At 45.2% G+C, this 72089-nt stretch overlaps 1 protein-coding gene across 1 annotated transcript; it reads right to left on the bottom strand.

Moving 5' to 3' along the window:
• Nucleotides 1-13098: 13098 nt before the first annotated feature.
• WNT2B (Wnt family member 2B) lies at nucleotides 13099-62177 on the bottom strand. Its single transcript, XM_056845418.1, has 5 exons — nucleotides 62020-62177; nucleotides 24514-24734; nucleotides 15861-16138; nucleotides 14355-14619; nucleotides 13099-13520 (listed from the first exon to the last, which is right to left on the bottom strand). The coding sequence occupies exons 1-5, from the start codon at nucleotides 62175-62177 to the stop codon at nucleotides 13291-13293; spliced, it is 1152 nt and encodes a 383-aa protein (XP_056701396.1). The 3' UTR covers nucleotides 13099-13290.
• Between the last annotated feature and the right edge of the window lie 9912 nt (nucleotides 62178-72089).

Genomic DNA, 72089 nt, shown 5'->3' with positions numbered 1-72089 from the left:
TAGTCATTTTAGCTTCTAGGGTCAGTTCAGGCTTGATTTGATCTATAACCCACTGATTTATTTATTTATTTATTTTTGGCAGTCCACGGTATCCGTTACACTCTCCTCCAACACCACATTTCAAAGGCAGTGGAAGGTTGTGAAAGTCTATGCAGGCACGCTGCATTCAGCATGAGTGCCACAAGTTACCTATGCATTGGGTGCAGGAGTTCTTCCTTCTGGCTGACTAGAACCTATTGTCAATCAATCCGTTAAGGATCAACGTCTTTTTACCTGTGTCAGTTCCTGTGCTTTCCCCGTTCAGTCTTGCTGCAGGCTCTCCCCAGTTACACAACCCCCTGGGTGGCTGTCACATTCCCCTGCCTTGAATCATCAGCCAAGATTCTAAGGCAACAATCCCCCCCCCCTGCCCCCGGCTGCTGCTGGCTGGCTGGCTGCTGGGTCAACTTGGCCTGTCTCCTGTGCACTAATAATGCACTTGAAGGCTGTGTCTAAAACTCCTCTCCCACACAGGTCGTGGCAGGTTAGACAAATATTAGTTCAAACGTCCCCATAAATTGTCCCTAGAGGGCCATACCAGTAACCATCTCTTTTTCATTGCACAAAACCAGCCCTCTTTAAGAGGGAAATTAGTGGCTAACAGCATGTGTGAAAAGGAACTCATGAGAGCGAATTTGGAAAACAGTTTTATATACACAGAATTGATGAGATTGTTTTAAAGGCTAAAGGATCTGCTTGTGTTATCGTCTGGGCAGATTTTAATAATATTTTGTATTTGTATAGCATTTTCAGTGTTTACTGGAATTTTTACAACTCCCCTGCAAGGTAGGCCACTGCTATACCCGTAGGGTAAGGTTTGAACCAGGTAAGGTTTGAACCAACACCCTGGGATTGCACTTAATTCTCTGGGCTGCTATGTTGTAGTAGAGATGCCCCAACCCCCTGCAGCTCCAGTCAGTAGTTAGACCCATCATCCATTCTGCAGCGTAGCAGAGGAGAATGGGGGAGTGTGTGAGGCCTTTCTATTGACCAGCTTGGCCATTCACATGAAGCTGCCTTCTAGTGAGTCAGACCACTGGTCCTTCAAGGTCAGCATTGTCTATTCTGACTGGTAACAGCTCTGTGGGGTCTCATGCAGATTTCTTTCACATCCCCCCCCCCCCCACAACCTGATGCTTTTGACTAGAGATGCCAGGGATTGAACCTGGGACTTCCTGTATGCACAGAATGTTCTACCACTGAGGCACCACCCCTCTTGTAACTGCGCCTGGCCTTTCCCTTCTTGGACTCCATCAGTGTCTGGGCATTCAGGAGCTTTGCTAGGGTTGCCAACCTCCAGGTACTAGCTGGAGATCTGCTATTCCAACTGATCTCCAGCCGATAGGTTCACCTGGAGAAAATAGCCGCTTTGGCAATTGGACTCTATGGCATTGATGACCCTCCCCTCCCCCAAACCTTGCCCTCCTCAGGCTCCACCCCCAAAACCTCCTTCCGGTAGCAAAGAGGGACCTGACAACTAGGGTTGTCAACTGCCAGGTAATGGCAGAAGATCTCCTGCTAATTCAACTGATCTCCAGCCGATAGAGATCAGTTCACCTGGAGAAAATGGCCACTTCAGCCACTGAACTCTATGGCATTGAAGTCCCTCCCCTCCTAAACCCCGCCCTCCTCAGGCTCCGCCCCCAAAATCTCCCGCCTATAGTGAAGAGGGACCTGGCAACCCTACTGGCAACCCTAAGCTTAGCAGAAAGAGAGGAAGAGAGAGGCCCTCACTAGCAGCCTGCCTGCTGGAATTGCTACTCTTTCCAACATCAGTAGCCAGCCACTCTGCAGAAGCGAGATCAAGAGCATGAGGTGTTACATGGGTCTGCTTTCACTAAGTTGTATGTAAAATCTGCCTTAGCCAGCTTGAGTATCTCTTTTGAAAAAGGAAAGAAGTATAGGGATATAAGTGTTTCAAAGCACGTGTCCATTCACAAAATAACATGTATATTTTCTTGCCAGCTTGCTAGGTTTACAACTGTCCAGCCTTTCAGCAGTTTAGCAGGAAGAGAGGGAGGTCCTTTCTATCAGCCTATGTGGCTCAAGTCTCACCTGACCTGGCCTCTGTCATCTTGCTTAGAAGCAGCTGAAAAACATCTGGGCAGGGGTTTTTCTCCTCTGTCTGCAGGTATTTAGGCCTGGTATAACCAGACATGTGAGCCAAAGGGCTCTTGTCCCTTGGCTTGTGTGGCTTTGATTAAGACAGTCCAGTGAATCCAAGGCCAGCTGTGCTTGCCAACTTCCAGGTGGGGCCTGGAGTTCTTCCAGAACTATAATATCTCCAGAGGACAAAGATCAGTTACTCTGAAGAAAATGGCTGCTTTGGAGGGTAGACTCTATAACAGTATACCCTGCTGAGGTCTCTCTCCTCCCCAGGTTCCACCCAAATCTCCAGGAATGTCCCAACCCAAAGTTGGCAACCCTAGACTAGCCCAGGATGTGCTTTAATGTCTTCTTGCTGTTTTTTTTTTTCTTTTCCAATTGTGGTTTGTTTAAATGTTTTTTAAAAGCTATTTTGGGCCCCTCCTGAAAAGAAAAGTGGAATAAAAAGGCTTTTGGGGAGGGGCTGTCTATTGTAATAAACACATTACTGCCCCTGTTTTCTAAATATGGAAAGTTTTGCTTGCTAAGTTCCACAAGTCAGATTGTTATTAAAGGCATCTGAGAGGGGAGACCAATCTTGAATTCTGCCATGTAACATGACGTGGCTTTCATGTCTACCCTTTCTGTTAATACCCAATGGAAATACAGAGTGAGGAGAAACGGGGGACCATGTTAGAAGATGGGTCTAAAATATCATCTGAGTTGCATATTTACTTTTATATGATAGCAATATTAAACTTGTTAGTAATGTTCAGAGTTAAAATGTAGATGGTTATAAAATAGATGGTTTGGAGTTCAAACAGAATGTATGAATACATAAACTAGGCTTTAAAAATATTTTGTTTCTCAACCATAATAGGAACAAGAAACATCTGCCAAACCTTTTCTCCACTCTGGAAATCTTTTTTAGAAGTCATTAATGCTTGCTGTTTGTGTTCATATCCATTCATTGAAACTGGTTATTACATTGTCTTGAACACATGAAGCTACCTTATACTGCATCAGACCCTTGATCCATCAAAGTCAGTATTGTCTACTCAGACCAGTAGCGGCTCTCCAGGTTCTCAGGCAGAGGTCTTTTGCATCACCTACTTGCCTAGTCCTTTTAACTGGGGATGCTGGGGATTGAACCTGGGACCTTCTGCATGCCAAGCAGGTGCTCTACCTCTGAGCCACAGCCCCATAGTGTCAAAACCAAATAATTGGACTGATTATTAGGAACTGAAAAGTATGGTTCAAAATGTACACCAATTTGAATTTTTTCATCTAACAAAATTCCGAAAATGTCATTGCAGTATTTTGAGTTATCTGTGAAAAGTCTGACCAATAGTTGTGGCTCTGGTCACCCAGGTATTTTCCTGCCGCTGCTGCTTTGCAGAACTACAGTAGTGCAGTGTAATGGTTAGGAAGCCAGGCTAGGGTCTGGGAGACTCAGATTCAAGTCCCCACTGTGCCATAGAAGCTTGCTGGGTTACCTTTGGCCAGGCACAGTCTCTCAGTGCATTCTAAGGAGAGTTACTCCAGTCTAAGCCCATTGAAATGAATGGGCTTAGATTGGAGTAGCTTTGCTTAGGAATCCACTGTCTGTCCAACCTGCCTCACAGGGTTGTTGTGAGGGCAAAGAAACGTATTCATTCATTTTAAACATTTTTATACTGCTTCTCCGGAGACCTGTAGCCTGACCAGAGGTTTTTGATGGGATAAAAATATACAAAATAAAGTGTTGGGTTGGCTGCACAAGAGGGAAGTGTACCTTTGGGAAAACTCCATTGTTTGGACCCAGTGCTATATGAGAAGATACCTGCTGCTTCAAACGTTTATCCGTTGTCCTATGGGTTTATTCACATAGATACTGGTGGAGCTACATGTGGAATGAGGAGTACATAGTGATTCTTTTTTCTTGGAACGTGCGTCTGATCCAGCAAGGAATACCTGTGCTCCTAAGCAGCTTTCCATAAGCATTGCTGAAGTGGACATGCAAACTGATTCACATCTTACCAGTACCGTGATATTCATCCAAGCTGCTTCAATGGATGCCTCTTCTGACAAAAGCAAGGGCTGCAGTTTGATTAGGGTTTGCCCGCATTTTAATGTATTCCCCTGCTGCTACAGAAATCAAATGTGGACATTTTCCCCAGCATGCATGTGGAATGTTTCTTCTGTTGATTTCAAGCTTTAATGCTGTTATTTAAGGCACCTTTCTTTTATCAGAACTTGCCCTGTCCCTTTGCCCATCTCCTAAGCTTAGCTTGCCTGCGTGTATCCACTTCTGATGGGACTGGTGTAATTCACTCCAACTCACTTCGATCTCAGTTTATGGCTATCCATCCTTAAACCAATTAACTCGCCTGCTGGCCTTTTATAGCAGACGTGGTGGATTTAAAGATAATTTGAACATGATCTTCTGTAGCAATTCTTCTAGACACTTAATACACATCACTTAGGAAGCGCTCTTGAGTGGAACAGAATCCTGACAAAGCTCATCCCACTTTTAAAAGCTCCAGTAGATAGAAAACATCTGCTTTTGAAAGAAAAATCCGTACGTTCAATGGAAGAGTAAGTAGAGCAGATACATTATGTAATAAAGCACATAGGAGTCCTGAGTGTTACTAGACTTACCAAGGGAGTGAGGAGTTCTTTGGGTGGGGGGGAAAGAGGGGGTGGTGGCTGATCTGTCTCTTCTGCATTGTCTTTGCAAGAGATTAAGCAAGGATGGAATACAAATGTTCAAAGCAGTGTCACAGGATCGGCCTGATCAGTCTTGTGAAGTCTACTTTGAGGGACATAAGCTCTCCAGAGTCCCAAGCTGCTAGCTGGGATCCTTTTTACTGGTGACTTCAGGGCTTTGGATCGGGGGATCTTCTGCATTTATCCTGGTATTGGACTATGTCCCTTCCCCCTTCCTGGCATGCACCAACATGTCTGTTGTTACTGCACGAGCATTCTTCTATGGCAACGGGGAAGTGCTCAGCCTCAACAGAAGTTTCAGATGGGAAAAAAACGTTAAAATCAAATTTAGTTTAGTTAGGAGTCATGCAGCTGTCAACCATGCACAATCCGGCAGTTGCAGCCGCCTTAGGAATGTTAGCAGGGGGAGGATCATCACATTGTCCCTTGACAAGCCATCCGTGCTTCAGTGCTGGGAAAAGTACTTCTTTTTTCCTTGCAACGACAGCATTACTTTTGTAAGGAGGGCATCTGGATCCCCTGCAACAAATGAATAACTCCGGCATTTGTGTGTCACCAAAAATGCTCGTCTGGTGATTTCTCAAGACACTGTTGTCATTCCATGCTAACAAACATATCATGAAAAAAATAGAATAAAAAATAACTTTGCAGCTGTCCCTCGGAGAAAGGGAAAGCAGGATTGCAAGTCATGTTTGTCTTCCATTTTTCAGACCTTTCCCCAAGAGTGCTGCAAACCATTTTGTGTGTTCAGCTTTGATTAAAACGCTTTTCTTAAATGGATCGCTCCCTATCATTATCCCTGAAAGGGCCAGGGCAGCCCAACTCGAAAGAGCAACCTGGCTACCCTCTCCCCTTCCTCATAAGCTGTCAGCTGGGCTCTACAGGACAGTGCATTCGGCCCTCTTTCTTTGCTTCTCTAATGAACATGCAGAGCCAGAAAAAGCCCAAGAAATATTCCAGGACTGTTGTGGGGCAAGGCAAATTAAAGCTGCGGGCCCCCTCCCCTGAATTCTGTCATTCATCAGGTAGGCCTGGAAGCCCCAATATATTCTTGCCAGAGGGGAGCTCCCAGCCATCTTGCAGCACAGACAAGTGTTTATCAGCTGTCACTGCCCCTTAGCACTTTGAGCGCTGAGGTCCTTTCCAGCCCACTGAGCGAGCATTACCCTGAGGGGGAGAGACTTAAGTCTTAAATTGATGGCAGGTGGGGCAATAATGAAGATAAATGAAGGGAGCTCTTCCCGGTAGATTAGATCTCAGTGCTGATGAACATGTCTGTTAGGGCAGACTTGAAAGGCTCTGGGGCTGAGTTTGACTTCTCTGCTCCCCCTTTCACCTGCAGAAATTTCAGTAATGCCTTTTCGGAGAGGGGAGCAGCAAAGCTTTTGCTCCGAGTGGCGAGAGCTGTAAAAGCTGGAGGAGTGTGGGGAGCCGGGGCAGAGAAGGGCCAAATGAAATGTGGACTTGACCCAGGGTTCGAGAGTTGCTACAGAATCTTAACTGCAGATAGGTGGGAGAAGAGTGTTGAGTGTTTGTTTCGGAGTTTTCTAGGAGGGCCCTCTGAAAGATGATGTTTGGTAACCTGACCTTATTCCTTTGCACATGAAAGATTAGTCCAAACTGGATAGTAGGATCTCAAAAAAAGCATGTTTCACTTTGAGTCTCAGTGAGAGACTATGGATAAAGTAAATGAATGATCAATAATTTCTGGAGGAAGGGACATGATCCTCTTCTACTGATACTTAAGTAGTCATCTGTGTAGTGCTCATGCAACACTTTACTTTTACCCTTCAGCAGAACACTCTTGATACTTTCTGGACTGTAATATTTGGAGAGGGAAAAGAAAGATGTCGAGAACAGAAAATATAGGAAACACCTATCAGCTTTTGAAGACATAAGAGAAAATGCAGCATGAAATACATAGGCAGTAGTCTTTTCGTAGAACAGAAAGCCATCGACAGAATACAATGAAGGAAGTAGCATCCCCTATTAAGATTTAGACAAGCTTCAGTTGTAAGAGCCAAGGTTCAGATTCTGCAGGATAAAATAGAAGACAGCAATATTAAAATACCATCTCTTCAGGAGAATACAGGGTAACCGGGTAAATCATTTTTGAAAAAAATCCTCTCACATAAATTAAGCTCTGAATGCTTATGTAATTAATTTTACTGGCATGTAGCCTACCGCTCAGCTCAGCCAAATGTGAAATCTTCCTCCAGTCTCATGAACCTTCCTGCAATTAAAATGACTCTTTCATAGGCTCCTTAGGCTGGAGGAAAGTTTCTGACTCTGCTGAGTGGAGCGGTAGGATATACCCTGATGTGTCATGAAAACTGAAATGGGAAAAGAGATCTTTAATTTCTGTTCCAGAACTGTCAAACAAACAAATAATTTATGCAGACAGCATGGCATAATCCTAAAGTAAACAAAGAAATCCCGTTCTTGCCAGGTTCACCTCTGATAATTTTACAAAAAAGGAGAGTGATTCAGTTTCTAACAAAGACTTATAAAAGAACTCCAGTAAAAATGCAGTTTTTCTTTTAAAATTTCTGTTAAACATAAATGATGGTGAATAGCCATAAGAAATACAAAAGAACAGGGCTTGCTCAAAAATCTAGATGAAGCAGAGGACATATCAAGTTATTCTGATTTAATAATATAGAAATAGAGAAGGTAATAAACATTTGGCTGGTAACCAGTTGCTACCCAGACTGAAGATGTCACTCTGCTAGAAAATGGAAGATTGTCAATTTCTATGAGTTATAGAATAACACATGGAAAGTAGAGGCAGAAAGGGTGCAAACTATTTAAGAAGTGATGAATAAACTTATCAGTGTTTATAACATGGAAGCGTTAAATAGCAGTATTAAAAGGAAGAAAATAATCAGTTATTTAAAGAAAGAAAATGTTGATATGTTTACAGAAAAGGCACATTAAGAAAAATCACCAGTGGTATTAATTTAGGAAAGATTTATGTCATGTGTTCTAAAGGAGTAGGTGGCTTGTTTTCCAAGATAAAAAAAATCTGGCATCCAGGACTGATACTAACTAGTTAAATGAATCTTAAAAAGTTAACTGAGGCATCATAATTGGACCAAATCAAGGCAGAGGACAATTTTATACTACTCTTTTTAAGGGAAGTAGCAAGTTGCTAATGGTGAATTACTTACAGGAGGGAGTTGTAATAGTGTAATTAATATATAATTGATTTACATTATATGTAAACAATATTAATATGTAATACATATTCACCTGAATGGAACATGGTCCTATGAAAAACCTTCCAAACAAGAATTGAACAACATTTTAACAATGTGTGGTATGTTTTATAACTCTTGATCTAGTATTTTATTTTTCCTTGTTCTAGTCAATATTATTCTAGAATCTTGGGAAGCACTATTTCCAGGTCTGTTTTGCAGATGTCAAACCAAGAACGACTTGTGATGATATACAGGTAGAGTACCTGCTTTGTACAGATTCAATGCCCAGCATCTCCAGCTAAAAAGAACATGTAGTAGGTAATATGATAGACCCTTATGCCTCAGCGGTGCTGCACCAGGTTTTTGCTGGTGCAGCATCGCTTTTCTCTATGGGGCTTTAAAAGGTAAAGGTCCCCTGTGCAAACACCGGGTCATTCCTGACCCATGGGGTGACCCCCTTGGAGGCGCTGCAGCCACTCCGTCCCCGGCCACAGCAAGGCTCAGGAATGAGCTCTTAGAAATGGGCAGCTGAAGCTTTTAGTGGCATGGAGGTATATAATATCCATTAAGCCAAAGGACAGGGCTTTTTTTTTTCTCCAGGCAGTTGGCAATCCTACTTGTAGGTAACTATCCTTATTGAAGTTGGGCATTGGGCACAACTTAGTATACGAAGCCTTATTTTATAATGTTCACATCCTTTAAGAAATACTGGGCTAAAACTCGAAAGGAAATTAAGCAAATGACACCTTATGTCTTACCTTTGGACCCTCTGTTATTTTGTCAGGATTTTTGGATAACAATATGAAAAAGTCATTATTTCCCAACTTTTCATTTGTGACCACTGCTAAAATTAATAACAACAACAGTAATAATTTGTGTGCATTAAGTATAAAAGGAAAAGAGCAAACTCCTAAAGTTTGGTATATTTTCCCCCATATGTCAAATTTTACAGAATTTATGAAGTGAAGAGACCAAACACAGACAAAAATTGTAAATATGTGGTGCCCATTTATTAATTTTTTTGAAGCTTAAATATAACATTGACATAAATATTTTTCTCTGCTTTTTCAGTTTTAGAATACCAATTCAAGCTTATTCAGTGGGAAAATAGTCTGTGGAAAACATAGTTGGCTTCCCCCCCCCCCCATATTTTAAATAAAATGGATGTGAAGAGGCTGAGCTATGAACCAAGAAGCCCCCGGATCAAATATTACCGCTGCCTTGAAATTCTTGATCGTCTTAGGCAGACAACTGTCTCTCAGACTCAATCCCTTATTGGCAATCTAAGGATAATAATACTGACCTAGTTTGTGGGGATTACTGAGATAATATATGTGAAATTCTTTGAATATTCTAAAGTGCTAAGTAAATGTTCTGTGTATTATTCAGTGTAAGTAGGTCAAGGAGAAGACAGAGGCACCACCTGAAGAAAGAGGAGGATTTCGAGAATCAAACTCGAAAGCAGAAGTACAGAGTAGACTCCGACAGCAAAAGCAAAGGTGTTTTAAGATGATGCTTTGTTCTTCATAAGAGCCGAAACAAATTGGGAGGGGGACGTATTTGAATTCGCAAATGCAAAATTGGACACCACAGTGGTTCTCTCTCCCCCACCCCCCGGCACTCTTCTCAGCTCAGCTCCCTGCTGTTCCCTTTGCTCAATGCTGAATAGCTCTCTCATCAAAGCTTGTGCGGGCCAGTTAGCAAACTGTGCCAATACAACACTGCAAAGAATGTGAGAGGTGACCTTCTTGCGCAGGTGGGAGAGTTTCAAAGTTGAGCAGCTTGTTGCCATGGAAGCAGAGAACCAGGTTCCCAGGTCTGTGTTTTCTTCCTAACCAGACAAAGTGAAAGGCGGGTGCCATTTGTTCTCAGTATTTCTTAGACGCAGCCCATCCTTATGAACATAAAAATTCAGGCACACAATAGGCTTGGCGGCCTTTCAGGGTAACATTTGATAAGGGAAGATCTTAATGATGATCCAGTTTTATTTAGCCATTAAAAAAAAGTTCTCTAGAGGCGTGAGTGCAGTTTATGAAAACTGCTTTATGTACCTGAACTTTCCGACTGGCAATTAAATCACTACCAGCTGGCAAGAGTTTATCACAAATTTCTCTTATTTTCTATATGAGCAGCCTGTCCGAGCACCGAGGAGCTGGGCTTTGAGCAGCAGCAAGACTTTTTAATGGTGCTCTGTTTTATATTTCAGTCCCTTCACCTATTTTTATGTAATCTCCAGGAGTTGGGAAAACCCTTTTGGATTATGCAATGTCTCAGTGAAAAATTGGGAGTTTGCCACAGAACAGAAATGATGAATTACAGCATTGGCAAGATGCCAAGGGTGAGCGATTCCCTTAAATATTGGACAATATATTGCATTGGATCCAGGCGATGGGGTTGGACCGAAAAGGCGTACTTTCATAAATTTAAAGAGTCCTTCCACTGATGGAAGGGGTTACCTTTTGGATCCAACCCAGTGTTGTTCTATAGGACTGTCCAGTGATAAGCGGCAACGACTTCTGTGTTGTCTGGTTTCTGCAGGGGCACTACCTGCTTTATCAGGCCATGACCTCTGACCCCATTTTTGCAGTTGGAGAGCTAAGAATCATTCCGAGGAAAAAGGTCAATGTGGTACAGTAGATGAAAGGTTGGGTTTGAACATGGGTAGTGTCAGTTTAGGAGCCCCGTGGCACAGAGTGGTAAGCTGCAGTACTGCAGTCAAAAGCTCTGCTCACGACCTGAGTTCAATCCTGACAGAAGTCGGTTTCAGGTAGCCGGCTCAAGGTTGACTCAGCCTTCCAGCCTTCAGAGGACGGTCAAATGAGTACCCAGCTTGCTGGGGGTAAAGGGAAGATGACTGGGGAAGGCACTGGCAAACCACCCCGTAAAATAAAAGTCTGCCTAGTAAACGTAGAGATGTGATGTCACCCCATGGGTCAGAAATGACCCGGTGCTTGCACAGGGGACCTTTACCTTTTTTTTTTAGTGTCAGTTTAAACTTGTCATAAAGCACACTGTCTAATCCTCTTGAGAACTGTCAGGAACCTCCTGCCCTCAAAAAATTTGTGTAGAAATCATTAATAATAAATGAAACAAAAAGTTATGCAGGCAGCAAAACTACGTGTGCTTGCCTGAGAGTGGGCCACGTTGACCTCACTGGGACTTATTCCTGTATCCACAGGTGTAGGATGAGGCTGTTAATATGACACTGTTGGGCTCTGGCTGGTCAGAGATGTGTTACACTTAGGATTGCCAACCTCCAGGTGGTGGCTGGAGATCTCCTGCTATTACAACTGATCTCCAGGCGACAGAAATCAGTTCTGGAGAAAATGGCCGCTTTGGCAATTGGACTCTATGGAATTGAAGTCCCTCCCCTCTCCAAACCCTGCTCTCCTCAGACTCCTCCCCCAAAATCTCCAGGTATTTCCCAACCTGGACCTGGCAACCGTAGTTACACTCCTACTTACTAACAGTGAACTTGGAAGCTACATGCAGATTGTAGCTGCTAAAGAATGTGCAGTGGTATCATTTAAGTCTCTATATTGAAAGTATGTTAAAATTGGTGCAACCCTGTGTTGTGGATATGATTTAGACGGATTTGCTGGCTTCTCCGAGTTCACTGAGGTTATATCAATACTATGAACCTAAGCCAATTGAACTCTCCTGGCTTCGTCCTAAGGAACGAAAAAGTCAGAGACTGCATAGTCATTGTTAAACTGAGATGCTGTGGCTTATGGCTGGGTGAGGGACATGTTACAGCCAAGATTTTAAAAGTGATTACCACTTTTGCACATGCACAGACCCACAATTTTGTGCATGAACCTCCATGTATGTTGAATGAAATGGAAGGCGATCTTCAGAAAGTCTGTGTTCCTTAGGATCTACAGGGCTTTGCTCATCAGATGTCTGATGACAGAAGCAGGGACTGTGCTAAACTGTGGGTGTGCAAACTGTGAGCTCAGGAGCTCTGTGAAAAATTGTTCATTACAGTGAACATGAGTTGATGAAGATGACCCTTGTGCTCGTGTCTGTCCTTTGTGTGGAGGATCAGGGATTTCCTTTTGCCTGTTCCTCTCAAAGGAGTCTGTAAGGAGAGAATGGTTGATACAAGGTCATGGCTGCAGGAGTGTTCAATCCAGTAGAAGGCCTAATTATCTCTGTGTCTGCATATCCGGCAATGGAAAGAGATGAAATATTGGCCAGGGAAGAAATGATGGAAATGAGAGAAGGTGGGGTTGTGATGACATTTATGATGTCTATCTTATGACATAATGAGGTCTATCTTATGAAAACAAAATGACGTCTGCTTTGTGCTTTTTTGGTTATGTAGGGTAGCAAGCTCCCTTCAGCCTTGAGGTCTTTCTTCAGACTTAACTAAAGTGTACCAATAATGGAAGCAAAGACTTGTCACCTAACTAGTCCTCAATGTAGGAAGTCACAAAGCAGAGAACATCTTTTTTTCTGATACAGGTTTATATAGTTTTTGATTTAAAGTATTTAAAGCTGTGTACAAAATGTACAATTGAGTTTGTACAAAACAGTCACCGTTATATTAGTTTCCTCTGGGAACCTACCAGTTTGTCCAGACCCACACGGGCACTCTCACTTTTTATCCCTCTCTCTATTCAGATACCTTTCTTTTTCTTTTTGCAGATAACTTGTCATTCCATCTCCAGCTGAGGAGGAAAATTAACAGTCCGTTTACACAACATTGATTGTGTCCAGCCACTGTCCATAGTGCAGGCATGTGTGGCCTCTGTTTGAGAGAAGACCTTAGCAGAGCATTGGAGTTTCCTTAGGACTGCATAGCTACCTTCCTTTGGGGAAAAGAATGCTTTCTTCCAGGGTTGATAGAGATTTTTTCCCCTCCTGTGTTTTAGTAGACTTATAATTTCTGGCTTTAGGTAGAGTCCAGGTCTTCCAGCTAATTGCAGCCTGATTCTTGGTCTCCAGAGCTCCTAGGCAATTGCATTCTCCCTCCTTTTTTAATACAGAATATCAGCAGATGAAGGAAACTTCACAGTTCAATGTAATTTGCAAATTTCCTTTTTTTTTTTAAAGCAGGGGATGAGTTTTGCTGGTGAGCAGAAGAGCTCATGGTTTCCCCTCCCTGGGAAATGTAGTCTTCTCCTTTTAGTGCTTTGCAGAATTAATTAAATAAAAGCCATGCAGTTGAACTACAACTCCCAGAATGCCCAGGGCCGTGGGTGGCACTATGCCAGTTTTTTCTTTTCTCTCTCTGGCTCCATTCCACACTGTCTCAAGTTTGGTCTACCCACTCTGCCCGTTTTGGTGCTTTGCATGTGTGAATGTCCACGGTGTCCTCACATTCCTTGCAGCGGACGGCGCAGCACCAGTGGAATTTGCACTCACATTTGGTAACTCGAGTCACTCGGGTGGTGTCATAACCTCGGCCACAGCACATGACCTCACACCCATCAGTCCCACGAGATGCCTTGTTGCAAACTCTCCCTGCTGTCCCTAATGAACCTGTCAAAGAAGAAGGAAAGTTGTTTTATTTGCACAGGACAATCTGCTATACCATCCATTGAGAGACAGCCAAGAATCGGGAAATGTTATGCACACAAGCATTGTCAAATATAACAGTGGAGTCTCTTCCACAGTGAGCAAATTCTGGCCTATCAACAAGCCCTTAACCATAAAGGATGCTACTACAGATATCTGTAACTTACAATTACGGTTGGCAATCTCCAGGTACTAACTGGAGATCTCTTGCTATTACAACTGATCTCCAGACCAAAGAGATCAGTTCACCTGGAGAAAATGGCCACTTTGGACTCTATGACATTGAAGTCCCTTCCCTCCCCAAACCCCGCCCTTCTCAGGCTCCACCCCAAAAACCTCCCACCGATGGCGAAGAGGGACCTGGCACCCCTACCTGCAATGAACTTGTCTAGTTCATGCTCATTGCTTCTGAGAATTGCTGTAGGCATCATTTTAATGAACTACAAATTGTTCTGGCTCTGAAACAGTAGGAGATGAGAGGCATTGGAGAGAGATGCTATGGGTGTTATGGCTAGGGTCAAATGACTTGAACTCATGAGGAAAGCAGAAAGAGGCATTAGGAGCACAGATGCCCCCTCCTCTGAACAAAAAAGTTAATTTTGAAAACATTGCCATCATATTTTCAAAGTTATTTTCAAAATAATGGTTAGAAAGTTGGCATTACATTCTCTCCCCCCACCCCCGATATTCTCAGATGCTAGATTTCACATGGACTTTCACACACTTGTAGTTGCCGGGAGAGAAGAGTCCTTCATGCAGTGTCAGACTATAAGTAGACAAGATCCTGAACATTCCTACCTGCAGACTTGTCCATCAGGCAGTAATCAGGAGAGTTCTCAAAATATACAAGGTCAGTTTTCGTGGGTTTTCGGAAGTTCTTATTGGACACAGTAAATCCAGTGCCATCCTGGTTCATGGTGACTTGGATGGCCCCGTTGTATTTTTTCCTTAGGTAATCTCCTGTTCGCCGAAAGTCCGACAATGCCAACCAACACGTCCTTAGAGTGCAGGAGCCACTGACTCCATGACATTTGCACTCGAGCTTCAGAAAACGCTTCACAGCCTGGAAAAGAAGATCCAACGTCAAACATAAGAATGGCCCGGCATGATTCCAGTGAGGGTGTAAACTGCTCCAAAGGAGCTTCTGTGTTAGTCACAGTTGCCATTGCCTTCTCCAGTTTTTGCTGTCTTGCCTTTGCTAAATGTTCGAAAGACTGCCTCTCTCTGCATGCACCTGCTCTCCAGCTTTGGTCAATTGAGCATTTTCTCCTATGAGTCCCCTCCTTTTAGGAGGAAAACTTGCCTTCTGTCTGAACTCCAGCTTTTTCTGTGGCGGACTTTATCCTTTGGAAAAGTTTGCCAGAGGAGGTGTGTATGACACCCTCTCTGGCAAGATATGGGAAATGATGGGAAAACATCTGGTTCCATCAAGCCATTATCATAACTATGGGTGTGAAAAGTGCCATCAAGTCACTTCTGACTCATGGTGGCACTATGTATCAATGTCCTCCAAAACATCCTATCTTTAACAGCCTTGCTCAGGTCTTGCAAATTGAGGGCTGTGGCTTCCTTTATAGAGTCAATCCATCTCATATTGGGTCTTCCTCTTTTCCTGCTGCCTTCAACTTTTCCTAGCATTATTGTCTTTTCTGGTGATTCTTGTTTTCTCATAATGTGACCAAAGTACAATAGCCTCAGTTTAGTCATTTTAGCTTCTTGGGACATTTCAGGCTTGATTTGATCTATAACCATGCTGGGGAGGAGAATGCTTGAAGCAGTGTAAGTGGGGTGGTGGTGGAGATGTATTGCTTCCCCTCACTTGTATGCGAAAAAAATGGGAAAAAAATAGCTCTATACTCCATCTACAATGGATGGGAAAGACATAAAAAAGACCTTAAAGGTGTTAAAAACATCCCATTACATATATGCACGTCTGTGTAAAAAAAACATCTCCCACCCCCATTCTAAATATAATAGGAAATGAGGTGAGGAGACTCAAGCAGTGATCCTTTTCCCTTGGTATCTTCTCTTTTTTTCTCTTTAGCCTTTTTGGGGCCTGGAGTCTGCAGTAAGATAATGGCTGGAAAAGGGCCAGGATGAGGAGTTTTGTGAGGTAACCTACCCATCCCAACCTCCAGCACCCAAATGATAAAACTTCAGCCTGCTTTCTTACTTAAATTTTAGATGCCAGTATTTTGTGCATGTGATGGTCTTCAACATAGAAAGTGTTCTCTGAAGTGTAAGCCATTTGGTATAATTCACGTCCTGGCTATTGCTTAACCCCTAAGAGATAGTGTTACTAACCGTTCTGCCACAGCGGTTGTTATGCAGGTTCATCAGGGCCCGGGCATCTTTCACTGTTTTCTCCTTGGCATCCACAAAGTCTTTTGCAAACTTGATCCCATAGTTGATGTTGTCACTGCAACCTCCCCAGTCAAATTCTCCTCTGTCGTCTTTGGAGCGGCCCCGCTTGTGGGGATCGCAATTGCAGGCTTTCAGCTCACCTTGGCTGCAAGCCCGGGTGATAGCATATACAACTCCAGCAGAAGAGATAGCATAGACGAAGGCAGCTTCCCTACTACCTGCCAAACAAGGAGGGAGACAGTTAGGAGATGGTACCTGCAGGCTCAAAACAGGTGATATGTGTGACTTGAGTTGGTAGGGTTGCCAACCTCCAGGTACTAGCTGGAGATCTTCTGCTATTACAACTGATCTCCAGCCGATAGAGATCAGTTCACCTGGAGAAAATGGCCGCTTTGGCAATTGGACTCTATGGCATTGAAGTCCCTCCCCAAACCCTGCGCTCCTCAGGCTCCACCCCAAAAACCTTCTGCCGCTAGCAAAGAGGGACCTGGCAACCCTATGAGTCGGGTTGAGGGACGCCCCCCCCCCCGCCCAGCCTGACTTCTGTCACATGTAACATCAGGGAAGGAAATGCTATAGAGACAGACTCATCTTGCAAGCATGGCACTCCTGCTGAAATTCATTAAGGACACTTCATGCCATAGACAACGCTCAGGTTATTCACCTGTTTCAACAATATTTCTTCTTCAGAAAATATTGATGGACTGTATAAGGAAACAGACCACAATCTTGCTAGTTCCTTCCCTTTAGAACTTGTATGTTCCCATTGCCGAAACCATTGGGATTAACTTTCAGTAACCAGTGAAACTGGTGCATTGGTCCTCTTCCTGCATTCTAATCTGATTTATGATGTTATTTTCATTTGATGTTTGTGCATTTATATTGTGCAATATTGTGCAATATTGACTAGCCCCAGACCCTCTTTTTTCCTTTTACTGTTGCATACCTTGACATATTTAGCAATTTACACAGAGCATACACATCTCACACAATTTTAAAAACATATATACACAGTAAGTTTGTGTGGAAGTAGTATTGCATACTATATCTGTGGTCCAACACGTAGCATTTTGGAATTTCAAGCTGTGAGAGGACTCAAGTACATTACTTGAGCATGAAAAACAAACAAAACAACAACAAAAAACCTTGGTGTACTGATCAAATGCATATGGGTTGTTGACACCTTGCTCCATTGTCTATTGGATTGTCTAAAATTTCATAGGTATAGAACTATGTTTGTCTCTCCCTTTCCAAAGGATCTGCTTAGCATTCGAGCCCATTGTAACTACAGACCGTTTTGACTGGAAGTGATCATAATATCACCCTGGCAGTTGCCAAGTTCTCCCCCACCATGTAATCAAATCTAACAGTTAGATAGACATCAGAGCAACCTAATACCCTAGTTGTCACAGGGGTTATTATTATTATTATTATTACTATTATTATAACTCTTTGTTGTTGTTCTGTTGTTGGAACTGTTTGTCCTCAAGACTGTTGTCATAAGAGCAGAGAAAGAAAGAAAGAAAGAAAGAAAGAAAGAAAGAAAGAAAGAAAGAAAGAAAGAAAGAAAGAAAGAAAGAAAGAAAGAAAGAAAAGAAAAGAAAAAGATAAATGTGGGTTATTTTTTTTCTTATGACACACAAAATTACTTGTGGCAACCATGAAATACAAAAGTCAGTTTTAGAATAACAAATGTCAGTTTTAGAATGCAGTTATGGTAAAATAGTATCAGTCCTGGCTCCTGGGCACACGCAACAAGTGCCATTGTGCTGATGGATCTATCCAGTTGCTTTTTACTTTCTGAACCCTCTGTTTGCCCATTAAAATTTACCACATGTGGACAGGAGGAGATGCGTTTTTACTTGGCCTGATTGGGTTTTTCACTTTACACAAAACAACGCCTGTAGTTCCAAGTGGTTTAAATGGGTGCAGGGGTAACTGGGAAGGACAGAGAAAGGGGGATTGTAGAAGCTTCCTGAAGAGGGGATGTGTCATTCCTAATGGTTGGTTGTGGGGGCAGCAAGGATGGGGAACGAGTCCTGTGGCACTGGACAGCAAGGATTCTTCGCTCCTAGATTTATTCAACAATGTAGTAGTGCAGCTGGATGACTTTAGACTTTGGATTTAATGGGTTTATGGTGGGATCTCTTTAGATCAGGGATGCATGGCTCATACAGTTACATGGGTCTTGACTGAAGGTATGTGGGCCACCCCATCACATCACCTAGCTCCATTCTGATAGAGAGCAGTTCACCTGGAAAAAAATGGCTGATTTTGCAATTGGACTCTATGGCATTAAAGTCCTTCTCCTCAAACCCTCCCCTCCTCAGGCTCTGCCCCCAAAATCTCCAGGTATTTCCCAACCTGGAGCTGGCAACCCTAACAGAGTAGGGTTGCCAACCTCCAGGTGTGGCCTGGAGATCTCCCGGAATTACGTTTAATCTCCAGACTACGAGATCAGTTCCTCTGGAGCAAATGGCCACTTTGGTGGGTGGACTCTATATTGTACCCTGCTGAAGTCCCTCCCCAGACTCTACCCTCCACAGGCTCCACCCCCAAATCTCCCGGAATTTTCCAACATGGAGTTTAAATGTTTTGCCACATTCCAGAATGGGGATGCTCACGACATTTTTGGGGAGGGGGGTAAAACCCCACCATGTTGTTGCCTTCTACCCCCAGACTCATGAGAGGAGGCTGAGGACTTCCAACATGGCTTTGCCAGGCTGCATGATTTGTACCCCTGCCTCAGATGGTAGTATAGACTTCAAATGCGAGGCTGCAACCTTCTTTTAAGGCCCCTTCCCTAAACCTGAGGCCCTGGTCTTCTGCCCCAAAGTCCAGTTCTGACAGCACCACTGACATGATACACTAACCATTACCCAACCATTCTTGGCTTCATTTGACAATATTTAAGAGGAGGAAAATATCAGGCTTACTAGCCAATTGACTGGTGTCCCAAACTTAATGGAGATAACAGTGAAAGTAGGCTAAGAATAACACTAACCGCTCTAATGTTAATGTCCATCTTTATGATCCTGATAAGAATCACTCAGCTTCATGAGCCGTGAATCCATGCTCTAGTAGCCAAAACAGGGCATTCAGAGCAAATCCTTACATTATGTTTTTGGTTCCAAACAAGGATTACAGTCAGGCAAGCCAAGGGAGTGCCAGAAGACGAGCAACAGCGAAGGTTCAAGGAGAGCAAGCCAGGGGAAAAAGAATTCTTAGAGGTGAGCCATCTTAGGAAAGAGGCTTGTAATTCAAGGGTTTGGGGCCCTAATGAGGAATGGTCTGCTGGAAGAGCAATCCCCTATCTGCCTCTATTACCATAATGTCCCACATTTCTGAGATTTGGGGGCATAAGGAGGATTTCTTGCTTACTTATATGTGTCAGTACATCTGTAAAAGTTTTCCCCACTTTTTTTTTAGTTCCACACTCCCTCTCCTTATACCTCCTGAGTGTGAACAGTATCATACCCTGCCCCCATCCCATTTGGGTGGCTCTTGGCTTTTCGGACAAATGCATACAGTATGGATTCTTCCAAAAGTTGTAAATCGCCTGGCAACTCCCCACACAGTGCAGGATGCTGCCTGGCATTTTATAGTCCTGCTTTGAGTTTGCATCTGTTTTTATAATAGCCATAAAAACAGCTGCAAATCAAAACCACACTGTTGCGTTCTTCAGCCGTAGCCTTAGAAAAGGAGCTTCAAAGTGAGTTGTGCATTCTAGCATCCTTAGGTAGAGACTTGGGAGGGAAAAGATAGGTCTTCTTTCCACCAGAAGGACACAGTGTAAGCTTGGCCCTCTCTCCCTTTTCAGTGCTAGAGCTAAGGCTTCTAAATCCCTATAACCTGTCACTTAAGAATACCCCCTACCTTACATCCACTGTTGTCCAATTGGAGGCCAAGCTTAGCTTCAGAATATGCGAAGCAGCAATAAAACACATTAATGAATTTATTACCACACCACCTGCTAAAATTGGTTCTTGTAGGTTATCCGGGCTGTGTAACCATGGTCTTGGTATTTTCTTTCCTGACGTTTCGCCAGCAGCTGCTAAAATGTTATGGAATTCATTAACAATTCCATAACACTGCAGTTATGGCACTGTAACTGTGCATTCCTGAGGGGAATGCCTGCGTCGGGCTTAGGAGGCAATGCAGCGGCGCTGCCTCCTAAGGAGGTTTTGGCCCCGGCAAAACCTCTGCCCTGCACCAAAAATCTGTGCAACCCGCATCGGCGTTCCCGAGCCGTAACGGTTTAGGAGGCCACCTAACAGGGCCCCTGCCCCCAGGCCAGTGCTGTGATGCCCCAGGAACACCTCCCGGGATGCTGGGACAGCCTGGGAATGCCTCCCAGGATGCTGCTGTGGCCTTTGCCGGCGTCCCGCCCTGGTGGTGCAGTGGCCTGCGCCCAGCGTCCGGGCCTTTATGCCGGAGTTTGGGCCACAAACGCCGGCGTACGCTGCCCGGACGCCGGCACTATAGGCCCTTGCAGGCGCAGGCCTTCACCAGCCTCCAGAAGCCTTTCATCCTGGCTGCTGGCGCAGCTCAGGAATGCGCAGTAAGCGTGCACAGCTGATAACAAATCCCATAATACCTTGCACTATCACAGTGTCGAAAACTGGTAGAAAAATCTCATTCTCAACTTCCTCTCTTGCAATTGAACTCCTCCTCCTTTGGATAAGTTTATACTTATATACTTGGATAATATTATACTTAAACTGCAAAAGATGTTATGACTTGCTGATGAGCTTAAGGGTTGAGTTGTAAACTAAACATTCTTATAAAGTAATATATTTATTAGGTGCCCACAATAAAATGGATTAAAACACTGGGCCTAGAATACAGGCTGCATATAAAACCACTAGTATAAACCATTACAAAAATAATCAACACCGTTGATGATATACAAAATATAAATGACCAATAGACCGTACACCTTTCAGCCTCTTGGGCCTTCCTCAGTGGTCAAATTATATAAAACATGATTATTAAAAACACATCCAGAAATGCACTTTACAAGGTATTATATCAGAAATTTATAAACCTTATATCCTGTGTGGCTAGATGTAAACACCAATCATCGATCTTTCAGCATGGTAATTTGCTCACACAAGTGTCTGGTGCAAAAAAAAAATTGTTTCTGGATGTGTTGTAACAACAACAAGTGACAAAATATATTAGTTATATATAAAGCCAAGCTACAGGAAACATCGATGCACCTTTGTCAAACAGGCAGACAACTTTGCAAAATCTCCTGCAAAAACCAGGGACAAGATCATGCCAAAACCACTCTCACATTTAAGCCTCACTTTCCTAATATGAAGCACACCGTCTGGTCACTTGTCTCTGCTGGTTTTAAAATGAAGAAATGCAGTGGTGGGGACAACTCTGAAAGTTTCCTCTGGACGCAGCCTGTACATGACGCAGGGGATAGGTGGGGCTGTCCTGGGGACACTTCCCATCCCGTGAGCACAGCCCCTGTTGAAGAGGGAGGTCAAAAGTGTGGCTCAGCCTTTTGCCCTACGCACGGTGATGACAAACTCTGCCCTCAGCTGCTGACTCCCCGCCAGCTCTGCTAGCCAAATATTTATATATCCTGTTACAGTTTACTTTCAAGCTCATGCTTCCAGAGGTGTTCTCTCCCATCCTGAAGTGGCTACTTCCAGTGCAGTGACAGATCCCATTACTGTTTGCTTAGCGTATAAGGGAAGCCGAAACATAACACAGGGAGATTTCGGCTCTGCTCTTTCCCCAGTTACTACCTCTCATCATGAGAGCGCAAGAGCATCACATTCTTTAAAGCAGTGGTTCCCAACCTTTTTTTGACCAGGGACCACTAGGAATTTTTTGTTCGGTGCAGGGACCCCAAGGTTCAAAATAAAAATTCTGAGAATTTGAAAATAAACTTTAATCATAACTGTTAGTTAAGCATTAAACTTAGAATAATATTTGAAAATATGTTTTTTAATAGAGAACTTTTAATTGAAAATATTAATTTATTATGGGTTTAAAACTTTGTTTCGCGGACCTTAATTTAGTTCTCGCGGACCCCTGGGGGCTTGGTTTTTAACAGCCCCCTCACCCATGCACCCCTGTTTCTGTGTATATGCTTCTGTGTATATGCTTCGATTTGGGGAACTGTGCATGCAGATCATAAGATTGCCACTGAGTGCCAACTTCACATTTATTCCTTTAGAATGCTGATCAACTGTCTTTCCATCCAAAGGTCCTTGAGATGGTTTACTACAAATCCAAGTATAAAACAGTTTCATTATAAGATGCACACTATAAATTTATAGCAGGCTACATAAGGTCAGTAATAATACATTAAGGTCTCTCTTTTCTGAAACTTCAGCATAAGTGCTAGGGAAATCCAAGATTTTTAAAAACCAGTTTGCAAGAAGTGCATTGCAGATCTGCTGCCAAATGGCGCTGAGAAAACATGGCAGCAGGCAAGTTTGCCTTGGTTGGGGAAGACAACAGCATCACGCTTGCCACTCGCTACTTGGATAAAGTTACCTTTCCTTTAAATGAAGGGGAAAGACATGGCAATTGGCAGCTCTGGTGGCCTTAATTGGCAGCATCCAAGTATGCATAAAAATAAATAGCAAATCAATACCCATAATCATAGATGCTGAACATCTCATTTGTCTAGACTCAAAGATTAGCCAGAATCTTTTTAACCCTAATAATACTGGTAGATTAAAAATGGTTGGCTAGAAAGTCTGTAAAATCTAGAATCTCTCCAATTTAATTCCCAAATAGCTCCATTATAAGGTTTGCCAATGATAGACCCTTTCGGTGGCCAGCTTCCAATTGAAGGAATATACAGTATACAGGTTGTGATAAATTGGGGTAATGTATACAGGATCTTGTGTTGCTGTTATTGACCCATGATGGTATACCTGGAATCAGAAAAGCCAGCCAGCAACACACACACCCCTTATTAGAGATGGATTGTACTGCCTCTACAGCTAATATGGGCCAACATGCCCACACAATGCTACAGTACAAGAGAGTGGAAAGGTCTCTCCCTACTGTCTAGGTCAGGAGTGTCGAACTCAGTTGTTACAAGGGCCGGATATGACATAAATGTCACTTGTGGGGCTGAGCCAAGCCTCGCCAGCCCAGATTGAGAGTGGGGAGGTGGCTGCCTTGGCTGGCTCGCAGGCCAGATAAGAGCTCTCAAGGGGCTGGATCCGACCCCCAGGTCTTATGTTTGACAACCCTGGTCTAGACTTTTGAAAGGGATTAGACCAGGGGTGGGGAACCTTTTTCCTGCCAAGGACCATTTGCACATTTATAACACCATTTGGGGGTCATACCAGGTGTAGATCTCCCGGAGGGGGGGGAGGCTAGGGTTGCCAGGTCTCCGGCCACCACCTGGAGGTTGGCAACCCCAGTGGAGGCCACGCAGAGAAGGCCTGGAGGGCTCCCCCGGTCCTCTCCCCCCTCCCAGGCGGGAGGGCAGCCAGCTGTGGGCCCGAGCAAACGAGGCCCCAGGGAGGCGCAGCCCGCGGTCGATCGGCAAGGGAGGAAGGAAGGAAAACAGAGAAAAAGGAAAAGGGAGAGAGAGAGAAAGAAATGGAAAGAGGGGGAGAAAGAAAAGGACGGAGGGAGACAGACAAAGAAAGAGACAGAAAGAGAGGGGAAGAGAAAAGCCTTCCCCCCCCCCCACACACACACACCCGCCGGCCCCAAGCAACCTGGCCCCAGGCTCCATGCCCTCCCCAGTCCACAAAAGGCCCCCTGAAGCACGATTGGCTCCTGCGTGCATGCTCTGCCGCCGGGAACCACGGGCCTCTTTCCCCCCCTCTCGCTGTTCAACAGCCGACAGGCAGCAAGAGGGGCTTACAGTGTGCCCTGGTATTCCTGCACGCTGCGGCTATAGGGGGCAACCTTGGGGGAAGCGTCCCTCTCCCTCCTCTCGCCGGCCAACAGCCGTTAGTCGGCGAGAGGAGGTCCAAAGGGCACCACAGCACCCCTGCGAGCCGTGGCCCCAGGAACACCCTCAGGGAGGGCCACTCTATGCTGAGCCTCCGCGACGGGGCCCCAGAGCTCCCGAGGGCCACAAAAAATGTCCTTGGGGGCCGCATGTGGCCCCCAGGCCTGAGGTTCCCCATCCCTGGATTAGACAGTTTCATTGAGATGTCTATCAGTAGCTGCCATAGCTAAACGAAACACCATGTTAAGAGGCATAGTATCTGTGCATATCAAAACTGCAGAGAGTCAACAGGGGTGGGATGTTGCCAGCATGTCCTTTCAGTGAACTTCCGTATATGCGGGGCTGTTGATGGAAATGGAATCTGTACTGTTCTGGTCCAGTAAACAGGCCTGAGTCCTTTACTCTCAACAGAATAATACAGCAGTGCTCATTGTCAGTCCTGGCCATCTGTGCTGCAGTAATGTAACATAATGACAGTGGGGCCTTTAAAAAAAAGTTCTCAGTGTACTTTGGAAAAATCAAAATAATTCTAGATCAATGCAAATAGAGAGACCGATTGCTTACAAGACTAATGAAAATGGATGATCAAAAACTGGCCCCTGCCGAGGAGGGCCAGAAAAGAAGAGGTGCTGAAGGGGTACCTACTTCGTAGCATGACTCTGCCAAAGACTGTGTGGTCTCTGTCCAAAGTGCTGCAGTTCCAGCGGTGGTGACGAAACTGGTGCTGGCATTCCCGGATCCACTCCTTTGCTCCTTCCCCAACTGACTGCATAATGTCCGGGTAACTTTGGCACAGATGTCGCTGTATGTTTACCAGTCCAGGGATGTTATCGCAGATTACCCTTGCTCCCAGGGCCCCAATGTACCTGCAGGGATGGCAAGAATACTTTTAAAAGCAACAGAACATCACCAACCATGTATTCAGGGTAGTAGATGAATGGAATGGGAAGACAATAGTCAAGTGCTGGGCAAAGGAAGAGCGATGCATGTGCGAACCAGTCCATACAGATACCGGCAAAGTGAACTGGGAAACCCATGTCTGATCTCACCTCACCCACAATCTCACAAGGACGGCATAGGCAAGCTAGTCTTCTCTTATGTTTTGCGCTCTTCACTGGCTCTATTTTGATCTATTTTTGCCTGTGGCAGCAATGGATGGTAAGGAATCGTAAACAGCATTCGGTTTTAAATTTGAGTTGCTGATAGCTCACTCTTACGTGGAAATCAGACCAACACAGAGGTAACAAGGCATTTCTGAGCCATAATAATATTGTTATGATTAACAAGATTATCCCATGCCTTGAGTCAAAGGAAGAGGAGGAAATCACACAAGCATGCAACTTTCTGCCAGAATGATAGGAGCCCAGCAAATTGGAGTACAAGATTTCCAAGCTGTACTAAAGCATTAGGGCTCTTTAAAAGTGACTCTTTTGTGATTAAAAGTCTTGGTGTATTCTGTAGAGTCAATGTTGCTGTCATCTTTAGATCTTCTAAAATCATGTGCCAAGCATGATCAGACTAAATATAAAATACCTTTTTTAGTCTGTTAGATGCAAGACTGAAGGTTTGATTCTTATTTTTAAAGAAATATGCATGTTGTTTTCTCTTTGGACTCAAATATACTGAAAGAAAGGCTACCAAACTTACTTCCACAGCAGATTATTATACATTATATTTATGGTGATTATTATGTTTCTTTTTCACATGTAACAGGCTTTTCTTTGCTCATAGGCAGCCCCCCAACTTAAAATGGCTTCTCACCAATAACCATCAACTACCCAACAGAGACACAAACCCAGGAACCAAACCCTGCAACAAATCTAGATGCCATCTTTGTTGCCTTTTTTAAATTTTCTGTCAAGTGGCAGCTGACATAGGGCAACCCCATAGGGTTTTCAGGGCAAGAGACATTCAGAAATGGTTTGCCATTGCCTGCCTCTGTATAGTGACCCTGGACTTCCTTGGTAGTCTCCCGTCTGAATGCTAACCAGGACCAACCCCAATCTGACGAGATTGGGCTAGCCTGGGCTATCCAGGTTAGGGCCTGTTACCATATACACTCAGGTAATACTGTTGTGGGACCTAACAACATTATCTACACCATCTGTGGCTCATCAATTTGCATATCATCAAATTGAATATATGCCACCATGTGCCGGCAATGCCCTTCCATTATTTACTTTTGACAAACTTTTGTCAGTCTGTGCTTCAGAGAATCAATGAACACAAATTGGACATACGAAACTACAACATCCGGAAACCAGTGAGAGAACATTTTAATCTTTCTGAACACACTATTACAGACTTGAAAGCAACTGTTCTACAAAACAAACAAACAAACAAAAACCTTTAAAGGGAATATACACTATGAAAGTGCTGAATTACTTGTCATCCTGGCTTTAACATAGGGTTAGGTTTGTTTTTAATCACTACAATATCTAACAACTCTACAGAACCCACTTTATAGAAATTTTGATTGGCTGCTCTTACCACGTTTAACAGACTGTAACTTTGTACCAGTATCAGTGAATGTTCATTAAAATGTATCACCTTGCTTATCTGTTTGAATTTCTGATCTTTCTAATCATCCATTATTTGTAATTGGTAATTCTGTTTGGGACATGGAGGTCACACCTCAAAGTTTTTATGATGGGATTCACACCTCTCTACCCCCTTTCTCCCACATAGGGAATCTACACTTGGAAGATGCATGATGGAATTAACCTTCTGCCTTAACTCTGCCCCCCAATCCTGTAACCTGCCCCATAGCAAGGATTCTCAGTTTGACTTCTATACATATCTGAAGAAGTGACTCTTAAAAACTAATACTGAAACAAATGTAGTTAATTTTAAGGTGCCACTGGGCTTTTGTTGTATCTTATTGTTATTAATATCAACAGCATTTATGTAGTACTAGTGGAGTGTTCAGTGCACATCCACTGTAGCTTATGATACCCATGAAAAGTAGGATATTATTATTATTTCCATTTTGTACACAAGAGTGAGGCAAAGAGAACAGTAGTTTGCCTATGTCTTCCTTGTGACATTATGGCTGAGGTGGAATCTGAAATAGGGGTTTCCCAGTTCACCCCACAACTAATCTGGCTCATTTCATCTGTTTCAGATGAATACATCTGCACTGCCTTGCTTGTTTTTGGTGTCTTCTGTGCTCCCTTAACAGGGCCCTGGAGGCATCGTGGTTGATCTTAAAGTAACACAGACAGTGTAGTCAAGTGTGGAATTTTCCATATCCATCCAAGATCATCCTTTCTTTTAACTTCAGACAGAAAACAGATTTTTTTAGGCTGAAGAATGGCTTTTGCCACGTACCACTAGTTGCATTTCTGGCTGAAAAATTGAGAGATTTGGGCAGCATTCAAATGTTTCAGGCTCCTAGACTGGAATTAAGACCCTCCCTTTAATAATAATAATGAAAAAGCAATACGCCTGGGCAATATTTCACTGTCTCCTTCACCATGTGCTATCATTTGTGTTGATCACAGGGATAGCTTGCAGCCCTAGGGAGACTCTGTGAATACGGACAAGGGCCCGTAATTTTTTCCTTTTAAAATATTTGGTTTAAACTCTGGTGGGAAGTCAAGGTCATCTAGGGTTGGCAGAGTGGCTAATAAACATTGCTCCCTACACCCTTTGCAAGTGAGGAAGGTCTGTTTTGGTTAACACATGCTGTTTTCACAGGCCAACCTATCAGCCTTTCTGCAGTTAGGAAATGCACAGGGAGAGGCATCAGAAAACAGCATAGTGTCAAATGGGAAGACAAGAAGTTAAAGAACACGTTCTGTGCCCACAGAAAACAGCTTGGTATGACTATAATCGTGCTGGGTTTAGATCCAGGTCTGGTGTTTGGATTCTCATCCTTATCTGGTGTAGAAAGATAAACGCATAAACTTTTCTTCACCTTGAAACTGAAAAGCAGTTTTACAGAGCCTAAAATGACCTATTCCAAAAGAGCAAGTCCATAAATACAGCATTCCTCTCTTGGTGGAGCTGCCCATATTTACAGCTGGGGCATCAAAGAAATGAATGGAAAAATCGGGGAGTTCTTTATAACCGACAGAAATACTGGAGAGCCAGTGGGTTGGATCCAGCGCAAGGACTGCATATCTTCCCTGCTTTCCTCTCCTCCCAGCAGCCTGGCAGACCCCAATAAAGTTTAGGGGTCTTTGGACCCATGTGGAGTAACAGTCACAAGGATCAGTGGACTGCAGTGAGGAGGGAAAGATGGAAGAATGGTTATAGTGTTGGCCGAGGAGTAGGGCGATTTGAGATTATATTCTCAGCCTGCCTTGACTTCACTGAGTGACCCTAAACTAGTCACTGATTCTTGACCTACCTTACCTCACAGAGTCTTTGTGAAGGTAAAATTAAAGAGGGAAGAACCATGTATTTTACCGTCAGTTCATTAAAGAGAAGCTGATGTAATAGCTTTAATGGCTCTGATTACACAGTCCTGAGAGTGTCTGTGTTTCAGTGGCTATGACATGTTAGGTTAAAAGCATATTAGCTGACTATCCAATATTATTGATTTCCTAATCTTTCCTTATAATGAACACTTTTCTTAAACCCTTAAGATGTTCCTTAAGTTATTGTTGCTGCTTTTTGCAAGCACCCTGCTATGCTAACAGCCATAGAAACTGGGGTTGGAGAGTAAAGACTGCTTAAGCATGATAAAGCCAACAGCGATCATGGGAAAATTCACCTGAGGGAATCTTGGGTACGCAGAGCAGGGTGGGTTGAACCTGCTACAGATGAGGTGTGGATAGTGTATTAGTGAGAAATGATCATATTCTAAAAAGAAACTCTCATTTCTTAAAAGGAACTTCCCATCCTGGAGTTGGCATTGCTACTCAGAGGCATGGTGAAATTTAGCAGGACAAAACAGAGGAGTAATTACATGGGTAAGCTGCTGTTTGGAAACTTGTTGCTGGTATTCAGCCAGTGCTGCAGGGATAGTTAGGTTGCTCCATTAATAGGGTTGCCAACCTCCAGGTACTAGCTGGAGATCACCTGCTATTCCAACTTATCTCCAGCCGATAGGTTCACCTGGAGAAAATGGCTGCTTGGGCAACTGGACTCTACGGCACTGAAGTCCCTCCCCTCCCAAAACCCTGCCCCCCTCAGGCTCTGCCCCAAAAACCTCCCACCGGTAGCGAAGAGGGACCTGGCAACCCAACCCATTAACTTCTTGTCCTTTCTTCAGAGCTCTTGAAAAACAGAAGCCCTCTCACTTTTGCAATATGGCCACCTGAACCCAGGTCAAACCCGTTCTTAAGTCTTCCAGATAGGAAGTGCCAAAGTGTACAGAAATATGGTTTTCAGAGAGGCAGCTTTCTTGCCAAAACAGCCCACCTTTAAAAATAATATAGAGTAGGGGATCTTTCTGCAGCATTCTTGGAATCTCTTTCTCTCTCCCCCTCTCTCTCCCTCTTCCCCTTGTTAATCCTCTTTGGCTTTTTGACTCTGAACTCAGGAAATTGGACACTAAAGGGAAACAAAACTTTTTGCATCATCATTATAGTGCTAACTAGGCTGTGAACAGAAAACAGCTTATCAGAAAACTGCAGAGCATTGTAAAGCTCCAGCCTATATCCCAGAAAAGCAGCCCATTAGTATATGAAAGCCAGGCTCATCCCCCTCTTGGCCTTGGTTCTGTAGCCTTCACATTAGCTCCCAAGTTTAGGAATCTCCCCTTCAAGCTTGCCTGAGGAGCTGTGGTTTGCTGGTAGAGCAGATGCTTTCTATGCACATGGTTTCTGGTTCAGACCCTGGCATCTCCATTTAAAGTGTTGTGGAAGACCCTGGAGAGCCTCTGCCAGTTAGGGTATTGAGTAGGGTTGTGCATATCAATGGCATCCTGAAGGGGGTCCTGAAGGGGTTGCCCCCACTCCTCCATAAGATTGGCCCCCATAATATTGCCCCCTGACCCAATCTTCAAACTTGGGGGTTCATGCAAGGAGAGTCCCTTAAAGCTATGCTGCAAATTTGGTGGCTCTACCTCCAAATATGCCCCCAGAGTAGCTTTCGAAAAATTCTGCATAGACTATAACAACCCCGAATTTTTTGGGTAAACCCAGAAATAAAGTCAAAATACTCCTTTACCGGTATGGGTATTCAGCTTATTCTGGGTTTACCAAAAAAATCAGGCCCAATAAACCCGAACCCGAAATTTACAGATTTTTTTTTTTTGCACGGCTCTAGTACGGAGCTAGAAGGTTCAGAGATCCGAACTGGTATAGGGCGGCTTTGTATGTTTAAGTTGCAGCTGATGGCACAAAACTCTACCTGTCTTTATGTCCTATGAGGTTTCTCCCCCCCCCTACCCCTTTTCTCTCTTGGCCATTGCTTTGTTCAGTTCTGCATTGCTCCCCCTCTTCTTCAAGTCTCTGACCCCTTTCATAATTGTCAAGTGTGCTGCTCATGAAACAGAAAATAGAAAGTTACTGAGTGTCCGGAAGTAAACGTGTCGTTCAAAAGGTATTTAGCAAACAAAAGGTCATCCAGACGGCTCCAGCAAGTAAACCAGAGCAGAACATGGAGGAAGGCAATTGCCCACCATCTACAGGTGCTTGTGAGTCCTTTCTGGGAGAAAGACTGGGACCCCCAGGATGATCACTTGGCGCATGATCCATGAAGTAGAGCCTCCCCCAAGACCAAATTTCAAGAAAGGTCATGCGTCTACAGCTCATGTAATTGATTTATGCTTCTGTCCACTTTCGCTGCCAGGGGTCCTGACTGAGTTGAATATTATCTTAAGGATAAAGCAGGAGAGAGCGAGAGCACAGGAAGGTCACTAATTGCTTTCTTTTCCTGCAGTCCACCTTGCCAACAAAGTCCCACTTCCAAAGCGCCAGCCTCATGCTGGGAGGTGATTACTGTCTGCAATGACAGGCCAAAAATTTAGGAGACCTGTTTTGGCATTGCTCTGCATGAAATGTTAGTAGAAGTGTTTTTCATATCTGTTGAATGCGGGCATAAATTAAGACCCAGTTGAGAATTAGAACCAGAACCAGCTGCTTGCACATAGCATTGTGTAGTAAAGAAAAACAGAAACATCTTAGCCATGTTTCTGATGAGATTCTAGGTGAGCTTGTTCTAAGGTACCAATAACAGCTTGGGAAAAGCTGTTGTTGTTGTTTTTAATTAAATTTTTATTTTTTCAAACATCACACACATAATATCAACACACGTACCCACAATACAGTAAACACTCCATATTCGTGTGTGTGGCTACATATCTAAAAAAAAAGATATAGATATATATCTAAAGCAAGATCATAATAATACTACATTCTATAACATTGTATCCCCTCTCAAACAGAACTGATCATATCACACTTCATAATTAATGTTAGAATTAATCCAGCTACTGTAACTACTATAAGTTCTAGCTAGAAATTAATTATACATGTATATTATTTTTCAAGCAGAAGAAAGGGAAAAGCTGTTTTTTTTAGTCCCTCACCATATATTTGTGGAATTCCAAATACCCATTGCCTGTATCCCTTTCCCACTTTTACTAGTAATATCTTACTGGGAACACAGACTGGCACACAGACCATGCTTGTGTTTGAAGATCAAAAATCACCCTGAATTCAGCTTATTTGGGCTTTGGATCTAACCTGTATAAGAAAGATACGTTGAAGTTGAAAGTTGTGCTGGACCATCCTACTACTTAAACTAAAATGGGGAATTAAACCAGGGTGATGTAGTGATTTGATTGTTGGGCTAGGACTTGGGAAACCCAGGTTCAACTCCCCCTCAGTCCTGAATCTCACTGAATGATCTTGGGCTAGTCACCCTTTACCAACCTAATCTACTTTGTAGAGCTGTTGTGGGGGGAGGGGAATTGGAAGGAAGAAGCCTCAAAGCCACCCTGAGTTCCTTGAGGGAAAGTTGAGGTGAAAATGCAATGAACACATTGATTTGGCCTAGCACTAGATGATAATTTTAAGAGAGTTGATGGGATTGAGAGAGGTTTCCATTCCTTTGATGTACATATGCACATTTCTTTGTCCCTTTTACCTCTCATCAAGCAGGTATTGTGGGTGAAACATTGCAAACTACCACAAAAGCGGTTTCTCAGAGACAAAACACTGCTGAGTAAGAGTTGGAATGAGCCCTATGGTATTTTGGTATTTGCTGAAGTAGATGCTGAAGTAGAATCTGAATAGATTCCCCCTGAAGAATCTTTACACGAAACACATTGGGGTTACAAAATTTGTTAAAGCATCATTTCCCTTGCACCAATTGTTTCTTTGCCTTCGTTTTACTCATTGAGAGGACAGCAGAAGTATTTAGCACATGCTCAGAAACATTCTGTACTTTTGCTTTAAGTATCTGTAATAGAGCCCTATTACTAGGGCTGTCGATGCGGTTTGTCCTGAACCGAAAAACAGCCAAATTTTCCCCGATTCGGCAGTTTCTAGTTCGGATGGAACCAAATTCAAAAAAGGCGGGAAAACGATGAGCCAAATTCGGCGAGTTCGGGCAGATGCCAAATAAATTCGGCACCCCCGAAGCAGCATTCTCCCGCAGCCAATCGGTGGCCAAGCTGGGTCTTCTTCTGGCCAATCAGTCATGGTTGAGTGCATGAGTCCAGCTGCTGCACGGCCCGGGGAAAGAAAGAGAGAGAGTGTCTTTGTGTGTGAGAGAGATCCCCGTGGGGGGGTGCGTGTGCATATTCATGCCTTTCTGTGGCTCTGGGGGGCATGTTTGGAGGTAGAGGTCCAAACCTTTCAGTGTAGCTTGAGAGGACCCTTCTTGCAAGAACCCCCAAGTTTTGTGAAGTTTGGGTCAGGGGGTCCGAAATTATGGGGCCCGGAAGGGGTCCCCCCATCCTTAATGTGCATCTTTATTCCATTTACAGCACAGTCGCGGCTTTCTGCGGCTGGGGGGGCATTTTTGGAGGTCGAGGTCACAAACTTTCAGTGTAGCTTGAGGGGACCCCTCTTGCAAGAACCCTCAAAGATTCGGTCAGAGGGTCCCGACTTATGGGGCCTGGAAGGGGTCCCCCCATCTGCCCATTGCAATAAAGAGTAAGTAAACAGCGTAACTAACATGGGTAACGTATATTTTCATTACAATACAGCCAAAGTGCATCTCATAAGGCTACTAGTGTAAGTGCAACCTGCGCCAATTGCGTAACTTCAGTATTGATAGATTTCAATGCTGCTGGATTCAAATCTTCCACAGCAACAATCACACTTGCAAAGAATTGAAGCCCCCCCCCAGGACAGGTAACCCCCCCCCCCAAATCACACTCCACAGAGGCAATCAGCCCACCTCCCAGCAGAACAGGTAAACCCACCCTTTGGCTTCCCCCACTCCTACACATGAAGCCTGCTGGGTGACCTTGGGCTAGGTAAAGTTCTCTCAGAGCTCTCTCAGCCTCCCCTACCTCACAATGTGTCTGCTGTGGGGAGAGGAAGGGAAAGTGATTGTAAACCAGTTTGAGACTCCTTAAAGGTAGAGAAAATTGGGGAATAAAAACCAACAACTCCTCCTCCTTCTTCCTCCTCCTCCCTATGCTGAGCAAAGCACCCCCCCTTTTCTACTTCTTATGTAGCTGTTAAAGACTCAATGCTTATAGTCATCAAGAGGTAATTGGCACCCTTCCCAATCTTGAATATATTTACTTGGAAGTAAGTGCCATTGTCTATACTGTCAAGAAAGTATGACTGTTTTAATGCTTATCCACAAAAGAAGGCTGTACATGGGTGAAACTAAATATCTTCATAACATGTAGTAACTTACCTTATACTCTGACAACATAACATTGTGCATTCCCCCCCGGGGGAAACTTCCAAATTCTTCTCATTCAAATGTCTCCCTGGGTATGGGAGTTCCAAATTACTTGGGCTTGTTTCCAAAGTGGAGCTGACGCATTAGGAATTCCTTATTATGTACACATTTTTTCGCAGTGTACTATGAAGAAGAAGAGTTGGTTTTTATATGCCAACTTTCTCTGGCACTTAAGGGAGACTCAAACCAGCTTACAATCACCTTCCCTTCCTCTCCCCACAACAGACACCCTGTGAGGTAGGTGAGGCTGAGAGAGAATGAATTGCCCAAGGTCACCCAGCTGGCTTCATGTGTAGGAGTGGGGAAACAAATCCAGTTCACTAGATTAGTGTCCGCTGCTCATGTGGAAGAGCGGGGAATCAAACCCGGTTCTCCAGATCAGACTCCACTGCTCCAAACCACCGTTCTTAACCACTACACCATGTTGGCTCTCTATGTGCCAGCAGGTTGCTGCCATTTTTTGCTTCTTCCTCTCACATGCATTTTTCTTCTGTTTGTGTATATGTTCATTGATAAGAGACTACAAAACAGTTGCATCTAGATTCTTTGAGAGCGGCATCTTACCAATGTGCAGGAGTGCAGGTCCCCTGCAGAATAATACGCACAGGGAAAAAATCCTGATTCAACTATTAGTACCCTTGCATTTTTTTTATCATTGCACATGTGTGCGTGTCAGAGAGGAGAACACAAATGTAGGAAAAGAAAAAATCATCAACTGCACATGATCTAACTCTGGAATTCATTTTAGAAATTCTCCTGTTCAACTGCAGTTGAGTGGCATGCAGAGTCGAGATATTCTGGAATGATAAAGGAATGCAAACTGGGAACTGTGCTCTTCCTAAGTCCCATCCTTGCTCCACATTACTGGCTGCTGGTGGTAGAAGTGAGTGGGAAAATGCAAAGCACAATGACATTGGCGTACAAGATCGTGGTGGAATACATGATCCTCCTGCCTGTTTTTATTCTCAGGACACCTCTGCCTAGATAGAGACTGGACCAGTGTCTTCATGGCTGAGGATAGGTTTGAATTAGCTTATTTACAATCTAAATCCAACACCAGCATTGGCTTTTCCACTATGGAAGGGAAGGGGTGGGAAGCTTGCCATGGGGGAACATTATGGGTGGCAGCCCCATTTCCCCCTAACATAAAGGAATGATATAAAACTCAAAGCCAATAGCATAGTGAACATGCCCAGAGTTTAGAATGAGTTAAAGGTGGGGGGGGGGTCTGATACCATTCCTGTTTTTGAGATCACCGTCTTGGGAACACTTACACAAAAGGTTCTAAATATTTCCCCTACTCCTCCCCACTTTAAATCTGTTTGGCACTGCTTGGAAGAATTCACATTAGATCGTTCAGAAGAAGTGAGGTTTTATTGCTTTTCTTTCTCCCCCCCCCCAGCCATGAGCCAATCTCTTATCAACATAAATCTTGATAGGCAATTGCCAAGGGCTCTTTTTCTCCATGGCCCCTTAATGGAGGCTGCCCTCGATGCAGCCCTCAAGAAAACAGAAGAAAACTGTCACACATCGCCTCCCAGTTGCCATAAGAATCTGCTGGCTCTTCTTCCAATAAACAAGGAGAATCCTAAATTGCCTCTTAGATAAACACAACAATCAGAGGCAGCCATGTCTATTTACTCAGCAACATAAGCTTCATTTTAAATCCCCAACAAGCATGTATTCCTGGTGCACACATGTTCCCATGAGAGAAAAGGGGAGTCTGAATCTCAAGGGACCAGGCGCTTGTTTGACTTGCTGTTTCTGTGATGAAAACCATGAAGATTTTTTGCTCAGTTTAAATGTCTAGAAGATAGTTTCTCAAGTACAATGGCTTGACATTTTCTGATGGAAAATGCAACATTCTTTTTAATGTGTTTCTGAGAAAGAGGGAGATACTCTTCATTTACGATAGGCAGAAGCCATTTCCCCAGAGCATAAGTAGCCTGTGCTCATGGTCCTAGGAAGGAGCTGTGCCACCCAATTACGAGAGGAAGTGTGCCCATGTCTCCCATTGCAGATACAGGCAAGATGCCTGGCAATGCGCACAGTACTGTGTGTATGGTAGGCCAAGGGTCCCCAAGCCAGTGGAAGGCAGAATATTTCCCTATAGAGGTTTCTTTCCAAGTGCACGCTTTGTGACCTGCATGGGCAGAAGGGAAAAGACTGAACCCATAATTATGATTGCCTTCAGTTATTAAAATTCTCCCCAGAACACAGAACAACAACTAGAAAAAATACAGAACCAACAAGGGTTGGTTGGCAACTGGTGAGAGACTTACTGTGTGGTAGGGCCCCTCTCCAGTGATGTGGTGACATTGCCGGCAATGCTGTGATGTCACTTCTGGATCATGGATGTCATCACATATGGGTAATGCTCTAGCCATAGTGTTTGGGGCAAATATTAGAGCATTGCCTGACATGATGATGTCACTTTGGGTTGTGCTGGAAGTGACATCACTGTTAATGCCCTTATCACACTGTAAGGCCATTTATGCATGGGAGGTTTTCCCTTGGATTTGCCGCTCTCTAGATGCACATTTTCCCCATCCGAATTCTCAAAACTCTGCATGGGAGGTTTACTTCTGAGTTTTGAGAATTTGGATGGGAAAATGTGTATCTAGAGAGCACCAAATCCAAGGAAAATCCTCCTATGCATAAATGGCCTACGGTAAGTCTCCCAGATCAGACCAGTTTCACTTAGAATCCTCCCTCACTGCCCAGTTGACCACTAATGGGAAAAGCCTGTGGGGGTAGATGTCTCCTCCCTAGAGCCAAACACTCTGCAACAGAAGAACCACCCACTGGTAGGGGGTGCTTATATAACCACTGTGAGTGTGTAAAGTGCCATCAAGTCTCAGCTGGCGTATGAAAACCCCATAGGGTTTTCAAGGCAAGAGACTAACTGAGGTGGTTTGCCTTTGCTTTCCACTGCATAACGACCCTGGACTTCCTTGGTGGTCTCCCACTCAAGAACTAACCAGGGCAGACCCTACTTCACTTCTGAGAACTGATGAGATCAGGCCAGCCTGGGCCATCCAGGTCAGGGCTATATTCCATTGTGGTGGTGGTCAAGTCACAGCTGATTTATGGTGACTCCGGTAGGGTTTTCAAGGCAAGAGATGTTAGGAGGTGTTTTGCCATTACAGTATGTTAAATAACATTTTTTGGAAGACAGGTTGAAGGAGGCATTTTAAGTGTAATATGTGAAAATGTCCTTTAGTAATAAGGATTTCAAGGCCTAATCTTTACAGCAAAATGAATGACATGTGGTCTGCAGAGCACACAAGGACATCTCTAAGGCAGATATTCCAGGACTTCACCATTTATTTACGACTCAAGAAAAATGTCTCCTCATGCACTCCTCCTCTCAGCCACAGGAAGTCATAATGAAGAATTATGTCGAAGAGGGGATATTTGTGGTTGAAGTCAAGGAACAGAGCCCTTGGTAGTGGTTGGGGGTTTACTTCTGATTGGCCCTTTTTTAAACTGGGAAGGAATGTTTCCCCAGGCAAGTGGGGCAACCAGCAATTCAGGTATGGTAGGTGCAGCAGTTTGGCTTCTTCTGAAATGGATGATTTGGTTTACATGCTTGAGCCATCGGGGGTTGCCAGCACTGCCTTGGTAAATGCAAGAAGATTTAGCAGGCAGAAACTGGGGAGGGTAGAGTTTGGGAAGGATGGGCTGTCACTTCTGGGTGACACTTGAGGAATTTCCCCTAAACTCGGTGGTAAAGACTATAGAGACATGGGGAAATCTTTTGAATGTTAGTATGGAGGCGATTTTCTATCCATCTTCCCCGCCCCTGCTCCTCAGTTTCTTGAGGATGGGAAATAGGGGCCTAGGGTGGGGGTGGCAAATGGCAAGCCTAGAGATGCCGGAATTGTTAATTGGGCGACACCTATGACATGGGTTCCCCTTTGCTTAGTTTTGTTCTCTGTTTATGACACACTGTATTCAGGAGAAGATGTATTTATATCTGTAGGTGGTCAGTGAGTGGTATGGATGTTAGTAGGATTGCCAACCTCCAGGTAGTGGCTGGAAATCTCCTGGGATTACAATTGACCTCCAGGCGATAGAGATCTGTTCACCTGGAGTAAATGGCCACTTTGGAACGTGACTCTACTATGGCATTATACCCTATTGAAGTCCCTCCCCTCTCCAAACCTCACCCTCCTCAGCCTCCACCCCCAAAATCTCCAGGTATTTTCCAACCTGGAGCTGGCAACTCTGGATATTAGTGTTATGATCCTGTTACTAACTACAGTTAGAACCTACAGAATCAAGCTGGAATTCCGGTTTTTTTGCTAAGTTATAAGTGAAGGCTCCCTGACCTAGATGGCCCAGGCTAGCCTAATGTCATCAGATCTCAGAAATGAACTAGGGTTGGCCCTGGTTAGTACTTGGATGGGAGACCACCAAGGAAGTCCAGGGTCATTATGCAGAGGAAAGCAAAGGCAAACCACCTCTGTTAGTTTCTTGCCTTGAAAACCCTATGGGATTATCATAGGTCAGCTGAGACTTACTTTACACACACACAGTAGTTATATAAGCACCCCCTACCAGTGGGTGGTGCTCTGCTGTTGCAGAGTGTTAGTACTTGGATGGGAGACCACCAAGAAAGTCCAGGGTCTTTACACAGAGGAAGGCAATGGCAAACCACCTCTGTCAGTCTCTTGCCTTGAAAATCCTACTGGGTTGCCATAAGTCAGCTGTGACTGGATGGCCCTTTACACACACACACACAGAAAGAGAGAGAGAGAGACAGACAGACAGACAGAGAGACAGAGAGAGATAAGGGAAGGCTACAGTACTTTATTGGTACAATGCCTTGAGGTGCCAAGATTCCTGCCTAACAATTCTCTGTACTCTGCTGTATTTGGTTGAGCTTATGCCCTCTTTTTTTAACTACCACCAGCAGCCAATGCATTGTTCTTTGCACGTGTTGGGCTGGTTATTGAGGGTCTGCAATAATATTTAGCAGTCCCACCACTTGGCCCGCAAACCACAGTATCATTAGGAAGAAATGCTAAGCATGTAATCCCTTTGCAGCTAAACAGTTGATGCCATCAAAGCTGTCGCAATTGAATTAGGACTGCAGGTTGGAGCCCCAGACACACAGGATGTTTTTCTAAGCTGGAGGAGGGGCTGAATGGGTTGGCCATGGGTTATTTAAAGGCCAACCCATCTTTTTTTTAATTTAGGGGAGGAGGTGTGGTACAGGATTTTGTCTGACTCATCAAGTGCTGTGTATTTTATACAGTGGTCAACAGGCCTGGAGAAAAAGTCCTGTCCCTGTAATAGAGGCTTAATGTATAGCAACGGACAGCTAAAGCTTTTCATGGCATGGAAGTAAATAACATCTCCTGGCACATAACATCCCATGAAACTGCTACTAAACGGGCAGCTCATTTTTCTCTACTGCAGTTGGCAACCTTACTGAGTAGGGTTGCCAACCTCCATGTACTGGCTGGAGATCTCCTGCTATTACAACTGATCTCCAGCCGATAGAGATCAGTTCACCTGGAGAAAATGGCAGCTTGGACTATTGAACTCTATGGCATTGAAGTCCCTGCCCTCCTCAGGCTCCACCCCCAAAATCTCCAGGTGTTTCCCAACCCGGAGCTGGAAACCCTATTACTGAGGTAAGCCAGGTGGCTATATTATGCAAAGAAATCCTGTCACTTGTGTCTCATATATAAAACTGTCCCCAGATATTTTCACATTTGAAGCACAGGGTTGCCAATTGGCCTAGAGAAAAATGTACTGTCACTTTAATGGAGGTTGAATGGGAGGTTATTTACTAGATAATGTTATTTAACTCTGTTCCATGAAATACTTCATCTGCCTATTTCCATATATTAAGCCTCTATTAAAGGGACAGGATATTTTTCTCTAGGCCTGTGGCAACTCGAAGACGAAAATGTCAAAACAAGTCCTCCCCTCACACCATGTTTAAATAAAATAAAGAGGGGGACATTGGAGGCGGGAAAATGGCATTCCTCCCAAAATCTGCCACCTGAAGCAATTGCTTTACCTTACTTTATGGTTCTAACCTTACCACTGACTCAAAATATATTTATCTGGATTCAAGCCCCCTTCACCTTCACAAAACTTTGTAATGTGTAGATTGGCTTGCTGCCTTAAAAAGGTAAAGGTCCCCTGTACAAGCACTGGGTCATTCCTGACCCATGGGGTGACGTCACATCCTGACGTTTCCAAGGCAGACTTTGTTTGCGGGGTGGTTTGCCAGTGCCTTTCCCAGTCATCTTCCTTTTACCCCCAGCAAGCTGGGTACTCATTTCACCGACCTCGGAAGGATGGAAGGCTGAGTCAACCTTGAGCTGGCTACCTGAAACCAACTTCCGTCGGGATCGAACTCAGGTTGTGAGCAGAGCTTTAGACTGCAGTACTGCAGCTTAACACTCTGCGCCATGGGGCTCCTAGTTCATAATTTACCCAGACTCCAACCTTTTAACAGTAGGTAATGTAATACAAGTGATGGATAGAGAGATTTTATATAGTTAATTAATTTTATATCAATGTTTTAATCAGTTTTCTGCTTCTGTTTTTACTCTGCTTCTGAATGGCCCATGGGCCGTAATAAAGACTAACTTGACTTGACTTCAGACCAGCTGCCAAGTCAGAGAGCTTCTTGAGGATGACGCTCGTCGGAATCACACTCTAGAGAAGGCAACAGACGTTTTTTGAAATTCTTCCATTATAGGAGCAAAATATGGCCAAACCCCTCCTTGGGGGTAGCCTGTGGCGATTGCAAACAAATGACACTGGGAGTGCATTGAGATATGGGACCCAGTAAGGACAGACAAGGAGCCCTGCTGCAAGAGAGCAGGGGTCTCCCTGAGTTTTAATAAGAACATAAATGCAGGCTGGTTGCCTGGGACACATTCAAGAGAGTGAAAACACAGGCAGAATAATGCTGCAGTCGTCTTGTTTGGGGGCTTCCTAGAGGCACCTGGTTGGCCATTGTGTGAACAGACTGCTGGACTCGATAGGACTGGGTCTGATCCAGCAGGGCCTTTCCTATGTTCTTATGCCCACACCCTGACCCCCACACAGACCTTCCCAGGGGAGTGGCTCTCTCTCTCTCTTTGCTTCCTCCGGCCGCCTCTTGTACTTTCATTCCTGTTCACAATGGGGGGCAAATGGGGGGCAAGAGGGGGAGCTTGCCCGGGGAAGCCCCCCTCTCTCCACGCTCCCTCTGTCCACCTCCTCCTCTTGCCCCCCCATTGCAGGAATATCTCCCCCCTGCCCGAAACCCCCCAACTTAGTGATAGATTATTATATATATATATATATATATATATATATATATATATATATATATATATATATATATATATATATATCTGCCTTAGTGATAGATTTATTATATATAAAGCGGCATTATGAAAAAACAAGGGTTTTCATTGCACTTCTAAAGTAGGATGGAAAGGTGTGCTGCTGCCTAGTAATGCTATGGTATACCAACCCTACTCATCTACCGGGCTGGCTCACCCATGAGGTGGTTGCCTCAGGCAGTGGATTTAGGAAAGAACAGCAGCTGGAAGGCCTAAGGCATTTTTACTCTTCCAAGCCTCTCTAAAACCTGTGCAGCAAGCCACACATGACCATAGGGATTACTATACTCTCAAGAGATTCTTTCCTCTCGCACACTTGTTTTAGTTGCCCTAGTAACCAAATCTTGCGAGACTTTGGGAAATCCTATATGTCATGTATGACTTTTCATACTGGTTTAAAAATGACTTGGGTAGCCAAAAGCATTAGCGCCTCTGGCTCCTGGTCAGGGGCAGAGGCAGTGATGAAGTTGGGGCAAAGAGAGTGGCAGCAACAAGATGAGTTGCCACTGCCTATTTGGCATGGACAGGTTGGCATGTGCAGTATACATGTAGCCGTTATTTGTTCCAGAGGTCCCTAACCTTACTGAGCTTATGGGCACATTTTGGAATTTTGAGAACAGGTAGTGGGCCCCACCATAAAATGGCTGCCCTGGGGACTGGAGGTCAATAACAAAATGTTGGGAGGCAGCTATTTTGAATGAGCCCTCCTTGAAGACACTAAGGTGATGCCTCCTGACCTTTTCTGAAGCCTCTCCTGCTTCAAAGAGGTACAGGAAAGCCAGAAGGGGCTCTTTGGGGAAGGGATGCAATTAGGGTTGCCAGCCTCCAGGAGGTGGTTGGAGATCTCCTGCTATTACAACTGATCTCCAGATGACAGAGATCAGTTCGCCTGGAGAAAATGGCCACTTTGGCAATTGGACTCTATGGCATATGAAGTCCCACTCCTCTCCAAACCCCATTTTCCTCAGGCTCCACTCCCAAAATCTCCAGGTATTTCCCAGCCTGGAGCTGGCAATCCCAGATGCAATTAAGCAAATGGGTACCAGAAAACCCACAGGTGGGTGCTATGGTGCCTATGGGTGCCCGAATGGGGATCACTGATCTTTGTGCACAACTTTGTAGCCAACAAGGCTGCTGAGTACTTTGGCTTCTTCTGTTTGGTTTTATTCTCGATTGGTTTAGAATAAGATTTTAAAATTGTAGAACCAATGAGCTAATTTCATAGAGCTGTTTTGTTCCTCTTTTGTATTATCAGCAGCAACATGATCTCCAGAACCTTGACTGATCTAGTTTGGACCAAGCAGCTCCAATAAGACCTTGGGGAGAAAGATAAAGCAAGCTTTTTTTTGATGCTCACAGCTGCAATGTCTCTTGCATCTCCTCCTCCTCGCCAGCTCACTCCGCCTCATTGCTGGCTAGAGTTGACACGGCACTAGTTTGGTGTGAGAAGGGAGAAATGTGAAAAAAGCTCCGGCAATGGCTAGGCAATCAGCCACTTACTTTTCTCAGTTTCCCAGTCTACTAAGTTGGAAAGGGCATTGTGTTGGCTTGAAGATGGAGGGACGTTTGGCCATTTTGGGTCATTCATCTACCAGTGCTGGGCTCACAAGAAGGAAGGCTTGGTGTACAATTGAGTTTTGCCTTCTGAAGGGCATCTGGAAAAAATACGTTAAATCTCTGTAGTAAAAAACAACAACAACACCCATCTTCAGACGTCAGTATCAAATATGCTCTGGATTGCAAACCACCTTGGAATGCAAAGTGTTACATAAAAGCAAGGTTTTTTTTTTTAAATTAATATTATTATAAACCCTTACTATTTTGTTAAACCCTACTGGAAATGAGGCCATCCTGACTTGCTAAAGGAGTTGACACTGTGGAATGATTAATAGTGCTAATTTCCTCATATATAGTCACAATTCTGAACTGACGCTGCCGGTCACACACAGCAACCTCTGATCCTGGTTCAATTTCAGTATTTTTTTCCATTATTCATTCTATATAGTTCCTTTTTAGCACATTTTTTTGACAATGTACTTTCACACAACTGAAAGCTATCTCATTTCAGCTATCCCATCATTGAGCTCCCCTAAACCAGATTTTTGCTGTGGATGTTCTGTAGCATCATACAAGGAAAATGTGTGCAAGAAATGGGTAATTTTTGAAAGAGAATTGCTGAAGTTCACACCTTCCTGGAAACTCTGTCTTCTGATCTGGCGGCCCTGCTTATGCTGTTAGAATAAGAAGAGTTGGTTTTTATATGCCAACTTTCTCTACCACTTAAGGAAGAATCAAATTGGCTTATAATCACCTTCCCCTCCCCACAACAGACACCCTGTGAGGTAGGTGGAGCTGAGAGCGTGTGACTAGCCCACCGTCACCCAGCTGGCTTTGTGTGTAGGAGTGGGGAAACAAATCCAGTTCACCAGATTAGCCTCCGCCGCTCATGTGGAGGAGTGGGGAATCAACCCTGGTTCTCCAGATCAGAGTCCACCTCTCCAAACCACTGTTCTTAACCACTACATCACGCTGGCTCTCTCAAGTTAAAGATAGTTTCAAAGTGGGTAGCAAGGGAGCTTTGACTCTCAACAGCTTATATTCTGGGGATTTTGTTGGTCTTTAAGATGCTACTGGACTTGAATCTTGCTCAGGATTTAGACACTCTGTACATCCTTAGAGACACTCTTTTTTATTTGTGTGTTTCCATGGTGAATCTTTTTGAGTTTGAGGGTTGATCCATGGAGCCTAGGTACAATGTAAGCACTGGGTGTAGACAAAAGTTCCTGACAGCCAGTACTATGGCACAAGAGTTTCAGACTTGGATTTTGGAGAGCCAGGTTCAAATTCCTACACAGCCATGAAGTCCACTGGGTGACCTAGAATCATAATGTTGGAAGGGACCACATGGGCCATCTATTCCAACCCCCTGCTCAATGCAGGATAAGCCTAAAGCATTCCTGACAAGTGTTCGTCCAGCCGCTGCTCGAAGACTGCCAGTGAGGGGAGTTCACCCTCTCCCATGGCAGCCAAGCTGAACAACTCTTACTGTAAAAAAACCTGGGCCATTCGCTCTCATCTCAGCCTAACCTACCTCACAGGGTCCTTGTGAGGGTAAAATGGGTGATGGAAGAGCCATGTGTGATGTGCAGATGTCTTTGCAGGAAGGGCAAGACAAAAATGAGATTGATGGATTGAAAAAGAGGAGCAAATTAAAAACATGTATTCTGTTGTCACAACAGTAAACATTTATAGGAGGTGGGCCATTACAAGAAACTAGATTTCAATTAAATATTGGCAAGCACTTGCTAATGTTATACAACAGTGTAGAAGAATGGCATACATTTAGTTTCATCTTATGATTCCTCTGAACATTTTATGCCTGCAGAAAGCGTCTTGTAGGTTTAAAGAATTAGTTGCTCAAATAAACAATACACCTTTTGACTATTCTGTGTATCTCATAATATTCCATCTAGCAATTTAACAATCTGCTCTGAGATAATGTTGAATTTTCTTCCCTCAGGATTTCAAGTTAAGGCAAGTCTAAGAACTTGTAATGGCATTTGCTCACATTCTTCCCTTGGTGCTGGAAAGTGCCGTCAAGTCGCAGCCGACTTATGGCGACCCTGTAGGGTTTTCCAGGCAAGAGATTAACAGAGGTGGTTTGTCTAGACTTCCTTGGTGGTCTCCCATCCAAATATTAACCGGGGCTGACCCTGCTTAATTTCTGAGATCTGACAAGATCAGGCTACTAGCCTGTAGAGCAAATCTTACCTTACTGAGAGTCCTTTATTGAGAGAGCATTGAGACAAACAATAAACATTTCTTTAAATATATCCAGAGCAGGAAGCCAGCCAGAGAAACTGATGAAGGAAACCTTTTCTCCCTCTCCCAAAACACTAGAACTCAAGGGCATCCAATGAAGCTGATACGCAATAGATTCAGGATGGACAAAAAGAAATAATGCTTTATATAACAAGTGATTAAAATGTGGAATCCTCTGCCAGAGGATGTAGTGATGGCCACAGGCACAGTTGACCTTGAAAGGGGATGAGACAGATTCATAGAGGTAGGTCTATCAGTGGCTAGCCATGGTGTCTAAAGGGAACCTCCACATTCAGAGAGGGAGTAAACTTCTGATTACCAGTGCCAGAAGGCAACATTGGAAAAGGCCTCAGCCTTTGTGTCTTGTTGTTGGCTCTCCAGAGTAACTTGCTGGCCACTACGTCAGACAGGATGCTGGACTAGATGGTCTGATCCGGCAGGGCTCTTCTTATGTTCTTGTGTCAATATTTGTACTAGAGTGTCAAACTAGGATTGGGGAGGTCTGTGTTTAAATCCCTGCTGGGCCATAAACCTCATCTGGTGACCTTGAGCTAGTTTCTCTCTCTGTCTCTCTCTCGCTGTCTCCTTCACTTTTTGTCTTTCTCTTAGCCTGACTTACCTCAGGATGATTTGAGTATCAAATGGGAAGGAGAGGCAACCATGTATACCATATTGAGCTCCTTGGAGGAAAGCAGGATGTGAATTTAGTTAAAATAAAAATCCCTTCTCTCCCTCTGTTGTCTCTCCCCACTGCCAAAGCTGACATGGAATATCCAATGATGCATGGATGCAGCTAGGGACAGAGACAGGAGACAACTTTATAATGAGGCCTACTATGGCACAGGCTGCTGCTGCTGGATGTTAGGAGGGTGCCAATGTCCAGCCCTCCCCCATCAGCCTCTCATTCTGCTCACCCATTTCCTCTATCTCTGCCTCACCTGCCTGCCCTTCCTGCTCTTGCTTGGGAACCAGAGCAGCTAATTGTCATCTCTTTGCTCCCCCAGGCCTCTTTAACAACAAGATGGCAGGCCATTCAGGCCCTACAGTGCCTCCCAAACTGTTGTGAGGCAACAAAATAGGCAACTCAAAATGATGGCCCAACTCCGATGAGAGGAAGGAATCTCACAAGAGTCTAGGGAGCCCTATAAGCCGGGGCATGCACAGCTCACTGTACTTCCTTTGTGTGTGTGTAAGGAACAAATAAATCAAGGTGAAGTAGCTATTCCAGCTCCTGGGCAGAGGCAGCTTGTCGGCACTGTCAAGCTAGGGGTCAAAAACGTCTCTATTTTGCTAATCTGAATGTGTAAAGTTCTCTGTTCATTGACGAGGCTACAGAAATCAATAGCCTCTCTGTTTTGGGCAATGGCTATCCTGCCTTAGCTTTATCTCTGTGTGTGCATTCTGCCATGCCCACATTGGCTAACCTGAGGGGTCCCCACCCACTACAAATTCTATCCAATATTCATCTATTTGTTGAAAAGTGGCTGATAGCTGTCCACCTGACTTTCGCTGCGCTCGCCCTCAGATCACCTCCTGAGCTTGAGCTCCTATGACACACTAAGCAGAAAATTCCACTTTTGACTTCATTGCCGTTTGTAAGGTGCAAAGTTGTTCTTGCCAGGCCGGTGCCTGGTGGCTGGAGACAGATCAGAGTTCAGGGAACCATTTGAATGGCAATCATAATGAATGCATCAGCGCCCCTCCTCAGGCACATCAGCTGAGTGAGCAATTACAAAGCAGGGCAGGGCAACTGTATTTTTGACAGTTGTGTAGATAGATTTGGGCAGGCTGCAGCCTCTCCTGCAGAGGTGATAAAAATTGGCACCTCCTACAAGGGCTTTGGTCTCCTTGGCATTGGGGCAGCCTGCACTTCAGTTAGGGTCGCCAACTTCCAGGTACTAGCAGGAGATCTCCTGCTATTACAACTGAACTCCAGCCGATAGAGATCAGATCACCTGGAGAAAATGGCCACTTGGGCAATTGGACTCTATGGCATTGAAGTCCCTCCCCTCCCCAAACCCCGCCCTCCTCAGGCTCTGCCCCCAAAACCTCCCACTGGTAGCGAAGAGGGACCTGGCAACCCTAACTTCAGTGCTGCCCATCAGATTCATCTGGGTCAACAACTACCTTCTCGTTGCTGTCCTGTCCCCTGTTGCTATTCTCCCATGCCGTCAGTCATTCAGAATGCCTCAGCTAAAATAACCATTGCAGTGTTCCTCCCCTCCCCCCCCAGTAAATCCTGCACAGGCTTATTCTGAATTCTGCATTAGGTTCATAACTGAAACATGAACCAGAAAATAGAATTAGGCAAAATACTGTGAAAGGAAACAGAGCAAACCCCCCAGTTATAAAAGATTCCATGATGCTAGAATTAGTGCAAAAGCTCTGAAGTTTGCCGATTTATACATGGCCTTTGTCGTTCCTATCTTAACCTTTGTTCATCTATCAATTTATAATTAAAAATAATTTCATGATCGACATGACAATTAAACAAACTAAATTGTGTTTACGCCATCAGATGTTTTAAAGAAGCCAAAACAAAAATGCAGCATTAGCAGAAGACACAACCAACCAAGAGCTCACCAAAAGAGTGGGGGGGGGGATTTATCTCTTCAAAGAGCAACATGCATGTTTTGCATTCCACAAAATTAGGATTGCTTCTAAAATGGCCTTTCTATCAGACATCGGTTGTACCTGCACAAACAAAGATACTTCAATCACTCCTTTCTCCAGCAATCACCATTCCTGATTCATGTGTGGAGTTTAGAATGTCCAGGGGAGTTTGGAAGATTCCAAAATGCTATAGAAACATATTACTGTTATATATACTATTACTATCATAAATGTATTACTATTTGTTTATTTCTGTTTCAGTTTAACCATTTGTTGTACTAATATGGGAACAAAGCATTCTTAAAAGAAAACATGCCTTCAAATATTCATATGTAGTCCAGAAGTTTGTATTAATCTGAATACTAAATATTGGCAGGTTACCGTAGATTGGTTCTGCCTCACAAGTTGCAGTGTGCAGTCAGAAAGGATCTTTCTGACATGAACACACGAACACATGAAGCTGCCTTATACTGAATCAGACCCTTGGTCCATCAAAGTCAGTATTGTCTGCTCAGACCGGCAGCGGCTCTCCAGGGTCTCAGACCTCAGAGGTCTTTCACATCACCTACTTGCGTAGTCCCTTTAACTGGAGATGCCGGGGACTGAACCTGGGACCTTCTGCATGCCAAGCAGAGGCTCCTACCACTGAGCCATGGCCCCTCTCCATGCATTGTGAAAGCTCTATCCCAACATACTCTGCAACACTGCTAGAAATTATGTAGTATATATTAGATTCTATGGTGTATATATCATGGATTTCAGGTGCTTTATTCATTCTCCCTAGCCCTCATTACTGGCTTTGTTGGATTTTTGGTATCGCAGAGTGTTCGGCCCATGCATCCTATTTCCTGTTCTTGAAAGTATTTCCAGTTGTTCATATGATGAGTAGATTCCCAAACACATTCATTGTGGGGCTTACAGAAAAACTAGCAAGTTCACACTTCCTCCTACAGATGTAACATCTAAAGACAGTGAGATCCACGAACCTCCAGGTGATGGGGGTTATTATCGCACTTGTATTCCCAGCGATGTATTAAGAGTTTGAAAATGTTATAAAAAATACTGTTCACACTTTGTTTGGCCCCTTTAGCTGTGAAGACGCCTTCCAACCATTTATAAGCCGTGGTATCCAAAAACCCTTTTAAAGCGATGTTTTTTATAACATTTTCAAACTCTTGATACATCGCTGGGAATACAAAGTGCGATGTCTGTTGAGTCCCAGCTTTGCACCTGTTTCTGAAAATCAAAGCTCCTGTAAATTGCCATAACTAACAAATGGGGGGATGCTATTTATCATTGTGCTAAGAAAGAGCTGATATCTCCAGCTATTATCGCACTAGGTATTCCCAGCGATGTATCAAGAGTTTGGAAATGTTATAAAAAACATCGCTTTAAAAGGGTTTTCGGATGCCATGGCTAAAAAATGGTTGGAAGATGTCTTCACAGCTAAAGGGGCCAAACAAAGTGTGAACAGTATTTTTTATAACAGTTTCAAACTCTTAATACATCGGTAGGAATATATAGGGGGTTACCGCACTTGTATTCCCAGCGATTATTAAGAGTTTGAAAACGTTATAAAAAATACTGTTCGCACTTTGTTTGGCCCCTTTAGCTGTGAAGACGTTTTCCAACCATTTATAAGCCGTAGTATCCAAAAACCCTTTTAAAGTGATGTTTTGTACAACATTTTCAAACTCTTAATACATCGCTGGGAATACAAAGTGCGGTAACCCTCATAGAAAGTGTGAACAGTATTTTTATAACATTTTCAAACTCTTAATACATCGCTGGGAATACCTAGTGCGGTAACAGCCGGAGTTTACAGGGGATAGGGAGCCGACTAGCCACCGGCTCATCCCCCCGGCCCGCCCCAGCCCCCCCGCATTAATGCCCCCCTGTGCCGGCGCGGTCTCTCCACGCCATTGGCGCCACAAAGAGGCCGCGCCGGCAGAGGGGGGAGGCGCAGTCCCGCAGCGCTCGCCCGCCAGCGGGACTGGCTTACGCTGGCGGCGAGGTCATGCCATCTCCTGTTGACTTTCGGCCCAATTCTCAGGAATGGGCAGTACGTGTTCTATGTCCCCACAGTTCCCACACATGTTGTTCCGGCTCTGGATCAGGACTGTGGCAGCATTCAGAGGGAGCTTCAGTCATGCTGTTACCCTGAACAGGAATAACTGGGCTATCATCTCTTGCTAGTACAGTGCAATGCCCCATGATCTTCCCTCATTTAGTCTGGGCAGATTTAGACCACATACCATAGGGTAACACAAACTAACAACTCTACCTCACCATGCTGTATATACAGCAAATCCAAGATGTGGATCCAGTTTCTGTCCAGAAACCATAATAAGTGGTTGTCTGTGGCTTCATAACCCCCCACTTATTCTTTAAAGTATTCATTCCCTGTCCCAAGTTGCCAGTAAAATAAGATTTATTTACAAAATGTATATGCTACCTCTCTAAAAATGTGCTTGAGGCAGCTTACAAGATATAATTACACAATAAAATAATGTAAAAGTGTAAAATTATCAACAACAAATACATCATACAGACAAGCTTAAAACTAGAGCCTAAAAATGATATTCATAAAACAGTCCTCAAGCTACAAGCAGATCATCAGAAAAGCTTACAAAAGATCAGTTAAAAGCCTGTGTAAAATGTTTAGACCTAGTGCTGAATGGGAAATGGTAGGCACCAAGCAAGCCTTGAGGAGGATGGCATTCCAAATATGAGGTGCCACCAATAAAAATACCCTGTCTCTAATAGCCAACCACCTTAACTCTGCAGGTAGCACAAAGAGTAGAGCTAGGGAAGATGGTTTTATCTGGTGGGCTGGACAGTAAGAGAATAGGCATTCAACTAAGTACCACAGCCTCATGCTATTTAGGGCCTTAAAGGTAAGTACCAGGACTTTCAATTTTGGCTGGAAACAGATGGACAGCCAGCACAGATCTTTCTGCACAGTGCTGGTATCATCCCTTTGGCTAGCTCCTTTATAGTACTCCCCATACACTCACTTAAGGATCCAGGGATAGAAGAAAAAAACATTAGTGCTGACCCAGTTCTATGTGCTTACTCTGCAAGCAAGAATGTGAATAGTCCACAAAACAGAGAGACTATTATCTACCCATCATTTGGCACAAAGGATCCTGGAGCTGAAGGGGGTATAATCCTTAATAATCCAGCTGTATGCATCAGGGGGAAAGCATAGGCTGAGGCTGTACTGCACTGAATTCTACTTTAATGCAAGCCATATTGAAATGAATGAGAGTTATTAGTTTTAAGAAAATGATATGCCATCTTTTAATTTGTTTTTATTCTACCCTTCCATGGAGCTCAGGGTGGTATACATACTCCCCCCAGCACACTGTGATAAATTAGGCTGAGAGAGAGGTCACCCAGAGCTCAACAATAGATGGTCTGGCAAATGCTACTGACCTGGCAAGTCCAAGGTCACCCAGATTACTCATGAGCCGATGAAGCTGCCTTATACTGAATCAGACCCTTGGTCCATCAAAGTCAGTATTGTCTACTCAGACCAGCAGGGTCTCAGGCAGGGGTCTTTCACATCACCTACTTGCCTAGTCCCTTTAACTGGAGATTCCAGGGATCAAACCTGGGACCTTCTGCATACCAAGCAGATGCTCTACAAACTGAGCCACAGCCCCTCCATGGGAGTGAGAAGATTTGAAGTTCTAGTCCAACTCTTTAACCATTACACCATTACACACACAGTGCTCTCTATCTCTTGGAGGCAGCTTACAGGAAACTTTTGAAAAACAACAATTTAACAACAATTTAACACAGTATCTTTCAAATGCCAGATGCCATAAAAATACAAAACCTCAAGAAATAAAGAGTTGAATATTTAAAAAAATGACAGTGCGGTACTAAGTAAAAGACAGTTTAAAAAAAAAAAAAAACCCAGACCAGAATTGAATTTCCATCTATCCCATCAAAAAACAAACAAACCCAACTTAGATTTAGAATTCTAATTAAAACTCATCAGCAAAGGGCTTGAACTATCAGACTAAAAGCAATATGAATTGCATGTCTCCTGAAAATCAAATGGGGATGAACATCCCAAAGGAGGACGGTCCTTTGACAGAGCCCTTTCACAAGTACTTGCCCACTGTGCCTTTGATGGCAGCAGCAGGACACAGAGCAGAGTTTCTCCTTCTAGCCTAAGTGTGTGTGGGGGTGTGTGTGGGGTAATTTTGTATTAAGGTAGTCCTAATCTTAAACTTAAGGTTTTGTTTTTTTAAATTTAAACAATTCTCAATACACAAATACAAAAGGGGAATCTACCCAGTCAATTGTTCCAGGTGGAACACTGCAAGTCTAGAGCACCCATCCTTTTATAAGTAATTATGCTTAGGATGGTAACAGCCAGCGATTCTAATGAAGGCCGGGTATCTCCTTGCCAGAGGGAGGGGAATGGGGGATGAGGGAACATTCCTAGGAAGGAAACCACAGCGCTGCTTCTTGGTGTGGAGAGTTCTCAGCCAAACACCTTTGGTACTGCAAATAATTCCTCAGAAAGGCTGCAGAGACTGCAATTTGCATATTTGAAAGGAGGAATGTGGGGGTGCTTTGAAACTGAGACGCCTGTAGCAGCAAGTAAGGAGTCTACAGGAGAGCAGAAAACACTGGTGTGCATGGGGCTTAGGAATGAGATGAAGTCAAACTGATTAGGGGTTTGAAGACCAAAAGCATAATGTTTAGCTGAATTTCAAGCCAATCAAGTTGCTTTAGAATTAGCATAATATTCTCAAAACAACTGATCTCAGTTAACAAATGGGTTATCATATTCTGAAGTTTCTGGTGATTTTTCAACTTCATCTCTAGTAGAATAAATTACAGCATTCCAATCTGTAAGTCACCAGAGAATGTACAATAGTGGCAAAGTCAACATTCTTCAAGAAGGTCCACAATTGGAATGCCAGGTTAAGATGGCATAAATCATCTCTAGGTACAGGTCCTGAGCCTCTGTAAGCAATGCTGGTCCAAGGAATACACCTAAACTGCAAAGCTGGTCTTTCAGGGAAAGTTCCATCCACCCTGACCTGGATGGCCTAGGCTAGCCCAATCTCATTAGATCCTGGAAGCCAAGCAGGGTTGGCCCTGGTCAGTATTTGGATGGGAGACCAACAAGAAAGTCCAGGGCTGCAATGCTGAAACAGGCAATGGCAAACCATTTTTGTTCATCTCTTGCTTTGAAAATACTACTAAGTTGCCATTAATTGGTTGCAACTTGATGGTACTTTCTACCATCACCATACCCAGAACAGCATGTATCCAACTTCTCAATTCATTTGAACCTTCAACCAACAATACTTCCCAACTTGTCAGAATTATGTGGTAGCCCCATCCACTCCATCACTAAATTCAGACACTGGCCAAGCAAATCCACAGCTTCCTAATTGTCTTGGGGAGGGGGGGGTCACCTGAATATTGAAGGCACTGTAACCCAAACCTACTGGTGACCTTCCCTAATGGTTTAAAATAGTTACTAAATAGGGGATAAGATGGAACAGGACAAAGGCTGCTGGAAAAGCAGTAATCTCCAAGTATCACCCTCTGGACTCTATCCAGGAAGGATCAGAAGAACTACCACAACATGGCAGATCCCAGTCCTATCCCAGCCAGCCAGTCCAGAAGAATATCATGGTCAGTGGTACTCAATACTTCTAAGAAGTCTAGAAGAACTAACAGGAGAGCATTCCTTCTGTCCTGCTTTCAGTAATTAAGGCAATTAAGGCCATATCAGTGTCAAAACTAGGTCTGAAGCCAGTTCAAAAGGTATTTAGATCATTAATTTCATATGTGAATCCCCACTGTAGGCTTTAGAAAGTTTAATGTCTGATCTGCTCTGCTGCTAGATGAAGGAAAAAAGGAAGGAGACTTCTAGGAATTGTGGTTTCCATTGAACAGATTAGCTCATTAGAATGTGAAAGTGAGTTTACATGGGGATGGGAGTGGGAGAGATGTGTTTGTATTCCTGTTTGCATGTGGTGTCAGTGTGTTGCAAATACATGTGCTTGTATACAGTTCACTTGAAATTCCCTCTCAGCAATGAATAAACTCTACTTAGATATTTATACCAAGATTGTTTATTGTACAGATCATGTTTGGGAGCTACATTGCGCTAATCTGCTCCAAATAGCTCTGCAGTGGGGTTTGTGGCCAATGTTTAGGGCCCTATCCTGAAAAGGCCTTTTCCTTTGGCTTGCTTCAGAACAAACTGCTGTACTGTTCAGTCCCTTTCCCCTTCCATTTACTCATCTGTACTGTTCCATGGGACTTACAAGACACAGGAGGGGCAAAAGAAGGTGATGGTTAAGAAGGGAAGCCGTACAATATGGCATCCTAGCAATCTAACAGCTTTGTCTGACAAAAACCAGCCACACCCGCAGCAGGTTTTCTGTGCAATTGTGGGCAAGTTGAGAGGTCCTCTGACAGGAGTCAGAACTTCTTGAGTTGACCATGTTATCCAGGGACAACCTGGCTATTAAGCAGCAGATTTTGGGTATCATTAAAAGTGACACATTGTGAGATTTAACTAATCTTTATACTTTTCACCTGGGAGAGGAAGATCACTTTTTGGGTTTCTAACTCAAGAGGAAACTGACCTGCCTAACCCTTCTACTTCTGTTGTTGCTGCTAATGACATATTTCCAACCAGGATTTCTGCTGATTTCCCCTCTCCTTCTGCAGACCCCAACTTTGCCCTCCCCTGCTCTTCCTAGAAGCCCAGTGACCCCTAGGATTCTGGGGGAAAACTCAGTGGGCTCTAGCAAGAAGGAGAAGGAGGTAAGTCCTGCTCTGCAAGGTCCCTGGATCACTGGATCCCGGCCAATGTATATTTGTAAGATCTGACTGCCAGGCTTTGTATTCTGTCCAATGGAATCATAGAAATTAGACAGTCTAAGTTATGTCAGAATCTCAGTTCTGCTCAACAAGTCCCATCACCCTGCAAAGCTGCCAAACCAGACCATTGGTCTACTACCATCTACTCTGATTGGCAGAGACTCTCCAAGATTACAAGCAAGCATGCCCTATCTCTTCTACCTGAGATAATTTAAAGGGGAGATCCCCAGGATCAAACCTGAGCCTTTCTGCATGCAAAACAGATGCTCTACCACTGAGCTGCAGTAAGATTAGCCAGATCATCTACTATTGTGCTGTGGCAAAAAGAGAGCTTCAGTATTAGGAATTTGAAATTAATTCTATTTAAGGTTGTTGGTTGTGATCCATAATTATTAGGCATGATAAATATAAGCTTCCCTCTTCTTTTTATGTAGCATATCTGAAGAGTTCCCAAACCAAAAACCATAATAGCGGGAGAGCTTTTTCCAGCAAGTGGAACCACCTTATGGAGCCCATCTGCCACAGTTAAAAAAAAAAAAAAAAACCACTGAGCTTCTGTTGTATTGTAAATAACATTTATTTAGAGTTACAAGTTTTTTTATACACACATCCATTTGCAAACCACTAGGCTGGAGTTCAAGCAACTCCTGGGGGCTTGTGAAGCAATCTCCACCGTCTCTGACATCACTGAAAATTCATAACTGTCTGCTGTTTAGAAGAAGCATTTGGTTGATATTTTCTTTTCACGCACAGGGAGAGCGAAACCAACCTGGTACTTTCCATGATATGGCTTCAAACGCCGACTGAGGAAAATGATAAGCATTTCCTCTACGCAGAAGCTTGAAGACCATAAATCTCTTGAAGAATTTGGCAACCCCGATGCAATCATGAACCCCCACTGTTAACACTGTGCTATCAGTGAAACTGCCTTTGTGTGTACAAACATAAATTACTATGAAAACATTTCTTTGGAATTCTGCTTTCTGTAAGAGAGACCAGATCGTTCTTCTTACCAAAGCATCCGTTAATTTGGGCCAAACATTTTACCTACCAACGAATAGGGAGATAATCACAACCTTGACATTTGGAGGTGGTGATTACAGATTTCAGATCCAAGTGAAATGAGCTTCAAGTGGAACTCAGTGGAATGAACTCAGTGGGTTATCCAGGCGAATCTAGAAAGCAATCCCATCAGATCTACTCAGAATCCCATTCAGGTCTATTAAATGGGGCTTACTCCCAGGAAAGTGTTCTTGGGATTTCACTTGTATTGTCCCTAGGGCACATCCCATACTTAATCTGTCCTAATTGTCATTCCATCATTGTAGGACGTCATTCTGTGAAGGGGCTATGGATTTTTAAACAGAGAATTCTCAGAAGAAATTTTCGATACCTAAAGCATTCCCAGACCTCACCAGCGATTGTTCTCCATGCTCTCTGGCAAACTTCACAAGACAACATTCAACAACTTTCCTTGGATGATCATTCCACTGATTGACTTTTGGAAATCCTCTGCAACCAGTGGACCACTGAGGTCATTTTGCAGTGCTCAAAACCTGCCATAACTAGTCCACATTATTCTTACATGAGTGCAGTAAGCATATTGTACCCTTGAACTGGCTTGGCAAGCAGAGGGGGAGGGTGGGAATATTTACTTTTTAAAAGCATCAGACCATGAGATGAGCATGTGGCTTATCTACATATATAATAATATTTTATGCAACAAAGTACGCCATACTCCAGCTGGGCAAGTCCCACAGTGAATACCCAACAAAGTTCCTAGGAAAACTAAAGGATAATAAGACTGATACTTGCTATGCACTATTCTTTCACAGCCAGCACTGTCCATTGGGCTCTTTCCAGTAATTCTGCCTCTTCCTTATTCCCATCTTCAGTTTCTCCTTGCCACTTTCCATGCACACAAAGGACGCAGGGCCATGTTTTGCTCTGCACAGGTCCCCAAGCGAGCACCTAACACCAAGCTTTTCTTCTCCCAGAGCTGCATTCATTCTGATTACTCATCTTCTCCTCGTTCACACAATATGCAATCAAATAAGTAGTAATTGATAGACATGAAAAGGGTAACACTCCTGTTTTGTGGAAACAAAGCATCCATGCATAACATAGGTAAGAGATGCGCCTGAAAAATAGCTTGACATATACAAGCCATTGTTTAAAGCTGTAGAAGGACCTCTTCCCGTTCTTTAGAAGTATAGTGATGCCACAGACATATTCAGATTGCAATAGTGATTTTAAGAAAGATGCCCAAATCCCTCAGTCACATTTTATCCCACTTCTGGCACTTTATTATAATTCAGATAATAATACTTATACTGCATTTCCAAAGTGCTAGAGAAACACTGTTTTGTCAATCCCGTAAGGTCATCAGTAACCAGACTCTCCTCCATGTAATTATTTCTATGGTTAAGGCTGAGATTCTAACCTTATTTACATCCTGACGAAATAAAACAGGAGTGACACCTGGAAGACTAGCAAAAGTTCTTGTAGCATCAACTTCCCTGAGTCAGAGCTCAGTTCATCTCATGCATGAAGTTAGCTCTGGCCCAAGAAAGCTTATGCTGGAATAAATGTTTTATTCTGCTGCTGCAGACTGACATCCATGGGGAATTTGCCTCCCAACTGACTTCATTGTGTTGACTTACAAAAAGGGTACTGAGGATTGCGGTAAAGATGCTGTGGCAACCTGATCATTCCCTATTTTAGTGTCCCGCAGAGCCCTTTCTTAAGCAAATGCAGGAGGCTGAAAGATTTATATGGGATGGGAGGCAAATGAGAGATCTTGGTGTGCTACCAAGGGTGCCTGCTCCTTTTTATCTGCAGCTGATTCCTAAGGGATGGCTACAACCCATTCCAAAGAAGTCATAGAAGGCTGGATCCGACCAGTTTTACTGCCCAATTTACCCCCTCCCTCCCATGATTTTTATTGATGGAAGATGCCAATTTTCTCTACCTTTTAAGGAACTTCAAACCGGCTTACAATCACCTTCCCTTCCTCTCCCCACAACAGACACCTTGTGAGGTAGGTGAGGCTGAGAGAGTTCTGAGAAAACTGTGACTGGCCCAAGGTCACACAGCTGGCTCCGTGTGGAGAAGTGGGGAATCAAACCCGGTTCTCCTGATTAGAGTCTACCACTCTTCACCACTACACTGCCCTGGCAAAGTGCTTCACCACCCCCAGCACAGTCCTTGTATGTACCAAAAGGGGATCTCCTGCTCTTTCACCAGTGGAAAAGCTGGTTGGCTCCAACCCAGAGAATCTCCTCGACTGAGGGTACAAAGAAGAGAATCTTTGTTAGGAGGACCTCAATAGGTCCAAGGCTTCCTCATCAAGAGGTGCTATTTTACCTTCTTAACAGAGAACACTCCAGGGGCTTCTCTTTCTCCCTTCGGAAGGGCTCTGGCTTGTGCCACCCAGATTTCCCCTGCAGTGGAGCTGTGTCAGCTTGGAGGAGGCATACCAGCCCCAAAGCTTTGTGCTCTCTGGGTGACATTTGCCTCCGGCTCTTTCGATGGCTGGAATCTGACTCCCGAGGAAAGACGTGGGCTGGCAGCAGCAGCGGCAGCGATACACCGAGCGGAGGGTTGCGAAGCTGAGGCCAAGGGGTACCCTGGATCCCGGCTATTTAGGGAGGTGAGGAGGGAGTGAAAAGCCGGACTGAGACTGAGCCAAAGTCCCTATGATCGGCACTTCGAAAGACCAGGGGATGAGAGATTCAAAGCTAAATCCGTGTGTGTGTGTATGTGGAGCGGGGTGGGGTGGGGGGTGAGCAAGGGGCTTCACTGAGAGCAGCTGTCTGGGACTTTGTGTGAATGCTCCATCATGAAGGAAGGAAGAAAAGGAAGAAAAGGAAGGGAGAAAGGAGGGGAAGGAAGAAAGGAAAGAAAGAGCACTGATCCCTAATAGACATTTCAAGTATGAAAGAGATAGGATTGACATTTCTTCTAAAAAAAAAAGAGAGTCACTTGTATTTTACAATGATTCACAACTCTGTCCTACCCCATGTTTACTCAGAAGTCCCAATGCATTCAAAATGGAAACCTCTCGAGTTCATGGTTCATAGGATTGCTGATTTTCAATTCCCCTCATTTAAATTCAAGGGTTTGTGGATCGTAGTACCCAAGCGCTCCGACTTCCCTACTGGCATTCTCCGACTATAGTGATACTTCTTACACATCTCCCTTCGTCTATGATTTGTTGTTCTCATCAAGAAACGCCGGCTTAGTTTTGTTTCAAAAAAATTGAGTTTCAAAATCCCTGACAGGGACGCGGGCATGTGGGGGAAAAAAAGAAAAAAACCGAGCATAACGAGTGGAATCAAAGCATCACCTTCATGCTCCCGATCCTCCTCTGCGTGCTTACTGGAAAGTAGTCCCCTGATTGTATCGGGACTCCCAATTAGATGTGCTCAGGGGTTGCCCCGAAATCAAACCTCAGATCTGTACACTATAATAGTTCATGTGCGTCTTTCCAATATTCGTTCAAATGTTAGGGAAAGGTCTTCTGTTCCCCCTCCCCAAATTTAAAACCACCGTGATTACATTTTCGGCGCTCCTGCCATTTAATTTTGTTTCTTCCGACCTGTTGCTAAACGGAAACAACGCAGATGTCTTTCCTTCGCTCTCATCATCCTTCCGTAGTAAATCTCTTTTTTATCGAATAGACTTTTTGACAGGCCGGTGGCCAGAAACAGAGGAGCGGGCGTTTCCCCCCACGGGGCCGGTTCACACGCGTTAAGCGCCTCTCAGCCTTGCGTCTCCCCTAATCGGCAGCCGGGTCGGGCTTATAGGCCATGGGAGGTTTTGCCTTGGATTTGCCACTCTTTAGATGCACATTTTCCCCATCCAAATTCTCAAAACTCAACAATAAGCCCCCCATGCAATATTCCTATGACGCCATCGGAAAGGTCTCTCTGTGACGTCCGACGGGCCGTTCACACGTGCAGGACCGGACACAAGGGCCGGCATGCACGTGGGAAGCAGCCCTACCAGCGGCTCTCCGCGGAATCGGTACCGTTGATCGCTTGCAGGTCGGCTCCCACCCCCGGGAACCGGAGCGACGCCAGGCAAGAAGCGGGGAACACGCGCACGTGTGAAGCTGCGCCCGCTCCTTTCGGGAAGCCGCAGCGGACTGACAGCTGTTCCCGTTTAGGGAGGCGCTCTTTGTTTAAAAGCCCCCCCCCCCCGAACAAGAACAACAGCTTTCCATGCATTGCAAGCGGCTCTGGCATCAACAAGGCTCCAGGCATGTTTACGCCGCCCGCCGCGGCCCGGACGAGCCCCGGCTGCGAGCTTGGCCGGCCGCGTGGGACCCAGAGTCCCCAGCTGGCACCCCGCCGGGCCCGCCCCCACGGGGCTCGCTCAGCCCCTCCTCGCGGAATGCCCTCGCCGGCCAAGATGCCCTCGGGCATGGAGCAGAGCCCCAAAGCCGGGCGAAGGGGCTCCGCGACGGGCCAAAGGGAGCCGGGCGTGCGTGCGAGAGGAGAACCGGCCCGGGGGGGGGGGTGGTCCTTTGTATCCTCACAGCTGGACAGAACATGTGGATCGGCAGCCAGCCTTTACTGGCCGGCCCATGCAGAGAGCCGCGGCTCGCCCATTAGGTGGATCGCACCAAAGCATGCGTCCATTTAAGCACGGGAGGTTTTGCTTTGGATTTGCCGCTCTCTAGATGCGCATTTCCCCCATCCGAATTCTCTAAACTCAAAAAAGGCCATTTATGCATGGGAAGTTTTGCCTTAGATTTGCCGCTCTCTAGATGCACATTTCCCCCATCTGAATTCCCAAAGCTCTGCATGGGGGGCTTATTGTTGAGTTTTGAGAAATTGGATGGGGAAAATGTGCATCTATACAGGGGCAAATCCAAGGCAAAACCTCCCATGGCCTATAAGCCCCCAAGCAGAGTTTTGAGAATTCGGATGGGGAAAATAGGCATCTAGACAGGGGCAAATCCGAGGCAAAACCTTCCGCGCGGAAATGGCCAGGACTCCGCAGGTCGCCGCGCAAAAAAGGGAGGGCAGAAACCAGCCCCAGCGGCTGAATCGGGAGACGAATCGCCCCGCGATAAGACCACCGGTGAATTCCCGGCCGATCTGATAACCGACCGGGGATACCTTTCCCAGAAGAAAAGAGCAAGGGTCCAGTAGGGCCTTAAAGACTACCAAAAATTTCTGGTAGGGTAGAAGCTTTCCTGAGCCACAGCTCACTTCTTCAGATACAGCTACCCTTCCCAGATGTTCCTAACCGCTGGATCCCTATAAAGGCAATGCTGTTGTTTTACCTCCCCCCCCCCCGATGAATCAACCCCCTTCCCTGCAATTTAGATCGGGCAAGATCTATCCCATGGGGCTGTCTAAGATCTGGGCTACTCTGACCTCCCGACCCCCCCCCTCCAAAAAAAAATACCATCTTGCTATCGAAGAAGTTCTGGGAATGTGAAATCCAACAGGCGCGACACTTCAAGGGCAGCCTAAGGTTTGGGGAGTCGGAGCTCCCTTCTTCAGGTGCAAGGCAGGCATGTTGTTAGTGCCCCCGGACTCCTGGGTTCTACTTCTGCCGCAGACCACCGCGGCAGCCCATCTGGAATTGGGGGGACGTCAGAGGTCCAGCTCAAGCCCAGCGTTGTAAACCCCCCTTTAATTTCAGCCGGGGGGGGGAACGAAGCGCGAGCCGACCTTTCCCACTGAAAGCAGAGGGCTGGAAGGCTGCGTCTGCGTGCTTACTTGGGAGTCAGCCCCGCTAAATGCTGTGCCCGGCGCTTTCGAGGAGGCGTGCCTGGGACACGACGGCAAGAGGCTTCGTCGGGGCTGGATCGAGGCCACGATGTTTGTAGGGCGACGGTGGTGGGAGCTGGAAAGAGATGCAGGTTCTCTCTCTCCTCCTCTTCCCTCATCACCCATCGTTATCTCTGTAGATGCGCTCTCCGGGCAACCCCATCCAACTGAGGGGCGCTTTCACACCGCCCAAATAATGCACTTTCAATCCACTTTCAGCGCACCTTGACGACCGTTTGCAAGTGGATTTTGTCAGTTCACACAGTAAAGCCCACCTTCAAAGTGCATCGAAAGTGCATTATTTGGGCGGTGTGAAAGTGCAAAGGACTGACACCGTCTCCCTTCGGCTTCCCTCCCCCGGGTCCCCTCCCGGCTTGCTCGATCCCGAACTTCGCGGCCAAGCTGCCTCTCTGCTCTCCCTCCTCGGCCCCGCAAAGCAGCTCAGGACGGACCCCCGCCTCGACAGGTGAGGTCCCCCGGGGCAGAGAGCCGGGAGAGAGGCCCTCCCCCACCCCCTCCCCGGCTTCGGCCAGGCTGGAAGCCTCTCCCCCGGCCGTGCCTGGCAGCCGCGTCTCCTCCATCGCCCGGTGCCAGCCAGGGGCTCGTGCCAAGGGGAAGAGGGGCCCGCCGGGGCTGAAGCCTGCGGCGCGCAGCGCCCTCCGCCCCAGGCGGGACGGCTCCGGCGATCGGTCGGGATGGCTCCTGGCACTTTGCGCGCGCTCAGGAGAGCCCTTTCCCGCCTGGCGGCACATGTCCGGGGACTCCGATCCTGGCTTCCCAAGCAGGGGCCGTGGCTGACAAGAGAACCCTCCGAGGAGCATCCTGCCCGCCCCCCCCCCCCCCCGCGAGAAACAAGGGACTCGCCTGCCACTTACCACCAAGAGGAATCCGCGCGGGGCGGGACGGTCAGCAGCATCAGGACCAGCGGCAGGCAGAGGCGGGGGGTGGCATGGATGCCCTCGGCCGCCCGTCGGGGCCCCCCGGGAGGCCCGGCAATCCTAGCAGCGCTGGCCAAGCGGCGTGAGCCGGGCATAATTCTCTCCCCGCAGCCTGGGCAAGAGTCGCAGGAGGAGGAGGAGGAGGAGGAGGAGGAGGGCCGGCGGGTCTCCGGAGCGGGCTGGGGGCGGGCGAGCGGACCACAGAAGAAGGCGCCCCGGTCCGGCCGCTCCCTGCCCAGCCGGCTCAAGCTAAGCTAAGCCAAGCCCCTGGCGGCGAGCCTCCGGCGGGGCGGGCGGGCGGAGATGCGCTGCCCTCTGCCCGGGCTGGAAGGAGCGGCGCGGCGGCGGCGGCGGCGGCGGCCCCATGGACGGGCATCTGGCGGCAGCGCCGGCGACGCGCCGGAGGGCCGGCCTCGGGGGCAGGCGGGGGAGACGGACCCCTCCCGGGGGCTCTCATTGGGCAGGGCCCGCAGAGGAGGCACCGTCGGGCGCGCCGGACGCCTCTGGCCCTCTGGCTCGCCCGCCCGCCCGCTCACCCGCTCACCCGCTCACCTGGCCCCGCCCAGCCACCACCTGCTGCGCAGCGCCCCAGCCAAAAGGGAGCCGAGATAGCGCCCAGCGCTCCCGGACTGGGCGGCGGATGGGCGCGGCCGCCCCCCCCCCGCGGGTCCTAGCGCCTCCCCCGGCCGGGGGTCTGTGGCTTGATCCCATCTCAATCCCAGAGGAGAGGCCCCCCCCTTTAGGTTGGGGGTCGAGGTCTTGATCCATAACCCGGAACTGGGGGGGGGGTAAGGGCTCTTGACCAGGGCTGCGTCCAGAAAGGTCAGCTTTTGACTCTACCAGAATGGAAGTCTCTCTCTCTCCCCCCCCTTTTTTGGTACCCAAGTAGTATAGAAGAAGAAGAGGAGGAGGAGGAGTTGGGCCATTTTTGCATGGTCAATTTTGATGCTTGCTCAAAGCTCTTTTTTAAAATGCGACTTTAAAAATGCCTTTTCACGGTCCCCATGCAGAAGGAGAAGTTCCATTCTCCCACTCGCCTGCCTCTTTGTTCCTGTTTGCGTAGTCATTAGCATATGCATAGCTAACGCGCCTCTGCATTGTTCCTTGAGGGGGATTCTTGGGGCAAACACCAACGGTCCCTTGAAATGGGCTCTTTTGTAATGCAAAGCAGGTATGCACAGGCTTCACAGTCATTTCTGGAATGATGGTTCTGCATGCAAAATTTAAAAAAAATGTGGGGCACTTCAGCCTGGAACACACTGCTAATTACCATGCAAAAATGGCCTTAGTTTTTATATGTGGAGTTTCTCTACCACTTAATGAAGAATCAAACTAGCTTACAATCACCTTCCCTTCCCCTCCTCACAACAGACACCCTGCAAGGGAGGTGGGGCTGAGAGAGTGCTAAGAGTGACTAGCCCAAGGTCATCCAACTGGCTTCATGTGGAGGAGTGGGGAAACCAACCTGGTTCACCAGATTAGCCTCCGCCACTCATGTGGAGGAGTGGGGAATCAAACCCAGTTCTCCAGTTTAGAGTACACTGCTCCAAACCACCGCTCTTAACAACTACAACAACCTAGCTTAGAAGGTCTCTTAAGCCAGCCAATATGGGGAATTCAAGTGTCACATCTGCCAAGCACTGAGCCAGGACAAGTTGCATTTTTAAAAATGTGTGAAAATTCGCCAGATGGATGTGAGAGTAAACCAAAATTGTAAAACGCCTTTGTTGTTGTCACAATTTGGAAGGTGCAGTGTTCACACTGCTTTTGTGTGACGTGCATGAGATGTTTAGTGCCTCCTCCCCAAGTTGGGCAGAAGACCTTTCATTCCACCCCAGCTTTCTTCCGTGGAATGCAAGGCCTTCCTTCCAAAATTTTCTATCCTAGGACTAACCGGCCCCAAACATGCTTAGTTGCAGTGAGATTTCTGCATTAAATGCTACCATTCAGGCCCTGTACCTTGTCACGAAATTTGAACACATGAAGCTGCCTTATATTGAATCAGACCCTTGGCCCATCAAGGTCAGTATTGTCTACTCAGACCGGCAGCTCTCCAGGGTCTCAGGCAGGGGTCTTTCACATCACCTACCTGCCTAGTCCGTTTAACTGGAGATGCTGGGGATTGAACCTGGGACCTTCTCATTCCAAGCAGATGCTCTGCCACTGAGCCACAGCCCTTCCCCCAACGGAACTTCATGCCTGGGTAGGGATGGGGCCTTTGCATGCACACCTCACATCCTCTCTCCACTGTCCATACTGGCCTTTTCTGCCGTGCATTGGGGGGTGGGAAAAAATCACTGTCTTTCAGAGATCTTGAAATATCCAGTACCTATACATGCATCAGAGAGATAATAGCTAACACCGCAGTCCTAGACAGAGTTACACCCTTCTTACTCCATTAAAGTCAACAGGCTTAGAAGGGTGTGACTCTGTTTATCATTGCACAGTACATGTCACATCCATAGTCAGAGGCGTTATACGTCTGAATAACAAATTCTGGAGGAAAAAAATGGGAGAAGGGGAACAATCATCCAATTTTTCCTCACAACAGCCCTGTGGGGTAGGCTTGGGCTAAAACAGAATGAGTAGCCTAGAGTCACGGTGAGGTTTACGACCCAAACAAGGATTTAAATGCAAGTCTCCCATTGCAAGTCTAATATTCTGGCCTTGGCACTCCACTGGTAAGCCTCTGCTCGTGGTGCATCTGGTGGACTAGTGTTGAATACAGGATCCTGAACTGGGTTGGTCACAGACTTTTCCATCACTGCACCACTTGTGTTTTTATATAGTGGAATGCATTTTATTGGAGGTAGGACAAAGATGGAAACCACACAAGGTTGTTAAGGGATTAAGTTTTCTGAGAAAGTTCTCAGCATTTCTCTGTACTCTTGAAGGTTCTCCTTTCAATGACTGAGGGATCAAAAATGTCAAGCACCCAATCAAGACTGTATTTTAGTTCCTAAACACACACACATCAACCCCCAAACCCTACAAAACAAACAACCCCAAATTTAGAAATCACTGTTTAAAGGAAAAAATTGTAACACTTAGGACATAAATAATAGGAAAGAACTGAGCACTATCACTTATTCAAGCTTACATCAGTCCAAAGGATGAGCACTGTTTCTTTAAATTTATCTTGACAGTCAAGCCCTACAACAAATGGAAAAATAACAACAGCATCCGAATGGTGTGGGACAGTTGTTTTCCTTTTTGCATCTTTACACACCTTCCGTGGTATTTGGAGGAAGCAATTCTGCCTGTCGCTCCTTATCTTCTACCCACACATAGTCTATCATCCCACCTATAGTCTATTATTCTGCCACTGAAAATCATAGAAAGCAGGGTGATTAATCATAGAAGTGGGGTGGTTAAAAAAAAATCAACATTCCATCAACCTTTTGATCTGCACTGGCTGTTTCATGCCTATGAGTCATCATTTGGTGCTGCCCTTACGCATGATGAATGTGCACATCCACCCAAAGATTCTGTACTTTTACACCTTACATAGCAACCAAGAAAAAAAATGAGTACTAGAAACCATTTCAAATTTAATTGATATCTTATAGGGAGGTGGGGATGTTAATATTTTAATAAAGAAATGTGTGTAGCTGTCAGGGATCTAGTAACAAGCAAAGACCCAATCCCACAGAGTTCAGTGTTCAGTTGCTGGCCTGCACAACATAGCTTTCAATTTCACCTTGATCCACTGTGTGGGTGTGGCAGGGGAAGGATTGAAAAACATGGTCTCCTAATCCCATTCTCCCTCTCTCAAAATCTTGTTTAACATTAGAAGACCAAAAGACCTCTTAACGAGTTCAGTCTTGCGTACCTTTGACATGCCATCAATGTAGGGTCTTTCCTCATCTCTTCCAGAAGGCCATTCCATAAAACGAGGGCAGCTATAAGAAAGCCTGTGAGTTGATCACACCTGATTGAGGGAAGGGAACCACCAACAGGATCATATTGAAAGAGATGAGCCTGTGGTCTGAAGTTGTGAAAAGCTTTAAAGTACCTTGAACTGGACCTGGAAACAAGCTGGCAGCCAGTGAAGAGACTACAGAATAGGAGTGATATGCTCCCAATGGTTATTCGCTGATGATAAATGTCCTGTTGCATTCTGAACCAACTGTAATTCTAATCCTAGAATCAAAGAATCATAGAGTTGGAAAGGACCACCAGGGTCATCTAGTCCAGCCCCCCCTGCACAATGCAGGAATATTACAACTGCCTCCCCCCACACCCCCAGTGACCCCTATTCCATGCCCAGAAGATTGCAACAAAAACCCTCTAGTCCTGCTGCATTGTTTATTGGAGGTCTTTGCTCCACTTTATCACATTACTCAGGCAGTGGCCCAGGGCAGAGACTCACATAATCTGGAGGCATATTATTCAAGGTGTGTAGCTAGCTGTTACCCACATATTGATGCCTCTGAACTCCAGAGCTCCAGACAATCTCTTTAAAGGGACTCATACAAAAATAAAAAGGTTTGTTGTGTGGGTAAAATGGAGGAGAGGAGAATGATGTAAACTGCTTTGGGTCCCCATTGAGGAGAAAGGCAGAGTATAAATGAACTGAATAAATCACTGAGGATGGGGGGGGGGATGAAAGGTAGGTTGGTTGTTGGATGGGATGGAGGGAAGGAAGCAGAGAAAGGGGAGAGGCTATGGGTGCTTTTAAGGAAAAGAAAGAGGTAATAAGTGTGAGAGAGGAAAATGAGATGCCCCTACAACTCCTTGCAGGTACTCCACTTGTAATATACCTATAATTTCCCAGGACTTGATTATCTAAGGAAATCAGTTTCAAATAATGGTCTAATTACTGTCTTTTCTGAAGGTTTACAGAAGACTATCAAACATATTTGCCACAAAATTCACATCTCTCTAGAGAGTAATAACACTGATCCCTAGACCAATTTCAGTAACCACGAAGACCAAAGGTCCGCCAGGACCTATGAGCCTCCTGTGATGAGTGCCATGGACACTAAGAAAAGGGGAGTGAGAAAGAAGATGGCCTGTATCAGAGGTACTCTAGGAAACCCCATCAACTGTGCTCTTGGCAGGTCAAAGCAATTTGCTACTGCTAGAATGTCGTAGGCCTCATTCAAAATGCCACGTGACTACTGTCCACAGCAAAACTCTTATCTAGCTATTGTCAGAGACAAGGGCATGGTGATGCTTTCCTCCTCTTTGTGGCACATCAACAATCTTGTCCAATGTGTAATGTCTTCCTGATGTGTTTTGTACTCTAGCAGGGGCCTTCGTTTCTGTGCAGCCAACATTTTCTCTGAGCTGCATTCTGGGTTTCGTCTAATTAATTCCACAAGGTTGCAAGCCTTGCTATCAGCAGGCATTTTGGCACCTCTCCCTTCTCCCTTTGCCAAACCTCCTTCCTCCTTCCTCCTTGTCCAATAGTTATAGAAGAAGAAGAAAAAATGACTTTGTTTGGTTTGAGAGAAACTGAGACCAGAAAGTGACACTTCTTTATAATCCAACTAGGCTTCTCCAATTTGCCGTGCTAGAAAGTACGAGCTTGTGTTCTTTTGTCTGAGACCCAACTGTGGGATTGTGTTACAACTTATTTATAAAACAATTCCAGGCTGGGGAGAGTGGCAGGAGAAAGTTGGATATTTATAGACCGTAGCCTGGGCATTTGCTGATAAGCCTTAACCTGCGGCTCTATCTTGAGATCCTCCTGATAACTTTATGCGGTTACATCACTGCATATTTATTTCAGCCCCCAGTGTGCAAGGTACTATGAAGAACTTAGAAGTGATTGTCCCCCTACTCAGAAGATTTGAAGCCTAGAGTTGGAAGGGACCATCAGTGTCATCTAGTCCAACCCCTTGCACAATGCAGGAAATTCACAACTACCTGCCCCACACACACCCAGTGACCCCTACTCCATGCCCAGAAGATGGCCAAGATGCCCTCCGTCTCATGAACTGCCTAAGGTCATAGAATCAGCATTGACCTAGAAAGCAAAAAGGTGAGACTCAACCTGAACCACAGTTAGACCCTGATACCTGTTCTCTGTCTGACCTCCATCCTGGACCATCGGAACTAACATCCTAATAAACTCCCACTGAACATGCGTAGAGTGTTTTTCCTTCCTAATAACTCCAGTAAATTTCACACATTGGACATGTCCTTACTGCTCATTCACACCTAGACTCAAACCTGTTTTGTTCTGATGGTCCCAATGCAGATTTTATGAAGCTTTGCGGTCTCATTAAGAAATCTCAGAAGCATAAAACAGTTGCAGTTCCCAGAGTTCTTTGGGCATATCTATAATTTTGAAACTAGTTTCTCTCCCCCGCCTTAAAGGTAAAGGTCCCCCGTGCAGGCACCCGGTCATTCCTGACCCATGGGGTGACGTCACATCCCGACGTTTACTAGGCAGACTTTGTTTACGGGGTGGTTTGCCAGTGCCTTCCCCAGTCATCTCCCCTTTACCCCCAACAAGCTGGGTACTCATTTTACCTACCTCGGAGTCAATCTTGAGTCAGCTACCTGAAACCAACTTCCATTGGGACTGAACTCAGGTAATGAGCAGTAGGAGCCCCGTGGCGAAGAGTGTTAAGCTGCAGTAATGCAGTCAAAAGCTCTGCTCACGACCTGAGTTCGATCCCGACGGAAGTCGGTTTCAGGTAGCCGGCTCAAGGTCGACTCAGCCTTCCATCCTTCTGAGGTCAGTCAAATGAGTACCCAGCTTGCTGGGGGTAAAGGGAAGATGACTGGGGAAGGCACTGGCAAACCACCCCGCAAAAACAAAGTCTGCCTAGAAAACGTCGGGATGTGACGTCTCCCCATGGGTCAGGAATGACCCGGTGCTTGCACAGGGGACCTTTACCTTTAATGAACAGAGCTTGGACTGCAGTACTGAGGCCCCCCCTTTACACCCTACATATTAAAACTACTAGCAATATGTAAAATTCCACATGCTCACTTCCTCATCTTGGAACTCTTGTGCCGAATTTGCATGGTGTGCTGTTCATTTCAGTAGACTGAAACTAGAGTGGTGCCAGTTATTTTGGTGTAAGTGGCAGCTTTTGTTGATTCTGGGGCAAGTCTACTTCTCCATGATAATTTCTCTGCACATCAGAGCATTCCATTTCATTTAATCCCTGCACAGAAATGAACCTTGTATATTCTTTAACCTCACATCTGTGCACAGCCTGCCAAGCTTGCTGTTAGACAGAGACAAAGTCTTCTGAGAACCTTGCACAGAAGTTCCATGCGCATTGCATGCTGTTCCTTTTTTCAATGACTTCTGTGGTAGTGAATCTTCTCCTTCCCCTTCATATGTTGCTCCTCAACCTCAGAAGTGTCCTTTGTAAACTGATCAAGCAGAAAGCCAACCAAATCCACTGTGCTGTTGCCATTACATTTTTGTTTGGATAAGGAGTTTATGTTCTGTTGTGGTTGAAGGCAATGGCAGAAGCTGCCTTCCATTAGTGATGCTCTGACATCAGAAATCCAAAACTCTACCCTTTGCTTTGGTCAAAATAAGAAAACAGGAAATGCAATGGTAGGAGCCATGACTTAACAATGCCATCTTTGCACTTCAGCAATTCATTGATTACACGTGGGACAGTGTCATGAGTTAGGTCAATGATGGGTTTTTCCATTCAGAAAATGAAACCCAGGCGGTGGGGGTGAATAAGGCAATATCTGGCTTTTCAACTGAGCAAATGTCTCAGCAAGGCCACCCAAAGATAACATGAAGTTTCCGAGCGAACGTTTGGATGCAAAAAAAGCAAGCAAAAATGGTGGAAGCCTTAGGAGATTGAGAGGCGATTCTCCTTAGCTGTATATGAAGCCCCCTGATGAGCACTGGTATTTTTTGCCAGCTCCTCCATTCAATACGCTATTCCTGTGTGTGTCCTCTAAAACCCATCTTGTCCTCTTCATAATGCTAATGAAAGAGCTCAGTTTAATAGATTAGTGGGGTGGGGGTGAAGGGTAAACCCCCCTTTCCCTTTTTATATGTCTCTGATCTGAATCACTGACATGCATATGTTCATTGTACCAGACAGACAGAAATCCTTGACCGTTGTCTCTTTTGGCCTGAAGGATTAAACCAGGGGTGGGGAACGTCAGGCCTGAGGGCCGTATAAGGCCCGTGAAATCATTTGGTCTGGCCCTTTGTGGGTCCTGGCAGATCTCTAGCTCAGAAGGATCTAAGACTGGCGATCCTCCTCCTCTGGCGGACAGGAATAGCCTCTATTCAAGGTGGATATGAGTTTGTTTTGCCGAGAAAAGGAACTTGTTTCGTCCTTGCAGAAGAGTTGTTATCTATGGAGCTGCTAGGACCTCCCAAGAAACTGTGTTAACCCTTTCCCACTCGGGCCGTGGAGAAACTACGTGGCAGACACTCAGAGTTGTCTCTGGTCGTGCCTCTTGGCTAACTGTTTGACCAAATATAGCAGGCTAATTTTTAAGTTGATAATTTTGTATGGCCCGCAAATGATGGTATAAATAGCCAAATGGCCCTCTGCAGAAAAAAGGTTCCCCACCCCTGGACTAAACTAAACAAGTGTAGTGGATAGGGTGTTGGACTAGGAACTGGGAATCCCAGGTTTGAATTGCTGCTCTGCCATGGAAGCTTGCTCGGTGATTTTGGGCCAGTCAGACACACACTCTCAGTCAAACCTCCCTCACAGGGTTGTTGAGAAGATAAAACGGAAGAAAGCAGAACAATATAAGCTGCTTTGGTCTGCCATTAGGGAGATAAGTAAATGTATAAATAATGTGCATGTTTTAAAGCTAAATTGCCTCCATGCATAGATCCTCTTCGGCTTGAGACTACTTGGGAAGGACAGAGGAGATTTCATTGTTTTGTAGTTTCATCTATTAAAATCCCCACCTCTGCACTGCTATTAGCCCTGAAAGGGGAAAAAAAGACTGGCACCTGTCTTTTGCCTGTCTTTTTTCTTCTTCTTCCAAGGCTAATAGCTACAAGAGGAGAGCAGTCACAACAGGCAAAACCATGAAAGCAGACCTACATCTTACCAAAGCACAAACACCTTTCTGGAAAAGCAAAGGGGGACAACTGACATTTGCAGAATACATTGCCACAGTTATTATGAGGTATAAAATATAATCACAACAAATGCTCTTTGAATGCACTGTTTTTCCACACACACACCCAACATGAGCTTGAAAACATTCCTAACCTTGGCCTGCACGCAAATCCAAAATGAAACCTTTGGAGAATGGTTGATTATGCAGGGTTGATTTGCGAAGGAGGATAAGGCTTGAATTTCACCTTTGGAAAGGTCCAGGTACCTGAAGTAAGAACAACACTACCAAGTGCAAGTGCAGAAGAGTGCAGGATTAAAAAAAACACATACCTAGGGTGTACCCATCGTCCCTCCTTTATGGAAGATGAAGCAGTGATTTCCTCTGACCCCCTCCCCCCGCCATACTGCAGACCTCCACTTTGCCCCTGTGTGGTTCCTGAGGATTTGCTGACTTCCAGGGAACAAAATTTTCAGATGGTACAGTGGCTAGCTGCAAGAAGGGGAAGTGGGAAAGTCCACTCTGCAAAGTCCAGTATATGAGAGTTCTTGGAAAGAAGAGTTGAAGTTACCAGTTTATGAATGTGAAAAACTGACAATACAGTAGCATCACTAAGAAGGGCTTCAGTAAACTGTCCAGAATGCTGTACTGGAACATGAAGGGCAGGTCTTGTATTAGACTGAATGTACAGGGACATTGCATTGAAATAACCCAGAACAGATCAGAGCATCAACGTGTCTCCACAAAGGCTTCCATCTATCTCAGAAGGCATGTGTTCACACAATAAGATGAGTTCTGTTGACAGTCTGGTCCATGCAGAGTGAAGTAGGGGTCTTTGGAGACATTTTCCCATTGACTCCATGAAGGTTTAAACCAGACTTTCACTTGTTTGGAACTGGGACAGGAGAACCGCCTTCAGTGATGCCTGACATGACTCAGAGCCTGGCCCGACTTCTGTGCCGAGAGGCCGCTGGGGAGAACAT

The sequence above is a fragment of the Euleptes europaea genome, chromosome 2 (assembly GCF_029931775.1).
Source record: "Euleptes europaea isolate rEulEur1 chromosome 2, rEulEur1.hap1, whole genome shotgun sequence".
In the NCBI taxonomy this organism is placed as follows: Eukaryota; Metazoa; Chordata; class Lepidosauria; order Squamata; family Sphaerodactylidae; genus Euleptes; species Euleptes europaea.
Note: the sequence above shows the minus strand (reverse complement) of the source record. Positions and strands in the feature narration are given on the sequence as shown.

Bases quoted from the DNA above. Each gene is read 5' to 3' on its own strand.
- WNT2B (XM_056845418.1), bottom strand. From the start codon at position 62,177: ATGCCCGGCTCACGCCGCTTGGCCAGCGCTGCTAGGATTGCCGGGCCT. The intron at 16,139-24,513 runs GTAGGTACCCCT...CTTGTTTGGCAG, and splicing joins TGGCAGAGTCATGCTACGAA to GTAGTAGGGAAGCTGCCTTC. The intron at 14,620-15,860 runs GTTAGTAACACT...CTTCTTTTCCAG, and splicing joins ACAACCGCTGTGGCAGAACG to GCTGTGAAGCGTTTTCTGAA.